This window comes from Arvicanthis niloticus, chromosome 6, assembly GCF_011762505.2.
Source record: "Arvicanthis niloticus isolate mArvNil1 chromosome 6, mArvNil1.pat.X, whole genome shotgun sequence".
Taxonomy (NCBI): domain Eukaryota; kingdom Metazoa; phylum Chordata; class Mammalia; order Rodentia; family Muridae; genus Arvicanthis; species Arvicanthis niloticus.
This window is the reverse complement of record NC_047663.1, coordinates 19,778,799-19,849,852: the sequence shown is the minus strand read 5'-3', so window position 1 is coordinate 19,849,852 and position 71,054 is coordinate 19,778,799. Positions and strand designations below refer to the sequence as shown.

The following is a 71,054-nucleotide window of genomic DNA, read 5'->3' as shown; positions in this document are numbered from 1 at the left end:
ACAAAACAAAAACAAACAAACAAAAACCTAGAAACCTCATTCCAGCAGTGAATCATCGGCCTTATGTTGTTCTCTTTCTGTTCCAAATTCCAAGGCGGCAACCTCTGTCTTAGCCTTCTGGGCACCCGCAGCCATCTTTATCCCAGCCCAGTTCCTCCAAACAAAATTCACTCACTCTCCAGACTACTCGTGTTTCACTCTGCTGGGAGACAAAGAGCCTCTTCTCCCAGTCTTTCATCAAACAGTTCTTTGGGACCAAGATTACCATCATGCAGAGTTGAAGAGAATTAACCTTTATTGAGCGCATACTGTGCGCCAAGCACTTGACATTATCCTCTCAATTACTCTGAGAGGTTTCTGGCCCATTTAATAGGTGACATAGTTAAGGCCACAGAGTAGCTAAGGGACATTCTAAGGTTGCAGTGTGGGTTTTTTTTTTTTTTTAAATAAATAATTTTTGGAGAGAGCAGAAGGCTGGAGAGATGGCTCAGCAATCAAGAACACCTATTGCTTTTGCAAGACGAGCCAGGTTTGTTCCCCAGCCCCTTCATGGCAACTCACATCGGTCCATACTTTCCATACTGGAAGATTTCACACCTTCTGGCACACATATGGTATACAAACCTAAGTGTTCTAAATTAATTAATTTATGGTGTTGCACCGTACATTCACAAACGCATATCATGTTCAGAACATTGTTCTGTGGGGTTCTTCTTCCACTGTGTGCATTGTGAGTGAAACTCAGGCAAATACTATACCAATAAGATATATCCCCAGCCTTTCAATAAGTTTGTTTGTTTGTGTTTTCCAGACATGGTTTCTCTGGGTAGCCCTGGCTGTAGGTCAGGCTGGCCTCCAACTCATGGAGATCCACCTGCCTCTGACTCCTGAGTGCTGGTGTGTGCCACCACCATGAGACATTTTTATTTATGAGTGTGTGTGCCATTTGAGTGCAGGCACCTATGGAGACCAGAATAGAGCATCAATCCCCTGGAATCGGAGTTATAGACTGTTGTGAGCTTACATGAAGCCTGGGAACTAGGGTCCTCTGGAAGAGTAACACCCACTCTAAATCACTGAGCCATCTCTCCAGCCCCCAGTGAATTATTTTTTATTACATTTAGTTGTGAGACGGGGAAACGTGCGCACCATAGAGAATGTGCAGAGGTCAGAGGACAACTTCCAGAAACTGTTCTTCTTCTGCCTTATGGGTCCCAGAGATTGCGGGCAGGTCATCAGGGTTGATGCCAAAACCTCTACCCACTGAACCATCTCACCAGCCCACTAATTTTTTTTTTTAATGCAAAAGTATTTTATGTGTATGAGTTTTTGTCTGTGTACTATGTTTTTGCAGTGTTCACAGAAGCCAGAAGAGGACACTGAATTCTCTGGAACTGGAGTTACAAACAGATGTGAGCCACCATGTGGATGCTGAGAATGGAGCCCAGGTTCTCTGGAAGAGCAACCAGAGTGCTCTTAATTGCTTAACCAGCTCTCTAGCCCCCTGACAGTCTAACAGTTCATTTCATTTCATTTCATTTCATTGAGGCAAGGTCATACTATATAGCCTTGACCAGCCTAGACTTGTTATTTAGACCAAATTAGCGTAGAAATCACAAAGATTTGCCTGTCTCTGCCTCCTGAGCACTGGGATCAAAGGTATGTACCATATGCACAATTTAAAAAAAACAATAAAAAATATTTTATTATTAGTTTTAATTATGCATTTGTATGTATCTGCATGTGTGTATACATGCACTCGCGCGCGCGCGCGCGCGCGCACACACACACACACACACACACAGGAGTACAGGTATCTTTGGAGGCCAGAGGCATTGGATTCCCTGCAGCTGGGGGCGACAGATGGTTGTGAGTTGCCATGGTAGCGCAGGGAATCAAACCCAGATCCTCAGGAAGAACAGCCAATGGTCTTTATCATTGACCCATCTCTCCAGCTCCTCCCACAATTTTTTTTTTTTTTTTTCGAGACAGGGTTTCTCTGTATTGCCTTGGCTGTCCTGGAACTCACTCTGTAGACCAGGCTGGCCTCGAACTCAGAAATCCTCCTGCCTCTGCCTCCCACTCCCACAATTTTTTAAATGGGCTTTTAGTACCTGGACTTTTTGGACCCAAACAGGCTCTACCTATTGTTCAATATCCTTTTTTGTTTTATTATTATCTTGCGTACATAATGTACGTGCACGTGTGTGTCTTGCGTACATAATGTACGTGCACGTGTGTGCACATGTCACAGTATGTGAGCAAAGGTTAGAGGACAGCTTCAGCTTCACATCGTCAGACTTCTCCCCCCCTCCCTTTACACAGTGGGGAGGACGGGTCTTTTGCTGTGTATTGCAATGCTAAGTGTGGGCCTCCAAGACCTGGTTGCCCCAGAGACAAGAGAGTCTGCACATAGACCCCAAGTGACACTATGTGACCTTGTACCCAAGTTATTTCTGATTGGTAAATAAAGATGCTGATGGCTCCGGCTGGAGAGATGGCTCAGCAGTGAAGTGCACCAGCTGTTCTTCCAGAGGTCCTGAGTTCAATTCCAGCAACCACGTGGTGGGTCACAGCCATCTGTAATGGGATCTGATGCCCTCTTCTGGTGTGTCTGAAGACAGAGACAGCGTACTCATATAAATAAAATAAATGATTCTTTAAAAAAATTTTAAAAAGCTGCTGATGGCTAATAGCTGGGCAGAAGAGATATAGGTGGGTTTTAGGGTTTCCATGCTGGGAGGCATGGGGTGTGTTGAGAGAGAACCAGAAGCTGGAGAAGAAGGTGAGGAGAAAGGAGAAGCAGCCATGGATTAGGTAAATTCATGAAAACGTGGCCGTGAAGAATGGCCAATCGGAGTCGAGAGCAGCCCAGATGAAACATAGTAATAACTCGGGGTTATCAATAGGGAAGTAGATTTTAATAGCATGGAAGGTAGATATTTGCCCAGTTCTCATGCCGTTTAAGGTTTATTGTAAATAATAGAAGTTGTGAGTCTTTTATCTGGAGACTAAATGATCAAAGGTGGGGTAGAAACCCACCATGTAGCCCTGGCTGTCCTAAAACTGTCTACATAAAGCAGATTGACCTCAAACTCACAGAGCCTACTCTGCCTCCCTAGTGCTGGGATGAAAGGCCTGACCACCACACCCAGTGGCTGTCCAGTATCTTACCCACTTGTCACCTATGAGTCATGAGCATACAACTGACCAAACTGAGGTGCTGTAAGGACAAAACTAAACTCCAAAGACAGTTTAAAGAAGGAAAAAAGAAAAAAAAGAAGAAGAAGAAGCAAATTTAGCACTAATTATTTTTTTTATCAATCACATATAGAAATAATTTACATCATTGGATTAAATATTATTAAGGTCCATCTCACTTGTCTTAATATTTTTTCTGTTAAAGTCTGTGGCTACTAGAATATTTTAAATATCCCGGGTGACTCGAATTCTTTCTCTCTGAGTCAGCATTACTCTGGGAGCTGTCTGCTCAGTGAAGGTCAGGATAATTCAAATATGGGCATCCCTTAGTACCCAGAAGAGCTGCTTCCAGCAACTATGTGGGTATCAAAGTCTTCAGGTGCTGAAATCCCTTGTATCAAAATGATGTACTATTTGGGTACAGCCTATGCAGGTCTTCTTGGAAACTAACAATTCCTCCTGCTGTGTAGATAACCATTTCTGTTTATGGAGTACTAACAAGGGGGAAAAAAGGATGTTTAATGCAGACACACACCTCTTTCCCTCATAATATTTTAGACCCATGGTTGGTTAAATACATTGTAGGGGAATCTAGAGATAAAGGATCTGGGGAGACTGTCATATTAAGATCAGGGGATAAAGACCAGAGAACTCCTGGGGGGAGGACACTGTCATAAGGTCCAGGGTGTTCTAGAAGTCCAAATATGGCTCTGGGGAGAAGAGCAGTAGGAAATCAGAGGAAGGAAGAGGGCAAAGCCAGCAGGAAGCCCGGGCACCTGGTGAGGCCACAGCCTTCAGACTGTCTGGGCAGCATGGAATTCCAGACTTCCCAAGTTGGGGATTGATAGGCCGGGCTGTGCAAGGTCAGGTGGAAAGAGGAGAGAAGCCAGTGAATGACAACCCCGGCCTGCTACCTCTGCTCAGGTACCTGCTGCCTCAGGTCCTTCTTCCAGCCCGAGAGGACTGCAGCTGAGGGTGCTGTAAGTCTCTCTTCTAGCAGGAGCCTGGAGGACAGGTCCCCAGACAGCATTTCCTGTAGCCTTACAACTGCTTCCTGCTCAAAGCTCTCAACATTTGACCCCATTAAATCCCTTCCTTTCTGGGGAGTCAGGTGGCCATGAAGGCTTCACAAATCCTGAGGATCCCAGCTCCCCAGCAAGCTGAAGGATCCCAGATGTCTAATCCACCTGGGGCCTTCTGAGGGACTGACATCTGGGAGCTCCCTGGGCAAATTTGGAGGAAGAAACTGAAGCTTCACTTAACCGGAAGGTTAGGGTGTCAGTCCTCAAATGCCTTCCTTCTTTCCACGGTTTTCCTCTCCCACCCCATCTCTGCCAACTATCACCTCTGCCCCTGCCCCCTTCACCTCTGCCCTCCCTCACCTCTGGCCACCCCTACCTCTGCCTGCCCCTCACCTCTGCCCACTCTCACCTCTGCTTAGGAGCTCATCCCCCTTCTTTCACTAATGCACCTCTCTTCCCAGACAATGCTTGGGCATTTCTGAAGAAAAGGGGAGTTTTTAAACCCCTTAGGAAAGAATCCCGAGGGCTTCCTGGGCCACACCCACCTCTTCTCTAAGTAGAGCTGCAGTTGTGTCATTTCTGATCTGTGAGACCAGGTCCCAAGGTTGTGAGGTTTTTTTTTTTGTTTTGTTTTGTTTTTTGTTGTTGTTGTTGTTGTTTTGTTGTTGTTTTTTTGAGACAGGGTTTCTCTGTGTAGCCCTAGCTGTCCTGGAACTCACTCTATAGACCAGGCTGGCCTGGAACTCAGAAATCCACCTGCCTCTGCCTCCAAAATGCTGGGATTAAAGGCGTGCACCACCACTGCCCGGCGGTTGTGAGGTTTTATTGATTTTATTTTGACTTTTTAAAAGACTTTACTTCTTTATGTTGTGTGTGCGTGCATGTGTGTGTGTGCAGGTTTGTGTACGTGGCGTACACGCGTGTGTTACCCCACATATCTCTTTCCTTCCGTGTGGGTTCAAGGGTTCAACTTCTAGTCATCCTGAAGCACCTCTCCAGCTCAAGGCTGAGAGTTTTGAGAGCCCATCAGAGACTGGCAAAGGGAGCCAGGTCTCAGACAGCACATGGCCGCACACGTACACTGTAGTTCCAGCACTTTGTAGGCAAAGGCTAGAGTGCTCTGAGTAGGGAGACCCTGGGTCACAACGAACAGCCCAGCATAGTTCCCTCAGGGGATCTCCGCACTTCCGAAGCAGAGGCAGGAGGATCATCAAGAGTTCCAGACCAGCATGAAACCAATAGAAGCAAGGTCCTGTGTCAAAAATAAGCCCTATTTCCAAAAGCTTCCAGACCTTTCTTTTTTGTTTCCTGAACCTACGTGATGTCCACCAAAATAGGCCAGTCCATCCCCATGGGGTTCCTGGTGGGGCTCAAAGTCAGCTTTGCCCTTATTCCTGTTATAAATTCTAAGAACCCTTCGGAAGATGCTCAACCAGGAACCCCTGACTTCTCCCACAAAACTGTACTGGAGGCTGATTTGAACTCAGGGAGGCTAATCCCCCACTTCTCCCCGTCCCGTCCTGACACACCCATTTATTAACCAACAGGAACACAGAGTGTTGTCCACCTCGCTCCACTCTTCACAAAGATCTTGAAGGCCTGAGAATTCCCTCAGAACATAGGATTTTCTCTCCCAGCCGGCACTGTCTCTGTACCAGCGGCTCTGGATGCCCTCCTCCAGGGTGGCGAAGTTCCCACTGTACCGAGGGTTCCCCCTAGTGGAGACAAGAAAATCTATCAGAGACTTGGAGGGAAAGAGGGGAAAACCCTGGTAGGAAGCAATGTGTGCCAAAGGCTTGGACACCCACCTAGAGAGACAGTCCCTCTTCGCTCTCCTCCTTCTAGATCAGGGGGAAACCTAAAAGGGACGCGGGATCCTATGGTCTCCTTTCATTCTCCGAGCCTGGCCCACCCTACTAGTCCCTGTCTGGTCTGGTCGAAATGAGAGAGATCTCGAATCTTCTGTGTTCAAGCTGCTAGGAGAGGAAAGCTGAGTAGTCCCCAGTTTCTCCCGCGGGCAGCCTCTTCCCTGCCACCCCCACCCTCCCTCCTACCCATCACCTTCCCACGGACCTCTTACTAAAACCCCCCTTTCCTTTGGTCGTTCTTCTATCACATCCAAAAGCTAGGCCTGATTTGGAGAGCGGATGGCTAGGAAGGGAGGTTTGTGGCAGTATGAGTTTGCTTTGGGGTCCTCCAGCTGGAGCAAGCCCAGCCCTCCCTCTTCTTCCCCACCCACACCCCACCCTCGAGAGTTCTTGATTTGACTCCTCTACGTGCTTCCGTCCTTGGAGAACTCCTAGGAAGGCCCGTGTCCCGACAGGACAGGGCAGGAAAAACAAGAGGGGACTCAAGGAGAGGACCAGGGAGACTCCAGAAGGTTGAAGGCTGGAATTAAGGGGTGAGGACCCGCGTCCTTCCAGCCTTGGGGGGGCGTATGCAAAGAATTGCTAATTGCAACTAAACGAGGCCTCGGCGTGGGGGAAGGGGCAGCCCGGGCTGTCAGGGGCTACCGCCTCTTTGAGTGCCCGGGTAAGGCCAGGCCAGCCCGCTCTTCTCATGTAAAGCAGCTTTTTGTCTGGGGGAGCCAGGGCTGGGGCCAGGGGCTGGGGAAGGGGCCCAAGCCTTTGGCAAGTTTCTTGTTCCCCAGAAAGGGAGAAGGGTGCCGAGGCCTCCTCGGAGTGAGGACGCCTCCCCCCGCCCCTCCCCCGTCTCCTCTCAAGCTTTTTATGTGGGGGTTGATGGGGTGCTGCCCAGCAGGAGGGGGTGGGCCTGGGATCCTAGCACCCCCCTTGCTGGGCTGTGGGAAAGAACTGAGCACAAAGGAAGGGGCTGGCCCAGTGAGTTAGGAGACAGGGCAGCTCTGATCCAGGGACATCCTGAGCTTGGAGGATCCCATATTGTAGCCCCTTCTCCCCAAGGATGTCCTCAGGGGTTGCCCACGTCTTATCTAGTTGCCTGAGTTTTTCTCTTCCGATAAATGGACCCTCCCTGTTTGTCCCCAGGAGATGGGGTGGGGACAAGGTTTTAGCCTGCTTCCTAACAGCCTATCAGAGGAGATATCTTTGCTCTAAAAACTGGACTTGAGCTGCTAGTACAGAATCCTAGATACTAGGACTGGGGTAGAAGGGTCATTTGGCCTGGCAGATAGAGAGGTCTGCCCAGGCAACTAGTGAGACCCTAGCCTCAAAAAAAAAAAAAAAAAAAAAAAAAAAAAAAAAATTAGTTGTGATACTGAGGCTTCCGGTCCCTGGGACCATATTAGCCTTCAATATGATTGATGGTTTGGTTTTTGTTCTTAGGTTCTCACCATGTAAAACTCTAACTTTTATTTTTTTCCTTTTCTTCAGTCTGCTTGTTAGAGGCCTGCACCATGTACTTTTAAGATCATGGCGGGAGTAGCCTGGAACTCAGGAGGCAGAAACATGGGAATCTCTGTGAGTTCAACGCTTGCCTGGTCTCCATGAGCTCCAGGCTGGCCAAGGCTGCATAGTGAGAGCTCCAAGTTTGCTCTCCAGCACCACATATAACCAGGTATGGTGGAGCGGACCTTTGAGTCCAACTTTAGGAAGATCTCTGGGGAGCTCTGCAAGTGCAAAGCCTACCTGCTCTACATAGTGAGTTTCAGGCTAACCTGGTCTACATAGAGAAACCCAGTCTCGAAACAAAATAATACAAAACAAGATTCCACTACTTCTGTTCCTTGTGTGGCCTCAGAGCTCCCATCCTACAGACTAGAGAAACAGAGCCCAGCAGTGAGCTGGCCCTGAAGAACAGACACAGCTCAAGGGCTCAGTGAGACTTGAATAAAATCACTCGTGGTTTATTTTCCGATGAGATAAATGTCCTCTAGTTCACTCAAACAGGACTCCTGTTCCTTCCTCAGTTTTGGTGCTCTTTGGTGGGTCTCCTCCTCACCATATGTCACTCTGTCTGGGCCCTTCAGCCAGGTGGAAGATGAGGACTTCCAGCCCGCCAGATACCCAGGGATTCTTGGTTTCAGAGTGTCTTTGGCCAAGGGGCTCTGGCATCTGGCCAGTGCCTTTCTCCCTGTAGGACTCACTCCCCACAGGCCCCTAATCCATCTAACCCAGCAGGAAGCCCTTAAGCTCCCTTTTCAATGGCCTTCCCCAGCCTGCTGTGGGCTCTGAGCCTTTCTATACCACCCTTGGCAGGAACTATGTTATACAAGCTGGAGAGAACTGCCCTTGGAAAGAGGTCATCTTGCCTCAAGCAGCTTCCTGCTCCTGGCTGGCTGGCTGCCTCTCTTCTGTTCCCTGGTCCTCTCTCTGAGGTCACCCTTCTAGTCCATTGCCTGGGTATCTCATGGCGCAGATAGCCCTGGCTAAATCACACCAAAGTGCCACACGGTTCAGGTGCTGTAGAGAGGAAGCTACAGAGACAGAGACGGTGGGCAGGACACTGGGGTCTGGAGAAGTGTGGCAGGCAGAGTGGCCTCTGGCTCTGTACCATCTATCTTTATAAAAGACCACTCTTCCCTTTTCCTTGACTCTTCCAGCCTTCCCAGGGCATTCTCAGGCCATAATGTTGCCCAGATAGCACCAGGAGAGCCCAGCTTTTGGGAGAAAAGAGCCAAGCAGAGGAGTGGCAAGGGCTGGGGCACAGGTCCTTTCTTTCTAGAATGTATTACTAATTGCTTGTCGGCCCTGGGATAGAGACTTGACAGCTTGAATCACTCTAGAGTGGGCTTGCTTTCAAATCCCTAATCCCATGACTCCAGCACACCGACTCGGAATGGTTTTGATTTTTAGTTTGGAAAATATGAATTCCTTTTTTCAAGCTGGAAGTACTGGCTCACATATATAATTCCAGGACTTGGGAAAGCCGAGACAGGAGGATTGCCAAGAATTGGAGGCCAGCCTGGACTATGTTGTGAGTTCCAAGCTGATTGGATCTCAGAGTGAGACCCAACCTACAGAGCATGCTTGTACTGTCCCTCTACCCTTTCTGCACCCCTGTTTCTCCAGTGTCTCTGTGTGGGGTCTTCCACCTAGGCCCCTTTCTGCCTTGCCTGGAAGTCTGCAGCCTAGGAGTGGCTGGAGAAAAGTTGGGGATGCCGCCAAGAGGTCTGTTTGTAGTTCAGATTCCTCTCATTCCAGACTCAGCAGGCTCTCTAAAAGGGAAGGGCCTTGATAGGGAGGCAGATCCTTGGTGCACCAGCTGTGGAGAAGAGGGGTGTCCTTTCCTTCAGCTGACCCCCATCCACAGTAGGACCCTAGGACTTGTGTGTACTGACTGCAGCCTTTGCTCCTTCAGCAGCCTGCACGTTAAGGCCCCTCCCAGCATGGGGGCAATACTCAGGGCTGAGGTCTTTGCATCCTCCCTCTCTCTTTCCTGGGCATGCTCCTGGGTATTTGGGGGGGAGACAGAGCAAAGGAGGAATTGCCTGAGGAGTGTGACTGGCTCAAACCCAGCTTCAAAGAAGCCACAGTCCCCAGAACTGAGATCTGCAAAGTTTTACTTTAACCCAGCAATGAATTTGTTATTCTATCCTGCAACCCTTAGGCCAAAGAATTCCTCAAGGGTTATCGGGGGTGACCTTGCCCTGGGGAAAGGGAAACCTGAAACCCTAAGCCTCTCTTCCCAGTGACTTCAGAGTTTAGAAATCCAGGTACCTGCACCTCTCCCTGGGAAACATCCCCTCTCCAAGGGTTTCTTCCTGACCCAGGCAGTGGAGGGAAAACAAACATTGCAGGCAGGGGTTGGGTGTCCATCAAATGAAGTGACCACTTTGTCTGACCTTCTCAACCCTTTGAGGAAGAAGATTAATGTCGCCTTTTGTCACAGAGTGACCTGTGCCAGGAAGGACCACATTGGCTATTAGTTGTTGAGCTTCAGAATTCTGAATACGAGCCTGGGTGGACCAAGGGACTTGGGAAGAGACTTTGTAAAGACTCAATTGGAGCTGAAGTATAGTAAACTGGCAGGTAAGAAAAAAATATTTTGGGGATGGGATGAGACTTTTTTTTTTTTTTTTTTTTTTTTTTAAACAAAATGGGTTCTCTGTGTAGCCCTGGCTGTCCTGGAACTCACTCTGTGGACCAAGCTGACCTACCTCTAACTCAGAGATCCACTTGCGTCTGCCTTCAGAGTGCTGGATTCAAAGCCATGTGGAACCATAACCCAGCACATACATGTTTAAAGAGAAGTCTTTACTAAGGAAGGGACTTCCATATAGGGTCTTGCAGGGTCTGAGAGCTGGGTATTAAGGAACATTATTATTCAGACCAGGGCCAAGGAGGAAAGAGAAGTTCAGGGGAAAAGAAATTAAGGATGTCAATTTCTTGAGATAGTATCTTTTTTTTTTTTTTTTTTAGATTTGTTTATTTTTTTTATGTATATGAGTACACTGTAACTTTCTTCAGATACACCAGAAGAGGGCATCAGATCCCATCACAGATGGTTGTGAGCTACCATGTGGTTGCTGGGAATTGAACTCAGGACTTCTGGAAGAGCAGTCGGTGGTTTTTTTGTTTGTTTGTTTTTTGGTTTGTTTGTTTGTTTTTTTTTGCAGTGAGTGTTCTTAACCATTGAGCCATCTCTCCAGCCCCAAGATAGTATCCTTTGGAATGACTGATTGATTTGAATTTAAAGAACCTATTCCTTCCCTCTGTCTTTCCCTCTAGATACTACAGAGATTCAGTTGAATTTTTAGGGCAGTTGATACCTCTTCTGCCAGCGAGGCCTTGAAGGCCCACTTATGATTACTTTGAATTCTTTGTAAGCGGCCTACATTTCTGGATAATTTTATGAACTAAGATTTGGACTCTGCTATGGGCTGAGCATAGTGGGTGTACAACTTTAATCCCAGCACATGAGAGGGAGGCAGGGACAAGAGGATCTCTGTCAAGTCAAGAGTTCTAGGCCAGGGGTTGAAGAGTTGGCTCAGTGGTTAAGAACACTGGTTGTTTTCCCAGGGGACTCAGGTTTAATTCCCAGCACCCACCTGGCAGCTCACAACTATCTGTAACTCCAGTTCCAGGGATCCAATGGCCTCTTTTTGGCCTCTACGGGCACTGTGTGTATAAAATACACAGACACAGGCAAAACACCCCCATACTTAATAAAATAATCTTAAAAAAAAAAAAAAAAAGGCTTAAACTACCTCAGAGACCTTCTCTATCTATCCTACAGGGAAAGGTGTCTTTTGTATATTTTGGAGAGCTGAGCCACAGTGTCAGGATTATTCATTTGTATGTTACCATCACTGTGTGGTTGATGGTTTCTGTAATACAAATAGTCTTTTTGGAAACTGTATGCGTCCATCCTTGCCCAGATGAACAGCCTAATGGAAGGTCCTTAAATTTTCTTATCTGGAGCTGGAGATTTGGCTAAGTGGTTAAGAGCAGTGGGTTTGATTCCCAGCACCCACATGGTAGCTTATAGCTATCTATAACTCTAGTCCCAGGGCATCTGATACCCTCTTCTGGCCTCTCCTGGAACTGCACACACATGGTGCACAGACACACACAGGCAAAACACCTATACACATTAGATAAGAAGCATCTCTAGAATGAAGCTAATGTGATGGTGGTGCCATCTACAGTCTTTATCTTTTTAGTTTATTTATATTTATTTATTTTATGTATATGAGCCCACTATTGTTCTCTTCAGACACACCAGATCCTATTACAGATGGTTGTGAGCCACCATGTGGTTGCTGGGAATTGAACTCAGGACCTCTGGAAGAGTAGTCGGTGCTTTTAACACTGAGCCATCTCTCCAGCCTCTTCTGTGGAGATCTTGTCCTCACCCTGACCCTTGGCTTCCATCATCACTTGATCCTGTGACCTGGGCTCCAGTCTCCATCCAGTGGGTGCTGGACACTGCATCCAGGTTCTCTGCAAGAACAGCAAATACTCTTCCACTGCTGTCCATCTGTCCAGCCCTGTGTTTGGACTTATCTTCCTCTGAGAGGAGGGTTAAGGAAGGAGCAGATTTTTATTTGAACAGCTGAGCCTTCCAACAGTAAAGCCTGATGTTCCAGGAGCCGATTATGAGTTAGTCGGCCCCTCCCCTTTGGATTAAAACAGTTCTTCCATGTGACCTGGTGATAGTATACTCTAGTCCTTCCCCAAGGTTGATTTAGCTGCCTCTGGAATTAACAGAGCAGCTTCAGGTATGCTAGCTTTCTCCATGGGATCTACCTCTCAGCTAAGGTAGGCTGTTGAGTAGTTTCTTTTCTTTCAGTTAAATAGTCATTACCAGTTGGGAATCTCACAGCTGGGGCTCCAAGGAATACCTACTTATGAAGGCCTTAAGTCCTTCTGGCCCCCTGATGAGGGTTTGTGTTTTTCTTGCCTGGGTTTCTTTTATTGGCTGGTTTCTTTTATAGCCAGGCAATTTCCCTATATACTGGAATTCAGAGCTGAAGAATCTTGTAATTCCCCCCTAGAAATCCCCTAAGTTGTTTATTTTATTATTATTTTATTTTTGTAATGGAAGGGGAGAGCTAGATTGTACCCAGCCCTCACTGAATCCCTTTCTCTTTAGCTATGGCTAATACTAAGTCTTTGATTGACAGCTAGCACAATTGTACTTTATTTTAGAAACCTTATAGCCCCCTGTCAGATGAGGAGTAACTCAGTTCATTCCTGGGAATCTTCTGTGGAGACACAAAGGATTATTCATATATTGGGGGACTCTAACTTGAGGGTTCAAGAAGTCAAGGGGGGTCCCAAGATAAGGCCTGGTCAAAGAGATGGGGACTGTCCTTGAATCCCGGGGGCAGAATCACCCAGGTGATCTGGGTAACATGGGAGGTTGGATCCTCTGGCAAACAGGTACTGGGACACAGGGTATAAGGTTTAGAGAAAGGAGCACCCTGTAAGTCTAGTGCAATCAACCATTCTGGTCCTTTGGGGTCTGTAAATTAGGGCTGAAGGGGTGAAGTGGAGTTTTACCTTTATTAATAAGTCTGAGGCCTTGGACTAGTCTCCACTCTGTTAGATTTTGGATTTCAAGAATAGGAGTATTACCTGCCATTTTACATTGGCTTTGATGTTTGGTGAAGCCCTCGTGTGTGTGGTTTAAAGGGTGCTGTCATTGGTAGGAAAATAAAAAAGAAACTATTTGCAGAGGCAGCCAGATCTCTGTGAGTTGAATTCAAGGCCAGCCAGGACAGTCAGAGTTACAGAGTGAAATCCTGTCACAAGAAAACAACAACAACAAACAACAAAAACCCAGCATCAACAAACAAACACACACACAAAGCAACAAACAACCAAGTATTGTGGTGCACGCCTTTGATCCCAGCGCTCAGGAGGCAGAGGCAAGAGGATCTTGGAGTTCGAGGCCAGCCTCTTCTACAGAGTGAGTTCCAGGACAGCCAGGGCTATACAAAGAAACCTTCTCTCTAAAAAACCAACCAACCAGCCAACCTACCAAAGAAAACTGTTTTGCATGAAGAGTGTCCCTCATAGGCCCTTGCATCTGAATTCTCGATCCCCAAATTGTTGCACTGTTTGGTTTATTAGGTGGAGCCTTGCTGGAGGAAGTAAGTCAGTTGGCAGGTTAGAGGATTTATAGCCTCATTCCACTTCCTGTTCAATCTCTCAGCCAGCTTCAGGCTCCTGCCCTGTTTTCCCCTAACTGTTGTCTGGCCTTCCTTGCATGTTGGACTTTATGGCTCAAGAAACGTAAGATGAAATAAACTCCAGTATTTCCTCACATCAGAGGAGGAACTAGCGGAGAGCCTCTTCGGTGGACTTTTTTTTTTTTTTTTTTTAAGATTTATTTTATATATATTAGTACACTGTAGCTGTCTTCAGACACACCAGAAGAGGGCTTACAGGTGGTTGTGAGCCACCATGTGGTTGCTGGGAATTGAACTCAGGACCTCTGGAAGAGCAGTCGATGGATGCTCTTAACTGCTGAGCCATCTCTCCAGCCCTCTTTGATGGATTTTAGTAGGCAAGGCTGTAATTGCCTTTCCAGTCTGTCCCTGTGGATAGCCCATACCCTAGGAATGAGTTTAGTTTCCATTAAGTGGAGAATGTGACCCTATCCCAAGGGTATAAGAATGATGATCTTCACGAATGGTGATCCTCAGGAACGGTGATCTCCAGGAGAGTGCTCCCTGGTACTCTCAGGAAGGCACATAGAAGAAGGACACTTTCCCCGTTGAAACCGAGAGAGCAGATAAAATGTTGGGGTCATGGGCTTTCCAGGGATGCTCGTCACAATGGTACTATTGGATGAAGGAGGACCAGGGTGAGAGCGGATGACTGATAGCACCACTACCTACTTAGAAATTTGTCTCATCCCTCCACTGTCTGGTTACCCTGGATTTACAGAAAGACATTTGGTGTTGCATCCTATGTAGTATAGGATACCCTAGGCCCTCAGTCTTATTCTTGTTAGACCAGGGTAGGCTTACATTCTGTCTCCCTGAGTCTTCACCTCTGGTGACAGCCTGCTCTCCAATGGTTCTGCAGAGAATTAGGATGAAGTACAGACAGAAAGCTTTGCTTTCCTTTTGGGCACTGTTTTAGTTAGGGCTTTATTGTTGTGAACAGACACCACGACCAAGGCAACTCTGAATAAGAACAACATTTAATTGGGGCTGGCTTACAGGTTCAGAGGTTCAGTCCTTTATTGTCAAGGCAGGAGCATGGCAACATCCAGGCAGGCATCGTGCAGGAGAAGCTGAGAGTTCTACATCTTCATCTGAAGCCACTTGGAGAAAACTGACTTCCAGGCAGCTAGGATGAGGGTCTTAAAGCCCATGCCCAGTCAGAGGGCAGAATGGGGGGGGGGAAGCAATAACAATTGGACTGTAAAAAAGATTAAATAATAATTAATAATAATAATAATAATAATAATAATAAGTTACTATTTTTTAAAAAGTCCATGCCCACAGTGACACACCCACTCAGACAAGGCCACACCTCCTAATAATGCCACTCCCTGGGCCAAGCATATACAAAACATTATAGGCACTTCCTTCTGAAAAGTTTTTCCTTCGACACTCAGCATTGTCTTGTCTCATGACTCTTTCCTTGGTTTCCTCTTGGTCTTGATTGTAGACTAAATTGGTGGCACTACTGAGAAAATTGTCTAGCATTGTTTTTCTTTTTTTGGAGAGGGTGTGGTGGTTTCCGAGACAGGGTTTCTCTGTATAGCCCGGGCTGTCCTGGAACTCACTCTGTGGACCAGGTTGGCCTCGAACTCAGAAATCCACCTGCCTCTGCCTCCCAAGTGCTGGGATTAAAGGCATGTGCCACCACTGTCCAGCTGTTTTTGTTTTTCAAGATAGGGCCTTTCTTCATATCTCTGGCTGTCCTGGAACTTGCTCTGGAAACCAGGCTGGCCTCGAACTCAGAGATCCGCCTACCTCTTCCTCCCCAGGTGCTAGAATTAAAGGCATGTGCCACCACTGGTCTGGCTTTAAATCTCAAATAGAAACAAAAAAAAAAAGAGAGAGAGAGAAGAACAGGAGGAATTCTTTTGAATTCTTTTGACTCAGGATTGAAGGTGATCTGTTTAATCAGGGCCTCCCTGGGCTGCTCTAGGAAGACTGTAGGAGTCTCTGCTTCTTGCACGACTTGAGAGAGCTTGGAGTAATTGAAGGGTTTAGTGTAGGTTCTTTTTCAGCCTTCTAAGATGTACTAAGAAATGCTTTTGTCTGAGTCTCCCCAGGAGACAATCCCACTCAGGCCTACTCCTGGGGACTGCCTGCCATCAGTAGGGAGTCAATTCCCTTCCTGAGCCATTAATGCCAGTCTCCTGCAGAATTTACCTTGTACATTTGATCCCCCCACAGTTTCTCGCAATTGTAGTCTGCTGCAGTTGTTATGGTTCGGTTAAACATTGGTGCGTCTTTTCATGTCAAATCATAGGATTGGGCCAGTCCCCAGGAAATATCTATTAATCAGGAGTCCTGAGAATTTACTTAGATCAGTTTTAATTTGCTTTCAGTCTTGGAGGGAAAATATGGAGCCCACTGCATCTTCCATCGGGTCCTAGATACACCTCTATCAAGGGCAAAAGAGAGGGTAGGGGAGTCTGGACTTTTGGTACCCCTGTATAGTGTGGGCAGGAGGGAGACACTGTAGGTTTCTCCTTCCTAAATGGAGGCTTTTTCTCTTCTATGGCACACCTTTTCTCCTGATGGAATATGTTTAAAGGCTTTGGGGTTGAGTCAGAATCAGAGCTAGGTAACATGCATGAACCCAGTGGCTTTTTGTTTGTTTAAAGATCTATTTTTCTTTTCCTTTTCTTAAAAAGATTTATTTATTTATTTATTTATTTATTTATTTATTTATTTATTTAATGTCTATGAGTACTCTGTAGCTGTCTTCAGACATAGGAAGAGGGCCTCAGATCCCATTACAGATGGTTATAAGCCACCAATTGGTTGCTGGGAATTGAACTCAGGACCTCAGTGCTCTTAACCGCTGAGCCATCTCTCTAGCCCCTATTTTTATTTTCTGAGCCTGAGTATTTATTTTCTCTGCATATATGTATGTGTACCATGTGTGTTCCTGGTGCTCACAGAGGCTAGAAGAGGGTATCATACCTCCTGGAGCTGGAGTGCAGTTGTGAGCTGCCATGTGGGTGGTGGGAATGACCCGCAGGCTCTCTGCTACAGTAAAAAGTTCTCCTTCCATCTGACATCTCTCCTGGCTTCCATGCAGCTAAAAATATTGTTTTTTATCTATTTTATTTTTTAATTTTTTTTTGTTTTTTTGTTTTTGTTTTTCGAGACAGGGTTTCTCTGTGTAGTCCTGGCTGTCCTGGAACTCACTCTGTAGACCAGGTTGGCCTCAAACTCAGAAATCCACCTGCCTCTGCCTCCCAAGTGCGGGGATTAAAGGCGTGCGCCACCACTGGCCGGCCTATTTTATTTTTTTAAGATTTACTTATTCTTAGGTCTATGAATGCTCTAGCTGCATGTACACCTGCATGCCAGAAGAGGGCATCATATCCCATTACAGATGGTTGTGAGCCACCATGTGGTTGCTGGGAATTGAACTCAGGACCTCTGAAAGGGCAGCCAGTGCTCTTAACCGCTGAGTCATCTCTCCGGTCTGATTTATTTTATTTTATGTGTATAAGTATTTTACCTGCATGTATGTGTGTGTTCTATGTGCATGTCTGCTGGAGGTCAAAAGAGGGCATCAGATTCCCTAGAGCTGGTTGTGAGCCATCATGTGGGTGCTGGCAGTCACACCTAGGTCCTCTACATTATGGCAAGTACTTTACTAGATGAGCCATCTCTTCAGGCCCTCATGTGGCATTTTTTACATAAATCAGGTTTATCTCTCTTTGCACACAAGGAAGGTCAGACCACTTCCCTCTTCCTAGAAAACAAGTTGTGTGATAATTAATACTTCGGGGGGGGGGGGGGGACATATCTCTCCATTTTCTGTCTGGTATTCTGGCCAAGCTTGAAGACAGAAAAATACCTTTATTTATTTATTTATTTATTTATTTATTTATTGTTTTTTTTTTCTTTAGGATTTGGAGGTCAAAGTGGGCCAACTTCTGTTCTGTTTTTTTCTTTTTCTCTTTTTTCTTTTTTCTTTCTTTTTTCTTTTCTTTTTTTCCTCTTTTCTTTTTTGAGAGAGAGTCTGTCTACATAGCCCCGGTTGTCCTGAAACTCCTCTATAGACCAGACTGGTCTCCAACTCATGGATACTCATCTGTCTCTGCCTCTGCCTCTGGGATTAAACCCATGAGCCATGAGACCACATTCTTAATCATACATCCCAAAGGAGAAGAAGCAAAGGTGGACTTTGGCTCTGAGTTGCTTATGTTTTGTGGGTGTTCTGTGGAATCCTGGACAGACCCTCCAGCTGTAATGGTTACTATAGCTGTGGCCTGTGACCCCAGGACCATGTCCTGAAGGTAATGAAGGAGAGAGCCCACGAAGTGTAGAAGTAAAGCAGGGAGCCAGCCTGTTTATTAGAAAGTGAGAGAACTTTTGAAACAGGATGAGTCTAAGAGTAGATACTGTCCAAGGAAGGGTTGTCCTTCTAAATGGCTACAGAACAAAGAAACCTATGCCACCAAACTCAGCAGCACATGCCTTTCATCCCAGCACAAGAGGGGAGAGGGCAGAGGCAGATGGATAGGCCAGCCTGGTTTCCATAGTGAGTTGCAGACCAGCCAGGGCTACACAGGGAAAACCTATCTTAAAGTAAAAAACAAAAAACCAACCAAAACAACAAACAAACAAACTCCATTAATATCAGGGTACTGGAAAGATGGCTCCTTGGTTAAGAACAGTTGTTCTTTCGGAGGACCTGAATTTGCTGCCTAGATCCACACTGGGAGGCTCACAACCACCTGTAACTTCAGCTCCAGGGAATCTGGTGCCTCAACTGGCTTTTATGGTGACCTGCATGCACACAGCACACACAAACAGAGACACACATACACACATAAATAAAAGTAAAAAAGTTTTAAAAGAAGGCAGTGGTGGCGCATGCCTTTAATCCCGGCACTCAGGAGACAGAAGCAGGCATGTCTCTAAGTTTGAGGCTAGCCTGGTCTACAGAGTGAGTTCTAGGACAGTCAGAGCTACACAGAGAAACCCTGTTTCAAAAAAATAAATAAATAAATAAATAAATAAACAAATATTAATAAGAAAAAATATTGGGATAGCTGGTGAAGGCTGACTTATCTTTTTCTGTTGCACAAGGTAACAGATTACTTTTGCAACAGAATTTTTTCATAAGCTAGTACAGTTATCTGAAGATGTTCAAGCTGCAGCCTGTGATCTTGTTGAACATCAGCCAAAGATGCCATGAGAGCCTGACTAGGTGACCAGCGTCTCCGGATGTTCAGCGTTTTACTGGGTCTGGCTCGTGGCTGCCTAGATTGTCTCTGTCTTCTTCCTCGAATACATTTGGAGTCTGGAACCCAAACTACAAGAGAGGCCAGAGGATGATGCTTCTTCTGCTCCAAAAGCTGCAGTGCCAGAGCACCGTGGAATAGATGCCTGTCCACTGCAATGCTGAACGGGCGGGTGCAGTGGACAGACTTTGTGCTTGGCTGCTGAAGGGCCTTGAATATAGAACAGAACTCAACTGGGCCTCCGTCAAGAGAAACCAGGGCTGCGATCACTCTGATAGACTGGGAAGTAGAGAAGTCCAGGATGTGCGTGAGAGTTATGTGGAGATTGTGAGTGTGGATCAGCAGACAGGGCTAAGAGATGACACCTGATCTTCTTCCACGATTCTAAAGTAGGTAGACTCTAGGAGAACTAACAGGGCAGCTGAGCCCTAAGAAAGTTCTATTGGACCTGGGTACAGCGGCACTTGAGAAGTAAAGGCAAAGCCGGGCAGTGGTGGCACACGCCTTTAATCCCAGCACTTGGGAGGCAGAGGCAGGCGGATTTCTGAGTTCAAGGCCAGCCTGGTCTACAGAGTGAGTTCCAGGACAGCCAGGGCTACACAGAGAAACCCTGTCTTGAAAAAACAAAAACAAAAAACAACAACAACAACAACAACAACAACAACAACAACAAAAAACAAACCACCAAGAAGAGTAAAGGCAAGAGAATGAGACATCTGAGGCCATCCTTGGCTACCTAGTGAGTTCAAGGCCAGTCTGGGATATATGAAACTGTCTCAACAAGAACAGTTGTGTTTGTGTTGAGGGCATGGTCAATTAGTTCTTCTCACTTGTCCTAAGGTTACATGACAAACGCTACAAAAAATACTGGTGAGGTGAAGGCGCTGCCTAGAATCTAAGAGTCTGGGGCTGGACCCTCCCACCATGTCCCACTGAGAAGGTCCAGCTGGAGCTGCAAGCCAACATGGACATCCCCTCAAGTTAAGACTCACTATTTTGCTGAGATTGGGCATCTGTGAGATCCTATATCCACGGCAGAGCCTTGGCAAGAGAGTGTCTAAATCCTTCAAGGGGTTAAGTCTGTTATGAGAGAAGGGTAGGTGTGGAGGAAGAAGTGACTGAGAGAGAGCAGGAGAGAGAGGGTCATAGCTCCACCCCAAATGGCTTTGTGTTCCCACTGGAACCCAGCATCCTCCATAATTCACATAGAATTAAGAATCTGCAAATCTGGCTCGCCTGCGCCCCGGAAGCTGCCCCTGCTCGGGGGTCATGATGGGCAGCAAGATGGCTTCCGCCAGCAGGGTCGTGCAGGTAGTGAAGCCACATGCTCCATTAATAAAGTTCCCTAACAGAAGAGACAGACCTAAACTCAGTGAAGCTTTGGGATCTGCTGCACTACCCTCCCACTCTTCTGTAATTTCACAGCATTCTAAAGGAAGCATGTCCCCAGATTTACTGATGCATCAGGGGCCACCAGATACTGCAGAAATAATAAAATCATTACCTCAGAAATACAGAAGGAAACCTATGTCTCAAGAGGAAATGGAATTTATCCAGCGTGGGGGTCCAGAGTGATCGTCGTGGCTGCTGCTTGTCACCAGACAGAAGGATTAGCTTTACAATAAAGGACTTCCACAATGTCAAATGAAAAGTCATATATTAAACAACCTTAATAAATATTCTGTAAGCAGGATGAAGTATAGAAACTCCAGGTGGTCACTTGTATCTCCTACGTTATGTATCTTGGTCAGCTTCCCCACAAGCTGACCTGTACACTTATTAAAGTCTACATTTTTAAATGCTAGCCTGTTAACTTACTCTTGATTATGAAGTGTTCCCAGTGATGAGCTATTAAAAGCACGTAGTAGCTAATAAACATCCCCTTTTCTGTTTGTTTAGATGTAAAGATAATTTATGAAGGATAATTACTGCTATAAGGAAGTATTTTTTCCCCTGAAATTAGATGGGGATCAATGAGATATTTCTATTGTTAATTCTCTGATTTTTTTTTCATTTACAAGGTTATCTGAATATAACTGATGTGACCATACCCTATTCTAAGTAATAAAAATGCAATTTAAATAAAAGCTGGCCATGGGATTAAGACTGAAAAAAAAAATCTGCAAATCTAATTGCAGTGCTTGTGTTACATGGTGGGTATGTGTGTAAGTGTCTGGACATGATCCTTCTTCTAGTCAGTGTCTATGCAGAATACGTTGCACATGCGTGCATGATGAAGCCAGAGGTGGATGTGCAGGGCCTTCCTCCATAGCTCTCTACCTCATTTATGTATTTAAAAAGCTGCCTGGAAGTGCTGGCGCACGTCTTTAATCCCAGCACTTGGGAGGCAGAGGCAGGCAGATTTCTGAGTTTGAGGCCAGCCTGGTCTACAGAGTGAGTTCCAGGACAGCCAGGGCTATACCAAAAGAAAACCAAAAACAAAGACAAACAAACAAAAAACAAACCAAAGAAGAAGAAGAAGAGGAAGAGGAAGAGGAAGAGGAAGAGGAAGAGGAAGAGGAAGAGGAAGAAGAAGAAGAAGAAGAAGAAGAAGAAGAAGAAGAAGAAGAAGAAGAAGAAGAAGAAGAAGAAGAAGGAAGAAGAAGAAATGTATGGGCTCAGCAGGCAAATGCTAATGCATCTGCTGTCAAACATCACATCCTGAATTCCATCCCAAGGACCACATGAAGTGAGAGGGACAACTCCTGCAATTTGTCCTTTGACCTATACAGGCTTGCTGCCTGCTGTGGTGTTACATAGCAATTTCCTCCTAAAGAAAACATGCCAGCCTGCAGGGAAGCCCCACAAAACTAAGGAATTAAACAACTCAAAAGCTTTAGGAAGTCCCTGAAACTGAGCAGATTCACTAGGCTCTTGTCTCTCCAAGGTTATATAAGCAATAAAACTGCCTGAGAGACACTCTGAGAACAGCTGAGGTGCCTCAGCTTAGGAGCTGAGCTTAGGAGGGGACTCTCCAACCTCCTAAGCTGCTTGCAGAATTGTGTAGTGAGTGCTAGATTTCCAGATTCTGTGCCTGTCATCCATGCTGGGGTAAGCTTTTGGTGATGTAGCTGTCTCTGAGTGATTTCTGCTACTGTGAATGACCCTCCACCCATACTTCTGTAAGTAAGCACAATAAGACTCATTGGCTTACCAAGCTGGACTTTGGTGGTACCTACTGTCAGTCTCTATATAGAGTGAGTAGACGTGTTCACACTTCCCCAAGAATGTATGCCCTACCCACAAAACAATAAATAAATGTAATACAAATATTTTAAAGAGCAAAAATTACATTTAAAAATTATTTTGAATAATATTATAAAAAAACATTTTTTAGACAGAGTTTCTTTGTGTAGTCTTGGCTTCCCAGAACTAGCTCTATAGACCAGGCTAACCTTGAATTCACAGAGATCCACCTACTTCTTCGTCCCAAGTGCTAGGCAGATTAAAGGTGTCTGCCACCATCGCTTGGCACAAAACTAACTTTGTAATATTATTACAGATTTACTGGGTATGGTGGCACATGTCCTTAGTCCAAACACTCAGGAGACAGAGGCAGATGGATTATCTCTGAGTTTGAGGCCAGCCTGGTCTACATAGTGTGTTCCAGAATGGCCAGGGTAATATATAGAAACCCTGTCTCTAAATAAATAAAAATTTAAAAATGTGTACACACACACACACCCGTTTATTTTGTGTGCATGAGCAGAGGCAGAGGATACTTACAGGAATCAGTTTTCTCCGTTCACCATGCAGGGTTTTAAGTTTCAAATCAAGGCACCTTAGTTATTTTGTGAGAGGATTTCTCACTGAACCCAGAGCTCACAAATTCAGCTTGACTGGATGTCCAGCAAGGAACCCTGCACTGTCCCCACCTCCAGGGCTGCACCTGGTGTTTTGCATGTCTGCTGGGGATCTTAACTCAGGTCCTCCTGCTTGGATGGTGAATGCTCTACCTAAAGGAGTAGTTTTCATCTCCATCCTTGGATATCTTCTTATCTTGGTTCTTAACATCAGTTTAGAGGGACCATAGACCATAGATAAATAACCAGAAAATATTCACAGATCCCCATGTAGTGTCCCCCAACCCCAGATCTCAGAGACAAGAGTTGGCTCAGCCAGCCAGCCAGGGATGAAACTGCCCAGGCTGAGAATCTTATACACCTTACCCAGTTCCTGCGATGCTGGGCCACCTTAGGAAATGTGTGCAGCTGGGCAAACTGTCCAGGACTCCCCAGGCCTCCTCCTCCTGCCGGAGGGTCCTCCCACAACAAGAGGTGGTTTTCATGCTGGGGAAAGAGGCCAGTTCCCATCCTCCAGTTATCCCCACAAAGCCCAGTCAAGGGAAGGAGGGGGAGTGGGAAGGGTGGGGTGGTGGGAGAGCCAGGTCCTTGCTAGTAAATCAAAGTTGGCTTTCCAGATGGAGCTGCAGCCGCGGCTTTGATTTCTCTCTCCCCTCCCCCCTCTGTGTTACCCCACAAGCTCAGCTCCATGGTTTCAATTCCACCCTGAAAAAGCAGTGGGGCCTCCTCTCAAACCCGCCCAGCTCCTCCAACTCCCAACAACGGCTTAAGTTACAGGAAAGAGAGAGGGGAGGGGGGCGAGGTGACCCCCTGCCTGGAGGCAAAGGGGAGAAATCCGGGGAGAAAGGAGGGAGAGAAGGAGAGGCCGCTGCAGAGTGAATTAGGAGATGGCCCCTCCCTAATGGAAGCCTAGTGACGTAGGGGGAGCCCCAAAGTGAAAAGCCAGCCTTCCCAGCGGGGATCCACAAAATTCCTCTCAGGGCTATTCCAAATCTATTTCCCCTTTCCTGTCCTCTTGGTGATAGGTTCTAGAAGGTTCTGCGAGACAGAATGCTTGATGCATTTATTACCACGACCCCTAAGTTTTTCAATGTTAGAAGTAGACTCGGCCAAACCCAACATAAATGCCTGAGCCTCCTTTTTCCCAGTCTGCCCTGAGCCACCCACGCTTGTTTCTGCTCAGGCGAGGGCCCGAACTAATTAAAGCCCTTAATTAATAGATTCTCTGTAATATCTGTTTAATCCGTTTATAGCCTACTTTGCTTTCCAAAAACAGGGGTTGGTGCTGGAGAGGTGATGGGCTAAGCAGCCTTGGATTTGGCAGTGCTGGGGTGTCAGGCACGGAGGACCCCAGAGAACAGGAAGCAGATTCCCCAGAACAACCTAGGTTTTTGATTATTCTATAGCAGGTTTCTGTCTTTATTATTTCTTTTTCTTTTTTTGCATTGCTTTTTAATTCATTTATTTTATTTTATGTGTATGGGTATTCTGCCTCCCTGTGGAGACCAGAACAGGCTATCAGATTCCCTGGACCTATCCTTACAGGTGGTTGTGAGCTGTCTTGTGCATTCGGAGAAGTAAACCTAGGCCCTCAGGAAAAGCTCTACCATGGATCCATCTCTCCAGCCCCTCGACAGGGTTTTATGTAGCCAGGATAGCCCGAAACTCCACATGTAGACGAGGATGACTCACTGATTCACTGATCCTCCTGCCTCAGCATCACTCCTGATTGAAACTCAGGCCTTTGCACATGTTAGCCCAGCACTCTATCAGCTAAGCGCAGTCTCTTTCTTTCTTTCTTTCTCTCTTTCTTTATTTATTTCTTTCTTTCTCTCGCTCTCTCTCTCTCTCTCTCTCTCTCTCTCTCTTTCTTTCTTTCTTTCTTTCTTTCTTCTTTTCCACATGTGCATTGGTGAGGGTCAGATCCTCTGAAACTGGAGTTCTACGCAGTTGTGAACTGCCATGTGGTAGCTGGGAATTGAACCTAGGTCCTTTAGGAGAACTGCTGGCTTCTCTGCAAAGAAGAAGCTGGTGTTAAGGCTTAAGGGAATGGGCAAAGCAAGTACTTGAGAGAGAAAGAGAGGGCCCTGGGCAGCACCTCTCAGGGTTCCTTAGCTGGGCATTCCCTATGCTGTCTTTTGAGCATGCTTATGGTGTGTAAGCTACCACTGGTAGGCTGTCATTCACTTAGCTAGGCATGACACACAAGCCTTTAAACTCCTCTGGGAGGGCTTTGAGCTCAGTCAGTTCCAGAAATCCAAAAACCAGTATTCTCATAGGCCTGCTAACATCAACCTGTGGTTTTAGAATTATTTCTCTTTTTAAAAAATTCTGTTTATTATTAGGCCTGGAACTCACTTTGCAGATCAGGGTAGCCTCCAACTCTCAGAGATAGTCCACCCTTTCCCCCCTTGTTCTGGGATTATAGTCATGTGCCACCATACCTGATTTTTTTGTTTTTTTGTTTTTGAAACAAGGTCACATGTAACCCAGGCTAGCTTCCAACTCACTATGTGATTGAGGCTAATCCTGGGACCTCACATGGTGAGAGGAGAGACCTGACTCCTAGAAGTTGTCCTCCGATCTCCACATGTACACCGAGGCACAGGCACCTACTAAATAAATAAATGTAATTTAAGAAATAACATCGTATATTAAGCAAGCTTTTAGCCTAGCACCAGGTCAAGGGAAACCTATGTGCCATTTCACAACTGAAACAAGGTAAATAAAACTTCAGAACTGAGGTTCCCAGATCAGAAAAAACAAGCCAGTGGCATTCTCTTGTCTAGAATCTGCCCTGGCCTGATTCTTCCTCAGTCTCCCTTCTTGGTCCATAAAGGTTGGCATCTCAAGACAACTTTTAGCCTTCCTGTTCAGTGTTTTCTAGATGGCCTTGGTCACACTCACAACTCCCCATCCTAGGCTAGTGAGTTCCCACTGGTTACTGGGCTTCAAAATCCATCTGCCTACAGGGCTCTCGTCCCCTCCTTTCTTCTTGCCTCTCCCCACTTTACATCCCCTCATCTCTGTCCCAGTCCTTACCCTCTCCTGGTGACATTTAAAAACAAAAGACTGGTGTAGTGGGGATTATGGGATATAGTGTGATCATATGGTACTTGAATATAATCTGTAATAAAACATAAGAGACATTTCTGTTTCTTTAAACACTGGTTATTTCTTTGTGTTGGGGACCTTTAAACTTGGTTTATACTGTCTATTTCTATTAAAATCAACTTTGTGCTGGCCAGTGATAGTGTAGCCTTTAATCCCAGCACTCAGGAAGCAGAGGCAGGAGGATTTTTGAATTTGAGGCCAGCCTGGTCTGCAAGTTCCAGAACAGCCAGGGCTACACAGATATACCATGTCTTAGAGCGTGCCGGGGAGGGAATCCAGTGTCTATTGTATGCTAGGTGAATACTCTCTTTCTTTCTTTTTTTTTTCTTTCTTCCTTCCTTCCTTCCTTCCTTCCTTTCTTTTTATCTTTCTTTCTCTCTTCCTTCCTTCCTCTTCCTCCTCCTCATCTTCCTCCTCTTCCTCCTCTTCCTCCTCCTCCTCCTCTTCCTCCTCTTCCTCTTCCTCCTCCTCCTTCTTTTTCATAGGGTTTTATGTAGCTCAAGCTGGTCTCCAATTCTCCATGTAACTGAGGATGGACTGGCTCAGTGTGAAGTGAACTCTAACTATGTTTGAGGGAGACCATGTCGGACTTGTCTTTCTCTGCCTTACCTGGTCCCTTGCAATCCACCCTAGGTTAAGATTGATGAATCCCAGTTATGTTCTTCAAAGCTGCTCAAATATACGACCTACAACTTAAGTGAAACCTTCTCCCTTTACTAGATTCTGCAGTGTGTCTTGCCCTGACCCTCAGGCTTGGCCGGTGGGCAAGGTGTTTACTCAAAGCCTCCTTTGCTCAGCTTGGTGTGGTGGCACTTATCATCGTACCTCTCAGGAGGTAGAAGCAGACCTGGTCAACACAGGCCAGCCAGTGCTACACAGTAAAATCCTGTCTAAAACCAAAACAAACAAAAATGAAAACCAATAAAAAAATAATAAATAAATATATCTATATATGTAAATATATAGGTATTAAAAACAGGGCTGGGAATATAGCAGAACACTAATCTAGAATGTGTAAGACCCTGAATTTAGACCCTGGCACCACATGTAAAAGAAACGAATCATCCTAGCAGACCTGATTTTAGTTTTGGGGTTTGTTTGTTTGTTATGAGACAGATGTATATGATTTGCTCTTGCTGTCCCAGAACTCATTATGTGTAAATCATGCTGGCCTCAAAAAGGTCTGCCTGCCTCTTCTCCCCAAGTGCTGAGACTAAAGGTGGGTACCATCATGACCAGGCAAGCCTGACTTTAAATTTCATCTCTGGGGCTGGAGAGACGGCTGAGCAGTTAAGAGAAAGTTCTACCCCTCTTGCAGAGAACCTAAGTTCAGTTCCCAACATTCCCATCAGGTGGCTCACAACTGCTCCAGTAGCTCCAGCACCCTCTGCTGGACTCCAAGGGTATTTGCAGTCATAATTGTATGTACTCACAGAGAAACATACATATAATTAATTAAAAATAAAAATAAGCAAATCTTTATGTATTTTATTTACATGAGTAATCTATTTGCATGGATGTCTTCATGACAGAAGAGGGCATCAGATCCCATTACAGATGGTCGTGAGCCACCATGTGGGCACTGGAAATTGAACTCAGGACTTCTGGAAGAGGAGCCAGTGCTTCCCAGCCCAAAATAAATCTTTAAAAACATTTTCAGATTTTTTTCTTACTATATAAACTTGATATCAATTCTTTGTTTATGAACACAAATCAATACCTTCTATTCAGGTAAACACATATATAGCTTATTAGACACTGAATAAGTGATCTCCCATGATATTTAAGTGAATATTTAATTAATGTAGCTATGATTATGGAATTTATTTTTTAAAAGTAATTTAAAAGTTTTTATGTGTAAGAATGTTTTGCTGCTTGCATGTATGTCTGTGTACCATGTTTGTGACTGGTACCCAAAGAGGTCAGAAGAGGGCATCAGATCTCCTGGAACTGGAGTTATAGATGTTTTGTGAGTTGTTTGTGGATGCTAAGAGCCAAATCTAGATTCGTTATAAGAACAGCTAGTTCTCAGTTCTCTTAATTGCTGAGAAAAGCCATCTCTCAGGTCCTTATTTTAAAAATACTCTCTTTAGATTTTTTTTTTTCAGAGCTGAGGACCGAACCCAGGGCCTTGTGCTAGGCAAGTACTCAACCACTGAGCTAAATCCCCAACCCCTAGATTTTTTTTTCTTTCTTTTTTGAGACAGGGTTTCTCTGTGTAGCCCTGGCTGTCCTGGAACTCTGTAGACCAGGCTAGCCTCAAACTCAGAAATCCGCCTGCCTCTGTCTCCCAAGTGCTGGGATTAAAGGTGTGCACCACCACTGCCCAGCCCTAGATTTCTTTTTTAAAAAAGATTTATTTATTTATTATGAGTACAGTGTTGCTGTCTTCAGACACACCAGAAGAGGGCATCAGATCCCATTACAGATGGTCGTGAGCCACCATGTGGTTGCTGGGAATTGAACTCAGGACCTCTGGCAGAGTAGTCAGTGCTCTTAACCACTGAGCCATCTCTCCAGCCCTTTTTTTTTTAAGTTTTAAAAATCATATCTATTTATATTGTATGTGAGAGCATGCGTGGAAGTCCAAGAACCACTTGTGGCATTCACTTCTTCTTTTCCTCTATGTGGGTCCTAAGGCTGAACTCTAATCATCAGGCTTGGCAGCCAGTGCTCTGAGCCATCTCCCCATCTCAGCAGCCCTGCACATCATTCTGCCATTCTGGAGTGAGCCTGCACAAGATTCTCACTGTAAAAGGACTTTGAGACCCACAGGAGGAAAAGCCAGGAAGCTGCATTTTCCTCTCAGCCCCCCCCAACCACCCCCCCAAGCAAGTACGTTGTTCTGAAACCAGAACTCCCATGTGTGGAAGGGCATTCTCCAGATCCTGAGTTTGAGCCTCAGCAGAGAAGGGGGGAGGGAAAGAGACAAACAAAAGCACTGGAGAAGAGCTGCTTGAAGGAATGAAAAACTGTCTGGCTGCACGGGAAAAGGTCCTTTATTTCTGTTTCCCAACTCCATCTCTCTGACTTGAAGTGGTCCAAGGGATAACTGTCTGTCAGGCTACCCTTTGTCTGGAAGTAACTTTGTCCTGGATGGAAATCAAAGATGTATAACTTACACCAGAGATTTGTTCTCAATTTCATACTAGACTGTGAGGTATAGGAACTCGGTCTTACTGTTTTCCTTTTTAATTATTATGTTTTATCACACATAGTACCCAGGGAGGCCAGGAGAGGGTGTCTGATGCCCCGGAACTGGAGTGAGTTTCATGATTCACTAAGTGGGTTCTGGGAATCCAGTCGAGGTCCACTCTTACCCTTTGAGCCCCAGAACACGTTCTTCTTCTTCTTCTTCTTCTTCTTCTTCTTCTTCTTCTTCTTCTTCTTCTTCTTCTTCTTCTTCTTCTTCTTCTTCTTCTTCTTCTTCTTCTTCTTCTTCTTCTTCTTCTTCTTTTTGTTTTGTTTTCGATACAGGGTTTCTCTGTGTAGCCCTGGCTGTCCTGGAACTCACTCTGGAGACCAGGCTGGCCTCGAACTCAGAAATCCGCCTGCCTCTGCCTCCCAAGTGCTGGGATTAAAGGTGTGTGCCACCAATGCCCGGCGAACATGTTCTTCTTAAAAAGAAGGGGAAAGAAAACGTCTTCAAGACTCTAATAAGGACGTTGAGGGTGGTGGCACGTGCCTTTGATCACAGTGTATCTAGAAGAAGGCAGATCTTGAGAGTTCGAGGCCATCCTGGTCTACATAGTTTTAGGTAAGCCGGGATTATACTGTGAAGGTCTTTAACAAATTCCAATAAAGAGCATTTTTAAGTTGCAAAGAACTTGAATATTTGTTTGCTTCTTTTCTTCCTTCTTCTTTTCTTCTGTCTTTCATTGTCATATTGCAGCCAGTTAAGGCCAATCAGGAATGTCTGGTAATTCTCCTGCCTCAACATCGACTTTTGAGCTGCTGAAAATCTACAATGATTCATCTAGTCAAAAACAAAAACAAAAAAACAAAAAACCCCAAACAAACAAACAACCCACCACCAACAACAAAAACCCTAAAAAACAAAAGACAAAAAACCCTAACAAAAAACCAAAGTTCTTTCTTAGCCCCGTGAGGCCAGGTTCATCGTCTCCTCTTCTCTCCTTTAAGCTGCTGTTTTGCCTTTCTGAATACAGCCCAATCCAAGATGCGCAGGAAGCAGCTTCCCCAGCTGGGAGGATTTGGTCCATACTGAGACGCAAAAGCGGCTTTCTAAACTCAATCGTCTTTCTTCTTTTCAAGTTCTCCTCCTCTTTCTCTCCAGAGAGACAACAGAAATAATTGATCCATCATCCGGTACCAGACACAGATTCCCATGCAAATTCCCTCCCCTCTCCAGACCTCAGAGTTACAATCCTAGTGTGATGGGGGCGGGGGCGCATTTCTTCGGGCCACCTCACCCCTCAGCCAGGTGAGAAGTGAGAGGAGAAATTCTCTACCACACCCCCAGCCTCCTCCGTCTCTCCAGCCACACACACCATCTTCCTGGTGTGGAATCACTTAAAGTTTGGGTAAAGCTCCCTTTTCTCCCAGGAGATCAAATCTGGAAGCTTTTAGGAGGCGGAGCAGGGATGGGGAGGGAGAAGGCAAATTCCCCAAAACATTCGTCAGACCTAAGAGAGTCGTTTCTTTACTCAAAACTGCCCATCACCCCCGCCATTAACTTTCGATTAAGACCTCCTCCTTATGGCAACTAAACTTTACTTTGCATAATTAAGATTTTCCTCGGAAAGGGGGTGGATTGAAACCTCAGCTCCGGGCCTTTCTCCTTCACCTCACCCCCCAACCCCCGCCCCAGCCCTGCAGCCTGGCCTCTGAGTTCCTGAATTTTCTCACTTTGAGGTGCCACTAAACACAAAGAACCATAATGGGCTCCTTTGTGCTCGCTATGGGGCAATTACACCCCGGAGTCCCGGCCCCTTTAAGAGCCTCTTAAAGAGACAGGCTCTCATTTTTCAGAGGGTTATTTTAGGGTGTGTGTAGGGGGAAGGGCGAGGAAAACTTCTAGGAGTCCTTATTTAGGGTGAAGTGACACTTTTACCTCGACTCTCTGAGAAGGGTTAAGAGACGTCTTTGCAAGCTATTCGCTTACGTGCTTTAAAAACACACACATTCCTGTGTGTGTGTGTGTGTGTGTGTGTGTGTGTGTATTTAAAACGAGATTTTTCACTTGGTTTTATAAATGGTATGGAAAAAGTGGGGGGAGGGGGCGGTGAGCAGGGGCAGGAGCAAAGAGCTCGTATACCTAAGAGGGCTTGGGCTCCAGGGCCACAGATCAGGCTTGAGTTGCCTGAATAGGACGCCACTTTGGGAAAACGTGATCTTGCCTGGGCGACTCCGAAGAAATCGCGGACTGAGCAAACAGCTCCTAATATAATAATAGCTTGTCTCTTTAAAAAAGCAGGAGGGGGGGTAGAATTTTCTTGGCATCTGGTTTCTGATCTCATTATGTTGTGGTCGACCAATCCAGCCCTCGGGGCTGGTCCTCCAGTTTAAATCTGATTGGCCGAGAGCACATTTTGGGATGGTGCAAAGCTCGACGGGGCGGTTTCAAGGATCCCTTTTGAGGGGGGGCTGAGGAGAGGGCGGGGCCGCCAGCGGGGGCCCCCTTGAAACCGACTAATTGGGATCGGAGAGGCCGAGGTGAGGGCTGAAGGAGGCACAAAGGAGTCGCTGGGTAGAGGAGGGTGGGAGAGGGGAAGCCCAGAGGCTAGAGGAGGAAGAGGAGCTAGAGCAGCGGTGCGCCGCGTCTCCGACCACTCAGTCCGACCGCGGCGAGCCAGCCGGCGGGTGCGCCGCCCCCTCCCCCGCCCGGCCTCCCCAACTCTGCGGCCGCGAGCAAAGTTTGCAAGGAGGCGCGTGAAGCGGCCGGGCAGCTAGGCGGCAGCGGAGAAGGCGCGCGGTCTCTGGGTTGGGGGCGGGGGCTGGGGGGCGCCCAGGAGCCGAGTGGGGGGCGGCGGCCAGCATGCGGGCCCGCAGCGCCCTGCCCCGCAGCGCCCTGCCCCGCCTGCTGCTGCCACTGCTGCTTCTGCCGGCCGCCGGGCCGGCCCAGTTCCACGGGGAGAAGGGCATCTCCATCCCGGACCACGGCTTCTGCCAGCCCATCTCCATCCCGCTGTGCACGGACATCGCCTACAACCAGACCATCATGCCCAACCTTCTTGGCCACACGAACCAGGAGGACGCGGGCCTGGAGGTGCATCAGTTCTACCCGCTGGTGAAGGTGCAGTGCTCGCCCGAGCTGCGCTTCTTCCTGTGCTCCATGTACGCTCCGGTGTGCACGGTGCTGGAGCAGGCCATCCCGCCGTGCCGCTCCATCTGCGAGCGCGCGCGCCAAGGCTGCGAGGCGCTCATGAACAAGTTCGGCTTCCAGTGGCCCGAGCGACTCCGCTGCGAGCATTTCCCGCGTCACGGCGCTGAGCAGATCTGCGTGGGCCAGAACCACTCCGAGGACGGAGCTCCTGCGCTACTCACTACCGCGCCACCTTCTGGGCTGCAGCCCGGCGCGGGTGGCACCCCGGGCGGCCCTGGCGGTGGTGGCGCGCCCCCACGCTACGCCACTCTGGAGCACCCTTTCCACTGTCCCCGCGTCCTCAAGGTGCCGTCCTATCTCAGCTATAAGTTTCTGGGTGAGCGCGATTGTGCCGCGCCCTGCGAGCCCGCTCGGCCCGACGGCTCCATGTTCTTCTCGCAGGAGGAGACGCGTTTTGCCCGTCTCTGGATCCTCACATGGTCGGTGCTGTGCTGCGCTTCTACCTTCTTCACGGTCACCACCTACTTAGTGGACATGCAGCGATTCCGTTACCCAGAGCGGCCCATCATCTTTCTGTCCGGCTGCTACACCATGGTGTCAGTGGCCTACATTGCGGGCTTCGTGCTCCAGGAGCGCGTGGTGTGCAATGAGCGCTTTTCCGAGGACGGTTATCGCACGGTGGTGCAGGGCACTAAGAAAGAAGGCTGCACTATTCTCTTCATGATGCTCTATTTCTTCAGCATGGCCAGCTCCATCTGGTGGGTGATTCTGTCCCTCACCTGGTTCCTGGCAGCCGGTATGAAGTGGGGCCACGAGGCCATCGAGGCCAATTCGCAGTACTTCCACCTGGCCGCCTGGGCCGTGCCGGCCGTCAAAACCATCACCATCCTGGCCATGGGCCAGATCGACGGCGACCTGCTGAGCGGCGTGTGCTTCGTGGGCCTCAACAGCCTGGACCCGCTGCGGGGCTTCGTGCTGGCGCCGCTCTTCGTGTACCTGTTCATCGGCACATCCTTCCTGCTGGCCGGCTTCGTGTCACTCTTCCGCATTCGCACCATCATGAAGCACGACGGCACCAAGACGGAGAAGCTGGAGAGGCTGATGGTGCGCATCGGTGTCTTCTCGGTGCTCTACACCGTCCCGGCCACCATCGTCATCGCCTGCTACTTCTACGAGCAGGCCTTCCGCGAGCACTGGGAGCGCTCGTGGGTAAGCCAGCACTGCAAGAGCCTAGCCATCCCCTGCCCGGCCCACTACACGCCCCGCATGTCGCCCGACTTCACAGTCTACATGATCAAATACCTCATGACGCTCATCGTGGGCATCACGTCGGGCTTCTGGATTTGGTCCGGCAAGACGCTGCACTCGTGGAGGAAGTTCTACACGCGTCTCACCAACAGCCGGCATGGCGAGACCACCGTGTGAAGCGGTCTCGCCTGCCGGGCGCCCCCCTCTCCCAGGTCCGGACTGCACCGTGCCCTCCTTCACTCGGGATGGGAGTGCACCCTACGGACTCCTATTTTATTTTTTTAAATAAAGAACAGTAAAAACCATTTTATTTTAGGTCGCTTTTTAAAAAGAACTCTGCCCAACACCCTCCCTCCCCAGGTTTGTAATTAAAACTGTAAATAGTCTTTGTAAATTTAATTATATATTTTCTATTTAAAAGAAAAAAAGAAAAAAAAAAAAGATCAACGAGGGCGCCAGGGCTGAAGAATGGGGTAGGGGTGGGGGAGGAGGTCTCGCCTTTTCTAAGTGCCCTTTTAAAAGCCGCCCTGTGCTCTGGTTCGAATTTTTTTGGTGATTTGGCAGGGCTGGGCCTGCTGGGAGAGGCACCTAGCCTGCTCGCTATTTTTGTTGGCTTAAAGGAGTTGGGAGTTAGTTCCACTCAACTTCTATAAAAGCCAAATTTGCAAGCCTCCTCACCGACGCGGGGCCTGTGGAAGCTGTTGGATATTTTTTAACAAGACTTGGATTCGTTTTTGTTTTATTTTATTTCCCGTTCTCCCCGCTCCATACCCCAACCCCCAACCCCCGTTCTCCCTCCTCATTTGTTCTGTCTCCCCCCACTCGGTATCTGGAAACCTCCCAATCCAGATGCAGACGTGGAAAAAACATAACCGCTTTTAGGGAGAGGGCGGAGATGTGGGGAGGAATGGCCTCCACCCCTCTAGCCCACTCCCCGTGGGCACGGAGATCCTTCTGTGGTTTCAGCTCTGGCCCACGCGCAGAGAATGGGCAACAGAACGCTTTGTGAAGTGTGTTTTGACATCCCCCCAGTGCACACACCATTTTAAGAACGATCCTCTTTCCCTGGGATCTTTTGCGCTTCCGTTCCCTTCTCTCCCGGTAGTCTGCTCTTCCGAGGTGGAATCCAGGTTAGCTGTTTTGTAGGGTTGGGTTGTGTGTTAAGTGTGCGTTTTTTGTTCGGGTTGTTTTTCTTTTCCAAAAGCAGTAAAAATAGGTTGGGTTGGGGTGGGGGGAAATGGATGGGCTGGTGGGATTTTTAGTTTTCTTTTGACAAAAAAAAAAATGGCCTTAAACAAGCAAACAAAAATAAAACGTTGTTCACGAAAACAACAAAACCTAATGGGTAAGTTTGCTTTAGAAGGGCCTCTCTGGGCAGGCTCTTTGTGGCGGTGGGGGTGGGGTTGAGTGTTTACATGACATTCTATATCATAAGATATTGATAAGAATGTTTCTAACATGTTTCTTCCCCCTGCACACAAGTAAAAGTAAGGAATTTTGCGGCCCGAGAGATGTTCTAGAAAGTATCTTTGTTGGCATGAGAATTCCAGTTCCAGCAGGCCTCGGTCCCCTCAGCTATGGAGTACTTGACAGTTTGTGTGCTAGAGAAATGATGTGAAGACCAGTGTGCCGGAGGAGCGCCGTTCTCAACCATCTCTCCTGGTTCTTGATAATAAATAGTGCAAATTAAAACCCAATAATCATCATAATAAAGTGCATTTAATTATCTTCAGATCCAGCCCTTTAATTGTGCTTAACAGGGTTGTAACACCACCGCCCTTAACCAAGCCTCACCTCCCTCCCCTCCCCCCTTCACCTACTCGGTTGGGGGTTGGGTGGAGTGGGCTCCTTGCCCAAGGCCTCAATTGTTTGACTAAAGAGTTATAGGAAAATTGATTTCTTATCATCTTTTTGTTGGCTGACTTGGGGACAAGTGAGAAAGTAAGTTGGAACCCCTACTTCCAAGTGTTTGTGTGTGTTAGTTTATGTTGGGGGAAGGGAAGTGGAAATGTTTGGTGGTAATTGAAGTCATATGTGGGGCTTTGCTTTGCAATTGTATTGAAGCCTGGGTGTTTCAGCAGAGCCCCCCCTTCCCAAGATATATAGTCTCTCTCCAAATTATTCGTGCCAAGTTCACTAAGCCTCAATATAAATTTGCCTTGCCTTAACTATCGAAGTGGTGGTGGGGACAAGAGACAGTGTCACCACCACAGGGCCCTTAACTCCAAAAGACTTTAGGAAAAGGGTTAAATTCCACACAAATTATCAGTGCCTCTCCTTGCGATAAAGGTGAAACCCCAGGAATCAACTGGGGTTTTCAGTGCCTGGGATCAAGTGCAATAGGAAAAACGAATGATGGTTTCTGTTGAAATTTGGGGAGAGCCTCCCCCACCCCTAAGGTTGCCAGGGTCTTGCCTCTGTGTGCTTCTGTGGCATCCATTTCTGTATCCTCACAGGAATGGCTCAGAAAGAGGTGAAATGGTGACAATTGGCTTTTCTTCCCAATTCCCTCCCCCTACCTCAAGATCTCCTGCCAACATAGGGGTACAGAGCCTGCAACAATAGACAGAGTGGCTTTGTGACAGGGGCGGGGGAGGAAAGATGAATTAGCCTCTTGAAGAGCCATTGATCCTAAAGATGCAGCCCCCCCCCCAAGAGGTGACTGAGGAACTGAGGTACTTGAGAGAAAGCAGGGGATGTAAGGGGCCCTCCCTACACCCCATTCTTTAATGAATCGGCTCTGAGAGGAAGTAGAGCTTTAGACCACAGTGTGAGGGAACTGTAGGCTGGAAAAGGCCTTAGAAGGAACGCCAAGGATAGGCTGAACCCAGAACCAGTGTCTCCATTGAATGGAAAACTTGATTAAAATTCGTGGGCTTGGAGGTCCACCTTTGCAGGCCAGAACCAACTTCCCATCTTATAAATGTGTTAACCCTTCCCTCTGCAGGAAGGCCTTGTGTTTGATGGGGGGTGGGGGGGGGAATGGGACAGAAAAGGAAAACTTGGTAGGTTACAGGTCACACAGGTGGTTTTTCTCTGTTCTCCCAGGTCCTAGAGCCAGCCACATGGCAGCTTCCCCTTGGCCAGGCCTCTCCTTGAGACTGTTTAGAGTGTTGTCCCCGGCCTCCAAAATCCTGACCTTACCTCAGAAACATTACCATTGTTACAAACTCTTAGTCCTTTAAGAGAATATTAAAAAGTTAGCCTCTAAAAAGACCCCTTATATTTTCTGAGACAAATTCCTCCATGTATGCCCCAAAGACTGAGCACTGGGTTCTTTTTAGTGGACCTGTAGCTGCCAGCTCCTAGATTATTAAGAGGTGGGGAGAGGTCTCCAAGAGGTGCTGGGATTCTTAAGTTACTACCTGGGTGCTATGAGGCATGCACTGAGTTCCCGGGGCTATCTATATTCCTGCCACTTGAGTTGAAGAGTCCCTTTCGAGGATTTACTGTTCCCAGGATCACCTCAGACTCCGTAAGCTGAACTTCTGATGGCAGGATGCACTACTCAGAGAATGTGGAAAATCCTTATCTCTCTGTGGGGTTGGAGGATTGGAAGAGGCCCACTTACATGAACATACAATTTTGCATTGAAATTTATGAGGGTTCTGGGCAGTTTGGTCAACTCCCCAGCCCAGCTAGTTCTCTCATTTCTGCTGTGGGACAGAAATCAGTGTGATGGACACAATAGCTCAGACCTGAAATCCCAGCATAAGGAAGGCTGAAGATCATGCCTGCATGCACACACACGCGCACACACATGTGCACACGCATGCATGCACAATTTGAGGAGGGGCAAGTAACTGGACCTACAAAAGCAGAAACATCCCCACACTAGATGGGTCTCTTTGGATGATGGGATTCTTCTGACTCTCAGGTAAGCAGTTCTCAGCAGCAGCAGACTGTGAAGGATGGGCAATACAGTGTGCTTAGGGGGAGGGGGGGACAAAAGGCAGGTCCCTGAGGCTATGTGTGGAAAGACGCTTAGGCAAGGCAGGCCAGTTGTACATTTCCACAGGTTTTCTCAGTCTGTTTCCCAGTGGTAGGAAGGCAATGGTTCCTGTCAAGTAAGACTGCCATGAGGTAATACTGGGTCAGGTGTTAGAGACAGAGGCAGCCTGGAGCACATGTCCAAGAAACTCTAGCACTTTTCCAAGTACTTAGGATAAATTCCTGAAAATGGAATTACTGGCTCAAAGAACACACATTTCCCAAGGGCTGTGTCACCTGCTGTTCCTGGTTCTTTTCACAGATTAACATAATTTTCCATGATCCCAGGTTCCATCGCTGATTCTGCATGGTAGCCTAGTGTCCAGAGGCTCCTCAGGGTGGTGGTGAACAGCATATCTCTCTCTCTCTTTCTCTCTCTCTCTCTCTCTCTGTCTCTCTCTCTCTCTCTCTCTCTCTCTCTCTCTGATGAGAACACAAATGTCTTATTTGCCTGAGTGAGCAGGGCACACACCAGGGTGGGACAGCCTCTCCATCAGCTTTGAAGCCAGCTAATTAGGGCTAGGGCTGTCACAGCTGGCTTCCCTTGTGCCTCCTCCTGCTCCTCCCGGACCTCTGGACCTCCTGCCCCAGTTTCCTGGCCTAAGAGCCTTCCCCAGCCACTTTGCCTGCTGCCTCTCCAGACAGGCTCTTGCAAGTCCACTGCAAAGGCACCAGATTTTGCAAAACAGAAGGGCTAACGCAAAACTCAGTAAGATGAAGTTGGGACAGGGACCCCGCTTATGCTTTGTAGTTTAGAATCTTGACTGCCTGTTGCCTAGACGGTCTCTTCATTCCCAATGAGGCCTAGTGAGGAGCCAACCAGGGCTGAGAGGCTGGGCTCTGAGCCCTTTGTTTGAAAGCCAAAGCTTTCAGAAAGTTCCAGCTTTCCAGTCTGGCCCGTATAATTAGCCCCAATCAGAGTGTTTATGTCAGAGGCTAGTACGGAACTCAGAGCCTCTTGATTTCATTCAAAACCTGGGATGGAGGAGGAGAGGGAGTTAGTCGTGTGGAGGCAAGCAAGAAGGAGGGTGGAGGTGTAAACTGGGGACTAGAAGCCCTGAAGGAGGGAGGGATAAGAGGGCTCCAGGGGGAAGTGGGTGACAAATACCTTTTCTTTGGCCATTGCATGGATCAGGACACTTTCCCAGGGTAGCTGATCCCCCTCAAACCCCCAGCATCCTGACTCAAGGCAGGCTCTGTGGGTGGGTGGGCTTATGCCAGTCGGAAATGACTTGGATATAATTAACACAACTAACCACCTCAGCCCAGCGGGAGGGAAGGGTGCAGGCCAGAGCCCTGGCTCCCCCAGGAAGTTCTGGCTGCCATCCTTCTTCCTCTCCCTAAGGGCCTGGGGAAGCCAGGCTCTGCAGCTGCCTAAGCTGCTGCAGGCTGAGTGTGGTCTAGAAGAGGATGTGGCAAAGGGGGTGGCTTCTTATCTCTGACCTCCTTCCTGGGTGACAGGAGAGACTGGGCTAAGGTAGAAAAGCTGAGGCTAGAGGGGACAACAGGAATGATGGCTGAAAAGGCTAGAGAGGGAAATCCCAGAAACTGCTCCCAGGTGACTCGGGGCATGTCCCTCCTGCCTAAGAATCCCAAGCAATTCTCCAATAGAGGTGGCTTGTAGGAAATTTTACTTTACCTACAGGGCTTAGTGCTCTGAGCCAAGAGGGTTGGGAGAGCCGTGGGCAGTGTGGAGACAGAACCCACGACTCCCTTGCTTAGATCCTTCCAAGCCAGGCTGGGCTGAGAGTGTGGCTCAGTAGAAGAGTGTGCATGCCTACCATGAGTGGGGAAGGTCCTGAGTTCGATCTCTAATACTGAACACAAAACCAAACCAAACCAAACCCTCCCCCCCCAAGGACTGTCCTTCACTTCCACAGCACGTGAAGCACAAGCTAGATTTTATGGGCTCAGACCAACCTGTCTCTTGGCTTGGCAATTTACACTCCCTGTGATTTAAATTTCCTCCCTCCCCTCCTTTCTCTTCCTCTCCCCCCTCCTTGTAGTCCACAAGGTCCTCAGAACTGCCTCAGGTTGGCACACAGCCATACCTCATCCAGTCTTCTTGACACCCACCCTCTTAATTATGTTTGGTGTGTCTTTATTTCTGAACGCCAGAGGGCTAGCATGAGGCCCAAGACCACAGGCTCTGGAGCCTGTCTATCAAGTGATTGTGTGTGTGTGTGTGTGTGTGTGTGTGTGTGTGTGTGTGTGTGTACAAGCACGAGCGCATGAGTGTGATGGAGAGGACTCTTATTCCATAAGAGACTGTGTCTGTTTAACAGAATCAACTCTATTATGCAATTTCAATTTCTCTCTTGAGTCCTTTGTTATTCTGTTAGGGGCTCAAGTAGACCACACTGGCACAGAATTCCTCTTCTTCCTGTCCCCCCCTCCCCCCATGCTGGGGCTACAGGTGTGTGTGCTGAGGGCTGAACCCTGGCTTTGTACAGGATAGGCAAGCATTCTACCTACTGACTGAGCTACCTTCCCAGGCTCTCCTCTAACCCTTTTGTTATTTGTAATCTACTCTGCAGCAATCCGAAGCTCCTCATCCCTCCTGGCTCAGGGTAGCATATACTATTTTGTCACCTGACCCTCAAGTTTAGAGGGGCATTTTTGGTGTACGCGTCTAATTCGATTTATTCTGCTACGCAATATGAAGTTACTTTAATTCATAGCTCAGCCAAGACACCAAGAATGGTGGGAGGAAGCCACTGCTATGTTCTCCAAGAGAATCAACATCCAGACAATGAAGCTGTGAGTAATGTTTCATTAAAATGTCACATGTAGGGCTGGAGAGATGGCTCAGCGGTTAAGAGCACTGACTGCTCTTCCAGAGGTCCTGAGTTCAATTCCCAGCAACATGGTGGCTTACAACCATCTGTAATGGGATCTGATGCCCTCTTCTGGTGTGTTTGAAGACAGATACAGTGTGTGTGTGTGTGTGTGTGTATTATACTTATAATAAATCAGAAGAAGGAGAAGAGGAAGAAGAAGAAGGAGGAGGAGGAGGAAGAAGAGGAGGAGGAGGAAGAGGAGGAGAAGTGGAGTAGGGTGAGGCTGCTGCACAAGCCTGAGGGCCGGAGTTTGGATCCCCAAGACCCAGGTAAAAAGCTGAGGTTGGCTCCTGGGCCCATAACCCCAGCCCTGGAAGTGGAGAACTGGAGGATCTTCCAGTCCAGTTGAAAAGTGCCTAGCGTCAGGCTCAGTGAGAGACTCTGTCTCAGGGAGGTAAGGTAGAGCAATGGAAAAAGACACCCAGTGTCCTCCAGCCCTGAGTGTGCATGTTCCCACTGATATGTGTACACACATACACACACACATACACACACATGCATACATACACATATCTGAAAATGTGTTGGCAAAGCTTACCTAGGACAGAGAATTCTGGAAGCCTACATAATCTTCATTGCTAATGAGAATGTTAAAAAAAAAGTTTTCCTATTAGCTAGAGTAATTATTCAAATATGAGATCAACATGTCAGACTTTCCAAATAGCTTATTAATGGATGAAGGAATCAGTAGGCTATTATAACCTGTTCTAAGACGAACTCAAGGTGTGCCCAAACTATCTAGAATGCAGAAATGAGAAGTGCGTTGGGTGCCAGACAGGGTAAGATCCACGGGCTGTAATCAGCGACATCCCCACTAGACTATCTGCGTTTCTGCGGAGAACAGTCATTTCCGCTACTATCAGCTGGCTGAGTTTGTAAAATTGCTCACGGTCAGTAAAACATGCAAGGACACGCAGCACCTTTTGGCCCATTGCTAAGCCTTTCATGGTTTCTCCTAGTTAGAAGTTCTGAGCACAGATATCTCCATGACAAGCGTCACTCATTCTGTCCCATCAAAAACATTTAGTTTCAGTTGGGAGCTCAGAGTCATTCAGACAAGGCTGACAAACCTTCCACCATTCACAGGCTGGCAAAGCCTTTGACCTTTATCCTCCCTTGTCCCGGGATCTCTGATCCCCCCCCCCCCCCCCGTCTCTGTCATTTTATTTTATGTTTATGGGTGTCTTGCCTACATGGATGCCTGTGCAGCATGTGCATGCCTGGGGTCCTTGGAGGCCAGAAGAGGGTTTCAGATCTCCTGAAACTGGCCTTACAAATGGTTGTGAGCTGCCCTGTGGGTTCTGGGTCCATTTCGGGTCCTCTGGGAGAGCAGCCAGTGGGCTTAACCTCAGAGCCATCTCCAGCCCCCTCCTTGCCTTTCTTTCTCCCACATTTCTCCTTGAACTGTGCAGCCAACACCTTTTTCTTTTTTTTCTTTTCTTTTCTTTTTTTTTCTGGTTTTTCGAGACAGGGTTTCTCTGTGTAGCCCTGGCTGTCCTGGAACTCACTCTGTAGACCAGGCTGGCTTCGAACTCAGAAATCCGCCTGCCTCTGCCTCCCAAGTGCTGGGATTAAAGGCGTGTGCCACCACCGCCTGGCCACATTTTTCTTCATAGTAGTTATCACTTATTGTATATATACCAAACACTATACACCGATATTATTAATAATATTAATAATAATATGAAGCTGGGCAGTGACAGCATACATCTTTACTCTCAGCAGTTGAAAGGCAGAGACAGATGGATCTCTGTGAGTTTGAGGCCAGCCTGGTCTATATATAGACCCCCTGTCTAACAACAACAACAATGATGACAACAAATATCTGTGAATTACTTTAAATTATATATATTTAAGTACAAGCTCATGGAAGCTGGATTCAAGTCCACTGAGACAGTCAGAGCAGAACAAAGGCTCTCAGACTTTTAACTGCTAACCAGGAACAGCTAAAGAAGTTGTTTCTTGGGCAGTAGTGGCACATGTCTTTGATCCCAGTACTTGACAGGGATGGAGATGGATCTCTGTGAGTTCGAGGCCAACTTAGTCTACAGAGCAAGTTCTAGGACACCCAGGGCTCTTACACAGAGATCATGTAGCTCCCTGTAGTACTGGCTTGAGAAGGATACTAAGGCATCACTTGGGTTAGCAGGACATAGTGCTGGGATTCATTAGTGATGTCTAACTTGGCCACAGAATCATAGAGGGTAATAGTTTTCCTATCTGTTGGGTATTTGTCAGTCTGGCTAATACCATGCAGTCTCCTGGCCAATCCAATTTTTAAACACTTTTTATGGCCTCTCTCTCTCTCTCTCTCTCTCTCTCTCTCTCTCTCTCTCTCTCTCTCTCCTTTCTTTAAAGCTTATGCCCCCCCTCCCCACCCCCTGTTCCTGGATCATTAGCTTTTGGGCTTTTATTTCTCAAACTGTGATTTCATCTACCTATTCCCCCCTCTCCTGTGGAGATCTATTCCTTGGGAGCTCCTAAGAAGAGCACACTCTTTGGCCTGACCTCAACCCTCAGAATCAGCAGCTGCATCTTCACAAGGTTCCAAGGACTTGTTGATAGATTCAAGGGTGAAGAATCCTGGTCTAGGGGCGTCTTGTTCTGAGCCGAATCTGCCCTGCCTCAGTTCAGCTGCGGGTCATCTTCCGGGAAGGTGCTGGCCAAGGCCCAGGTCTAAGTTTTCCCGGCAGACTCCGACTCTCACCCCAGCAGAAACAGGTGTGTTCACGGACTATTTCAACTGAGGCATGAGGGCTTGAAACCATTTTGCCCCATATTGGAGAGGCCTTTCGAAATTCTTTGGCCCGTTCTCTTAGGGTGTGAGGATTTGACTGTGAGTCTTCGAACCGCACCTCTATAGCACAATATTGGGCCTTTCCTATTTGAGAGACTCCACAGAATCGCTCTGGGAGAAGGAGAAGCAGAAACAGCAATACTACATACAATACAGGAAGGGAGGAAGGAGAGAAGGGGAAAGAGAGGGAGAAGGAGGGGAAGGAAGAGGGGGAGGCGAGAGGAGGAGGAGGAGGAGAAGCACTGGCAACCTTACTAATAGATGGCTTAGCTGTTAAGAACAATTGTTCTTGCGGAGGAAGGACCTGAGTTTGGTTTACCACATCTGTAACTCCAGCTCCATAGGACCCAACATCCTCTTCTGGTTTTCTTAGACACCTGCATGAATGTGCAAATACACATAGGCACATATTAAAAAAAAATGAATCTTTAAAAAAAAAAGTACACACAGGCTGGAGAGATACATAGTGGTTAAGAAGTCTGACTGCTCATCCTGAGGACCTGGGATGGATTTTCAGCACCTACACTGCCGATCATAATTCTTGTTCCAGGAAACCAGATGCCCCCCTCTGGCCTCTGAGGGTACTGTACACACTTCGTTCACAGACAAAACATTAAAATGCCTTAAAATGAAAGTATAAACTTAAAAATATTAAAATAATTTTAAAAAAATATTTTATTTCCTTATTTGATTTATATGGGTACACTGTAGCTGTCTTCAGACACACCAGAAGAGGATATCAGATCCCATTACAGATGGTTGTGAGCCACCATTTGGGTGCTAGGAATTGAACTCAAGCCAGTGCTCTTAACCACTGAGCTATCTCTCCAGCCCCTTAAAATAACAAAAAGTTGAGTCAAAAACTACAATTTTTTAAATAGACCAGGGGAAAGTTACACCTACCCCCACATGTCAAAGGTCAACAATGGGGAATGCCTATAGGACCAGGTGGGGCAGATTTTGAAGGGTCTTGTAAGTTCTAAGAAGGTGTCTGTGTCAGTCAGCTTTTGGTTACTATAACACCTGAGACAGTCAACTTATGAAGAGATAAAGTTAGCTGGACCTGCTGATACATACTGTTATCCTAACAACCCAGAGAATGAGGTGAGGTGGTGCAGGGCCTGATGAGGTCACAGAGCAGAGGTCAAGGCCAGCCTTGGTCACTCAGTGAGTCCCTCTCTCAAAATAGAAAGAAAAGGGTTGGAGATGTAACACTTGGGGTGGCAGAGCACTTACCATCTGGCATGTACAAGGGCCTAGGTCCAACCCCCAGTACTATGAAAGACAGACAGACAGACAGACAGACAGACAGACACACACACACACACATGCAGAGAAAGAGACAGAGACACAGAGAGAGTTCAGCACACCTCCGGGATGCCTGGTACCCATGGAGCTGAGAAAAGGGTATAGGATCCGTGGAGATTAGCTATGGATGACTACGGACCACCATTTGGGTGCTGGGAACCAAACCTAGGTCCTCTGTAAGAATAATAAGTGCCCTTAACTGCTGCGCTGTCTCTCCAGCCCTTGGTTGGTTTTTTTGTTTGTTTGTTTTTGAGGCAGGGTCTCACTGTGTATTCCTGGCTGTTCTGGAACTCACTATATAGACCAGTCTGGCCTCAAACTCATTGATCCACCTGCTTCTGCCTCCTGGTGCTGAGATTACAGGCAAGCATCACTGCACCGGCGTTGTTTGGGGGCCTGTGGAGAGGTAATATATCATAGCAAGGAGCGCCTGGTGGAAGAAAATGGCTTGCCTCATGATTGGATGTGAAAGACATCCTATAATTGGAAGACCTCCCACTAGGGCCCACCTCTTAAGGGATCTGCCAGCTCCCCATAACTCCAGGCTGAGGATAAACCTTGAACACAGAGGTTTTCAATCTGTGGGTCACACCTCTTAAATGACCTTTTCCCAGGGGTCACATCAGATATCCTGCATATGATATATCTGCATTAAAATTCATGACAGCAGCAAAATTACAGTTATGAAGTAGCAACAAAAATAATTTTATGATTAGGGTCAGCACAACATGAGGAGCTATATTAAAGGGTTATAGCATTAGGAAGGCTGAGAACCACTGCTTTAATAACACATCACCCTGGGAAGAATACTCAAGATTCAAGCCAGACTCTGAACTTCATCCAAGGAGCCATGAACCAAGGCTGAGGAACTCTTAGTCCAAGAAGGAAACAATGAGAATTTGGGTTATTTTGCTTATTAATTAAATTTGATTCTAGGCCAACTTTTCTTTTCTTTTCTTTCTTTCTTTCTTTCTTTCTTTCTTTCTTTCTTTCTTTCTTTCTTTCTTTTGTTTTTTTGAGACAGGATTTCTCTGTGTAGCCCTGGCTGTCCTGGAACTCACTCTGTAGACCAGGCTGGCCTGGAACTCAGAAATCCTCCTGCCTCTGCCTCCCAAGTGCTGGGATTAAAGGCGTGTGTCACCACTGCCCGGCTCTAGGCCAACTTTTAAAGAATACACTTAAAAATTTTTTATTTTATATACACTGATATTCTGCCTGCATGTATGTCTGTGTGACAGTGTCAGATCCCCTGGAACTGGAGTTATAGACAGGTGTGAGCTGCCATGTGGGTGCTGGGAACTGAACCCAAGTCCTTTGGGAGAGCAGCCAGTGCTCTCAACTGCTGAGGCATCTCTTCAGCTCCCTCTAGGTCAAATTTTTTTTTCGGAATATGAAAATTTATTACTGTGTTTCCATTGTCAAATTTTATGATCTTGGTCTTTCCTTCTTGCCTTTGTTTAGAGCCAAAAGAGACACATTGGCTACTTTAACCACCTTAAAGCAGACTCCAGGAATATCACCTACAGCATGACCTTTGCGACCAAATCCAGCAACCAGAACTTCATCATTTTCCTCAATGAAGTTCAAGCAGCCATCATTGGGCACGGATGCTGTGATCTTCTTGCTATTCCTAATGAGCTGCACCCTGACGCACTTCCTGATGGCAGAATTTGGCTGCTTGGCTTCAACCCCTACTTTTTCTAGCACAATTCCCTTTGCATGAGAGGCACCCCCAAACGGATTGGCCTTGAGGGCTGTGCCCAAGTGGGCTTTCTTGTACTGTTTATCATGCCACTTCAGGTCCTGTCGGTGACTGCGGAGCTTCCGGGCAGCACGGAGACCACGACACTTGCCCATCTTGCCGGTGCCACGGGCTGAGAGAAAGAGAGCCTCTAGGTCAATTTTTAAAGCACTTTAGTTTTCAGAAAGATACACAGGTGCTACAAGGGCACATAATGAGAGGCTGGAGAGATGCCTCAGCTGCCAAGAGGGCTGGCTGCTCTTCAGAGACCCCAGGTTTGGTTCCCAGCACCCACATGGCAGCTCACAACCATGTCTGACTACAGTTTCAGGGGATTCTTTGCCCTCTACTGGCCACCTCAAGTACTGCATGCAAGGAACATGGGTATACATACAGGCAATCCACCCATACACAGTAAATAAAAAAAAATTTTTTTTTAAATTTTTTATTGAATATTTTATTTACATTTCAGATATTATCCCCTTACCCCATTCCCCCCCCTGCCCAGGAACCCCCTATCCCATCCCCCCTCCCCCTGCTTCTATGAGGACGTGCCCCCACTTATCCCCCCATTCCCACATAAATAAATATTTAAGAGGGGGGCACATAATCTCCATTTCTCTCCTGTCTCCCAACCACCAAGCTTTCTGTAGGTAAAGGATTTAGGATCATCACTCTGGCCTAGTGGAAAACAAGAATTAGAATGGAGAACTTTTAGCAACTCAGTCAACATTAGTTAGGTATTAGTAACTTACTTTCTTTTGCTGTTTTGGAGACAGGGTCTTTTTTTTATAGTCCCGGCTGTCCTGGAACTCACTCTGTAGACTAGACAGGCTTTGAACTCACAGAGATTAGATTGCCTCTGCCTCCCAAGTGTTGGGACTAAAGGCGTGCACCACCATGCTTTTGGTCCACAGTTTGAGGGATACAGTCGCTGATGGTGGGTGGGAAGCAGCAGTCCCTGTTGCATCCTCTGAGAGGGGAGCAGAGAAAGATGAACACTGGTGCTCCTGGTTATTCAGTATAGAACCTCATCCCATGGAACTGTGCCTCCCATATTCAGGGCTGGTCTTGCTTCCTCTGGAAACACTTACAGATGCAGTACATCACTTCTGGAACTCTCAACTCAACCAAGCCAGCCGAGCTGGAATGATGCCACTGTGTAACTTGAGAGACCCTAGGAGGGCTTGGGGGCTCACTGGATATGGACTGTGGAGAGGGGAGGGTTACATGGGGAGACCAGCACTGCCTGTTGGCAAGCCAAGGGGAAGCAGAGTTAGTTACCAGAAATGCCATGGTCTAGACAGCTACTACCATATCCAGTGGCTTCCCCTTCAGCTCATTTTCTCTTACCTTGAACCTTACAGTGGCTTGCGATTTGCTTTGACGGATAGCATGTAGCTAAACCAATACTTTGGCAGTTCAGATCCAGGTCTTCAGAGTATACCTGTGTGCCAGAAGAGGGCATCAGATCCCATTATAGATGGTCATGAGCCACCATGTGGTTGCTGGGAATTGAACTCAGGACCTCTGGAAGAGCAGCCAGTGCTCTTAACCACTGAGCCATCTCTCCAGCCCTGAGACCTGGCAAATTTTATTTCAGCCTTCTTGGGAGCCATTGATGACAGAAAGGTCCAGCTGTGCTGGAGGAGGGAAGGGCTACATAGAGAAAGGTCTGAGGAGGTGGCTCAGTGGCACTGCTCACCAACATGCAGGAGACCCTGAGTTCCATCCCCAGCCCTGACACAGGTAGAGACACCATGGAGGATGCGACTGCCTAGGGAAAGAAAAGTCTATGCAACTCTGTCTCTTCCAGCCACCCCAATGAAGCCCCTTGACATTCGTGGTGCCATCTTGGATGCCCCAAAACTGCAAGAGTCAATCCAGTCTCACCATATGATGTTGAGAACTACCTACAATGTACTGGGCTTAAATTGCAGAATCGCAGGCCAAGATTTTAAATTGCTATTGTTTTAAGCCTCTTGGTTTTAGGGGCAGACTGTCACTCACTGGATAAAAGAGAAAGGAGCAAGAGGCCCATTATTCCCAGTGTCCCCGGGGCACTGCCTCATCTCTGTAATCTGGAGCTTCTCTGCAGGAGGTTCAAGGGTCTTGGTCTGTTGTTTCTCTTGTGTCCCATAAAGCTCTGTAATCCAATCGCATATGGATTATGGCTGCCTTGGGCCAGCCTCAGCTTGTTTCCTAGCTTCAGTTTAGGGGAAATTATTTTATTTCCTCTGACTTCAGACTCCTGGGAATTTGCTTTTACTTTGGATTTCTCTGTTTCTTTTTCTCTCTCCTTCTTTCTTTTCTCTCTTTCCTTTTTGAGACAGCATCTTACTGTGTTATCCTGAAACTAATATGTAGACCAGGCTGTCCTTTTTAAAAGATTTTATTTATTTTATGTAGGTGAGTACACTGTCATTGTCTTCAGACATACGAGAAGAGGGCATCAGACCCTGTTACAGGTAGTTGTGAGCCACCATGTAAGCTACATAAGAGGCTGTCCTCTTAACCCACAGAGATCCTCTTGCCTGTGTCTCCTCAGGGGTAGGATTAAAGATGTGGGCCACCATGCCAGGAAGCTTCCTGTTTCAAGGTTCCATACCAAGTAGCTGTTTACTAAATGCCAGAGATGCATGGCTTTGTGAAGCTCACTTGATAGCATCCTAAGCGGGCTCCAGTTCTTGAGTTCTGATTCCCATCCATCAAAGGTCCCTGGTCTCCCCATTCATGAGAAGAAGGTCACACCTATGGTCTCACTCCAGGAGCTGATTCCAGGACTGGTGGTGGAGTGGGGCAGGAGATATGTAACCATGAGTTAAAGACCTGAGAGCGAGAGCGCCATACTTTTGTGTCCTCATGGAGAAATGGCTGAGCCTATAAGCAAGATGAAGTGACATGCAAGGGTAGTGTAATTGATGGGGACAAAGATTCTGAGAAGTCCCCCCCCCCCAATTCCCCAGCCTAGGCCCTAAGAGGAGTGGGTTTGCTTGTTGTATATGCCTGAAGAAGGGGATGATCTTGGGCTCTCTGATCCAATTGTCCTCCCTTTCCCTAACCCAGGACTGCTGCCAACTCAGCCAGAGGGAAGAAGCAGCCATTCTCTGTCCTCACGTTGTGAGATACGAGGCTTCTAGATAGTTTGGGGCTCCCCGGGCAGAGATCTCACCCCTTTCTCTGAATTCCCTCCTAGGACTGAGGATATCTGAGGACCCTCTACACAGTTCCTGTGCTCTGCTCTTGTTGGAGGTTCCTTCACAGACCTATTTCTTGTAGATCTGAGGGGATGAAGGATCTTTCTTATGTCCCCCAACCCACAAGGAGTCAAAGGAGGGACTCAGACTCTTGGCAACTTTCCCATATTTAAGGTAATGAGACTGAGGCCAAGGTAGGGGATAAGGTGTGTCTTGACTGAGCTGAAGGCAGGTCCATTTCTGACCTTCAGGACAGGGGCACCCTCTTCACCTCTCAGCCCCTTGCCAGTGCCCCTCCCCCATCCCAATTCATCCCTTCTCTTCCCACCCTTCTTTCCTCAGCTTCTCTTTAGCATAGAGTGGTGGGGACTCATAACTCGGGGTGATAGTGGGTGTGGTGGTTTGAATGAAAATGGCCTCCACAGACTCATAGGAAGCGGCATTATTGGAGGTGTGGCCTTGTTGGAGGAAGTGTGTCATGGGGGGGGGGGAGCTTTGAAGTTTCAGAAGCTCAAGCCAGGCCCACTATTACTCTCTCTTCCTGCTGCCTGCCCACCCAGATGTAGAACTCTCAGGTACTGTTGTAGCACCGTGTCTGCCTGTGTGCTGCCATGTTTCCCACCATGACAATAATGAACTAAACCTCTGAAATTATAAGCCAGCCCCCAATGAAATGTTTTCCTTTATAAGAGTTGCTGTAGTTGTGGTGTCTCTTCATAGCAATAAAACCCTAACTAGGACAATAGGCAACAGGTAGCCTTCCCTGGTGAGTATGTACTTGACTCGTTTATGGAATGTATGAGGAACATAGACACTCACAACTTCTGAGCAGCTTCACACACACACACACACACACACACACACACACACACACTTGTCCCTATACTTCCATTAGTCCCTTGTGGTCCCCCTATTCCCCAGATGGACCCTCACCGTTGTCTACAGATGGCATAACATTGGACAACAGGCACAGGACAGATGTACAACTTCTTTTGGCAGTGGATCCAGAAGTGGAAAGAAGACAGGTCTACTGATAATTGTATATTAGCGATACAGTATACCTGTGACTGTATTAGGACTCCTGCCACTGGGTCCCCAAATGTTCCTCACTGCTCCCCGTGCCACCTTCCCACCCCCTTTTTTGGGGTGAGGGTCAAGCCCAGGCCCTCCTCTCTGCATGTTAGGCAAGTACTTTACTGAACTGCATCCCAGGCCTCTTTCTCATTCTTGATAAGAACCTGTTTGTACAAGTTCCTGCCTGGCCACAGGGTCTGAGAAGACACAGCCGGATCTCTTTATTAAACACAAGGGCAGATGCTTATCTTTTCTCTCAGAACAGGCTGCTACCTCCTTCTGGGCTGTGCCAGGCAAGGGCACTGCCTGGTGAGACAAATTAGGTAACACTGAGCAGACCCCTGGTACCTACTGCTGAGGGAGCGCTCAGCACTGGGGGAGGGGAGAGGTGCGGGGGGAGGGGCCATGAGCAGGATCAGAGGAGTCCCTTAAAGTTCCTTCTCTCTTCCCTTCCCCTTGTTCCCACCCCCAGCCCGCAGCCCCAGTCACCCCAGTGCCCCCTACCTCTGGAAAAGCTGAATTGGGATTCGATCCCCAGCCAGTTGCTGAGTTCCGGAGCAGCTGTCCCAGGCTTGGGGGGAGGGGGTCAGGAATGCTGGGGCTGAGGCCTGGGCCGCCCCAGACAGAGCCGGCTCTGAATTCTGGGAATGTTTGTGCAGCTGGAGCCCATTAGGGGAGGGAGCCGGGCCGCTTATTAATCCCAGCCTTGTTCCCCGGGTGGGGCCAGGGCCCCCGCACACGAGTGAAGGGGGAGGGGGCTTTGTTGGGAGAGGTGGGCCCCAGCCCTCAGGCCCCTGCTTGGTTGTGTCTCAGATAGGAGACTGGACATCTGCACCTCCCACCTCAGAATACTAATGTCTATAAAGAGACAGTCATAGGGCCAGGTGTGGACACATGAGAGGTCTCTTGGGGATGTGACCTGTGACCGGTCTGACAGAAGAGCTTTTACTGGGAGAGGCAGGGGACATTACTGGTCCTGAGAGGGATTTTGCATATTCCTGGGGCACCCTCTCTTGCCTTCCAAGAGCTCTTTCTAGCTGGCATCCTAAGTAGTGGAGAAAAGGGGCATGGAGTTTATGTCTCAAGTGTTTGAATGTATTCACAAAGCAGCTCAGGAAAGAGACTGGAGGCAGGGTGTCTGCATACAGTCAAGAGGGTGACATCTTGCAGAAGCTCCAGGAACTGCTATCTACTGGGGGCTCCAACTGGAGGAGTACATTCGAGGTTTGCCCAGTGTCTGACCTGCTCGGCCGTACACAGTGCTCTTGGGTGTAGGCTGGGATAATGGGGGCCTGGGTTTGGGTCTAAATTGGCACTGTAAGCTGTAAGTCGAAAAAGTCCAGGCAAGGGTTCCATCTCTACCAGTTAGCTGCGAGACCACGTGTCTCTGAGTCTTCCTTCCCCATATACTAATTGGAATAGTCTGTCCTATGCATCACGCTGTTTGGCTGGATTGCCAGGGCATGCTAGATAAGCCCTCCACCCCTGGCTACATCTCAGCCTCTCTAAGCTTCTCGTTCATGCTCATTGCTGGGTTACGCATCCATGCATCAAGCCATCCATCAAGTCAAAATGACTGCATGCCACACGCTCTGTGGTTGCCGAGGCCGCTGGTCATTAAACAGCTTATGCTTGTTGGGTGTGAGCTGGGTCAGTTGCACACACAAATGCGATGTCAATGTGAAACGTGCTTAAGCCTGACGCTGTGCTGGAGTGTGCGGAGGAGGCCTGCATCATCTTTAGCAGTCTTAAGATGATGCTTGGGAAGGCAGCAGTGCAGAGCTCATGGGGCAGAACTGAGGTACCCTGTGAACGGCTGTCACATCTCCAGCGAGGGAGAACTGCAGGTGGTTCCTTAGTTCAGTTCAACTGCACTCCATGTATGAGTCTTTGCAGCTTAGAAACTTGTGTGTGTGTGTGTGTGTGTGTATGTACGTGCACCCATGTGTGAGCATGTCCTCTGTCTTCACTGGGAAGCCAGGAATGGGTGTAGGGTTCCCTAGGTCAGAGGCCATGGTGCCTTTTATCTTCACACTAGGTATGTCTAGAAGACATGGCATTTCCCTTCTAAGGAGAAGCTTTTGTCTCCTGTACAGATTAGGAGATGTCTCAAGGTAGGTCTGGGGCCTCCAGAATTCTTATCAATCCCGGTTTCTTTCTTTCTTTTCTTTTCTTTCTTTCTTCCTTCCTTCCTTTCTTTCTTTCTTTCCTTCTTCACCACCTCCTCTTCTTCCTCCTCCTCTTCCTCCTCTTTTTCTTCTTTCTTTCTTTCTTTCTTTCTTTTTTTTTTTTTTTTTTTTGAATTTTTATGATAACCTTTTTTTGTGTCACATCCATGGCTGTTTTCTAACTCTCTCCGGAGAACAAGCTGGCCTCAAACTCACTGAGATCTGCTTGCCTCCCGAATGTTGGGATTGAAGACATGCACCACCATACCCGGCAACCCAGTTTTCTTTAACCAGCAGTTCTGATATTGGTTCCTTGCCCACATGATCTGGGATGCAAGTGTGGGAGACCCTTAGACAAGGGTACTCAACTGAAAGACTGCGTAAGAGGACAGGTGGCATTTGGAGGCATAAGTGGGGAAATCTCAGACAGAAGTCTCCATTCCTCGCTCATCCTCGGGATTCCAATTATTTCTATCACAGTAACAGCCAACCTTGGTGTTCGATGGGTCCTGTCCCACTTGCTCACCTGGAAAATTCTCTGGTATTTTGAAAGGACCCTTTAGACACTGGAGACATTTTGAACTACAAAGTCCCATAGCAGGAAGGCGAGACAAGCCTCTGCAGCTGTGGCCATGGCCAAAGTATTAGGGATCACTGAGGCAGAGAGCCCTCTCCAGAGCTACTCAGGGCCATAACTAGCCTTCTCTCTCATGTGCTTCAGTTCTCCTCCTCCTCAACTCCCATGAGGGGTTGGGTCATCGAGATTTCAACTATGTAAAGTTAATTCCTTCAAAGCTAACTCGTTCTCTAAAGACTGGTTTCGGTGCCTTTCTCTCTGTTCCCCAAACATGGATGGTGGGGATTAGGGTTACTGACTAAACGATGTGCTCTAGGGAATCCTCTATATTGGAGGGGAACAGAAAAATGACACAGGTACCCTGGTGCCTGTCACGAGGGAGGACAGCGGACAGAGCATTGGGATTCGGTTTTGGCTCTCTAGTTTGCTGTGTGACACTGGGCGAGACACGACCTCTCTGAGCCTGGAAAATGGTAAGATGGCACCAGTTGAATCCTCAAATCCCTTCAAGCCAGAATATCCTAGACTTCCTGCCTCTCATCGTGCTTTCTCTCCCTCAGAACCTCCCCCCATGGCTGACCTTTCTTTTGCCTCCATTTGGTCTCTCTTGAGGCAGGTGGTCCAGCCAGCTGTTTGGCCTGTGTGGTGAAGAGGATCCACTCACAGTGTGGGTGGTACTCGGTGTTAGTTATGACCCAAGGAGGAGCTGTTGGCTGGGGGTGCCAGCTGGGATTTGGGGTACAGGTTGGGGCTTAAGGGGATTTGGGCTGTCCTCCTGACCCTCTATTAGGCAAAAGTGTAAGGGAGAAGAGACGTCATGGTTCAGGCTGCGGTGGGTCTGTCTCCATAGTGGGGTGGAGGAGGAGCAGTCACAGAAAGCTAAGGTTGAGCTCTGTTTTCCTTGAGCTTGGGGACACTGGGGCAAGCCAGGCCGGGCTGGGTGGCTCCTGCAGCTGCTGGGTGTGCTTGTTACTGAGGAGCTGAGGATAGTGTATGGATCCGAAGGGACAGCTGGGTTGTCCAGGAAACAGAGCCCAACACCAATCCTGAGATGTTCCCAGCCCCCAAAGCTGGGGCGAAGGCACTCTTCACCCACCCTGAGCTAGAGGCTAGACAGAGCAGATGCAAGCAGGGCCTAAGCGAGTCAGGTTACTTTCCCCACTACGTGGTTCCATCCAGAAGGCTTGCATGAGAGCTTTGTGTGGTAGTGTACACCTTTAATTCCAGCATTTGGAAGTCAGAAGCAGGAGGGTCAGGGGTTCAAGACCAGCCTCATCTACTCTGTGAGTCTGATGGCAGCCTCCATGAGGCAGACCCTCTTTCAAACAATAAAGAGAGAGAGAGAGGGAGGAGACCTACCTGAAAAGTACTCTGGTGCTGCAGAGATGGAGAAAGTAGCAATGGGGCCTTGAGATGGGCTTGAGCGAGAAGCTCAACTCCCATTTATGGGTCTAGCCTGGGATATTTCCCACTAGTCTTTATCCTTATGGTCCTGGATTTTAAACTCTGCTGTGCTGAGGAATTGCTTGAGTGGCTTGTTTATTTTTATTTTATTTTATATATTATTTGTTTTTGAGATAAAGTCTCCTGTAGTCTCCACTGGCCTCAAACTCACTACATAGCTAAGGATGCATAGTTGAACTCACTAGATAGCTAAGGATGACTGAATTCTTGATCCTCATGCCTTCGCCTCTCAAGTCCTAGGGTTACAGGTGTGTGCCATGCCTGTGCTAGGTGGCCACTCACCCACCCACTCATCCATCCACTTTAGGAACTGGATTAGACCTGGTCTGAATCCTGGAAATTTGAATTTCCATGTTCTCAGTTGCGACTGCTACTCGGGGTCTACAGGTCACACTCCTCTGCCAGAGCCTCCCTGCTCAGCTGTGTAACCCTTCCCCCACCCCTACCATCCACAAGCCATGCCAGCTGTTAAAGACTATCGCATGGCTGGAGTGGCAGAGGGCCAGGGTCAGTGCCCCACAGGAGTAGGAGGTAACGGAGCTGGGCTCAGCTTGCCTGCTCTGTGGTGCCCAGGCCCCTGAACACAGCGGGGTGATTGTGAGCCAGCAAGTGACTCTCAATCTATGAGGGTCCTGGGGATTTGTAAATGGCCTGAGCGTCATCTGTGGGTGTTTCTAGTGTTTCCTAGCTCTGTGTCCTGAACTGTTTTTTCAATATGTGTGGGAGATGTTGTTGTACTTTTTTTTTTTTTTAAATATAAATGTATGCTTTCTTAACTTTTTAAAACACTGTCAGCCAGGCATGATGGCTCATATTTGAAATCCCAGCATTCAGGAGTTGTAGTGAATAGCAACACAGCTAGGGCTACAGAGAGTCTCTGTTTCAAAACAAAAACAACAAGAAAACTCATATATACGTATACATCATATACATATACACATACACACATATACAGTGCATCACGCCGAGTTAATAGCTCAGCGGCAAAGTGTCCAGCACGCTTGACAACCCTGGGCTCCAACCCCAGCACTGATAAAATAATGATAGCAGCAACAGCCTGGGTTTGGTCAAAAAAATAAACAATTCTGCTGGCTGTGGCTTTGTGCATCTGTAGTCCCAGCTACTTGGGAGGTTGAAGCAAAGGGACTTAAACCCAGGCGCTCAGGGAGCAATCTGAGCAGCAACATAGTGAAACCCTGGCTATTGCCGGGTGTGGTCCTGCAAGCCTTTAAGTGCTTGGGAGGCAGAGGCCAGCCAGGGTTACATAGTGAGACCCTGCTGGAGAAAAACAAAACAAAACAAAACAACACAAACCAACCAACCAGACAAACAAACAAACGAAAACACTTGCCTCTCCCTTTCTTTTAAAAGTTATTTAAAAATTATTTTCTTTGATGTGTGTGTGTGTGTGTGTGTGTGTGTGTGTTTGTATAAGGATGTGCACTATGTATGTGCAGATGCTCACAGACACCAGGAGAGGGCGTCAGACCCCCTGGAATAGAAATATAATAAATGTTGGTGTTAGAAACCAAACCCAGGTCCTCTGCAAGAGCAGCAAATGCTCTTAACTGCTGAGCCATCTCTCCAGTCCTACATTTTAAAAAATTATATTTATTTGTGTGTGTGTGCGTGTCTATGCATGTGTGTGTGTGTGTGAGAGAGAGAGAGAGGACAACTTTTGGGAGTCTGTTCTCTCCTTCTATGGGTCCTGGGGATTGTGCTCAGTTTGTCAGGTGACAAGAAACTTCACCTACAAAGCATCTCAGCAGCCTAAGTTGCTTTAGCTTTGTATTTTGCTGTGTAGCTTTGATTGGTTTCTTGACTCCCTTTTCAGACTTATAAATTCCACAAGGCAAGCGCTCTTTCTGATGTAGTTTGATAGGCAAGCACCAAGCCTGGCACTAAGGCGGGGGGTGTGGGGGGTGTGGGGGGGAGGACTTCATAAGCACGGGATATAATTCATCAGCCGGCCAATCATCACATAAAAGAACTGGAGGCTAGAGTGGGGGGCAGGGGGGGCTTGTGACCCACCTGGCACCAGAGGACAAAAGTCACTAAGTAAATAAATAAATAGAGGCACAAGCACAGTAGTGTCTGCCTGTAATCTCACCACCCAGGAAGTTGAGACAGGAGGACTGTGACTCAGAGGCCAGCCTGGGCTACATAGTAAGGCTCTGTTTCAAAAAACCTAAAACAAAGCAAAGAATCTAAGAGGGAAAGAGGACAAAGGCCTCTTCGGATGCTGCAAAGGGAAAGGAGTGAAGGGTTCCGAAATGCATTTATGGGGAGGTCAAAGGGTCAAAGGGTATCATTTGACTGCCTTCCTTTTTCGGGCTTCTCTGCTCAGTGCCCCACTCCCTCTTACTACCCCCCTTAACCCCCTCTGCTCTGCCCCAGGATCTCAGCTGGCTTATTTTCCCTGGGAGGGCTTCCTGAAAGGGGAGCCTGGCTTTCCTGACACATGAAAAGTGTCTCAGACTGCTGTCTGACCCTTCCCGCAGAGCCCAGCCCCAAAGATTTTGTTTGACAAGCAGTCATGCACGTGGACACAAGCAGATACCCAAGCACATGACACACACATGCACCCAGGAGCCCTAGGGTGAATAGGAGTGGTGTGTGGCACAGACATACATGCATGTACTCGTTTAGAATAAGACGCACATACACCCACATGGTGCTTGGTGAGGTGTATAACTTCCTCCTAGGAAACATTGTTCCAAAGTCCCAAGACAAGAAGAACCAGCCATGGACATGGTGTAAGAGTGGAAGTTTTAGTCCCTGCTGCAGCCCAGGGCCAACAGCAATTTCTCCCTGAGTCACAGAAAAAGCTGCTAGGCAAGAGAGACCACCCACTGAGGTAGAGTAGATTGTCCCCTCCCCTTCCCCCCCCCCCCCCCCGTGGGTGGGAGGGATGTCTGTGTCCTCAGGGCCCCTAACTTCAGGCTCTTTAATAGTTAGGCTTGCACTGTCTGCACTTCCCCAGCAGGCTCCTGGGAAATCGAAGCAGAGTGCTCCCATGAGCACATGCTTCCTCTGGCTCTCCTAACCATTGGGCTAAAGCCCACACCCTGGACTCAGGGTCCTTCCTTCAAGATGAACCTTCTGGAGAGTGCCCAGGGATGCTTAGACCTCACCAAGACTAGCAAGAGTGAAAAATCAGCCTTTACCATGTGCCATCTGCCAGATGTGTCAGGAATGGTATTCTATTTCATTCCTTTAACTACTGGTTGGAGAGCCTTCCACCCTCCTCAAGCAGATGGGGGAAACTGAGGCTCAGGGGAAGGAGTGCAGGAACTTGTTCCATCTACAGACCGAGTAAGCCAAGGGCTGGGATTTGGTCTCACGTCTGTCGGCAGCAACCCAAGTCTTGAACATGGGCCATACTGTCTCCTACCCTGTTTGCTTTCAGTACACTTTCAGCTCTGAGAGTATCTACCTCCAAAAATTCCAAGAGAGGGCTGAGGAGATGGCTCAGTACATAAAGTGCTTGGCATGCAAACAAGAGGACTGATCATCAATCCCCAGAACATAAATGGGGGAAAAAACCCAAAACCAAAAAAAAAAACCGGTATACCTATGGTGCTAGGTAGCAAGGCCCAGGGCATGCTGGGAAGCCAGTCCAGAGTCAGCATGGAAACCTGTCTCCCAACAAGAGTGAAGCCCAGTTGCGGATGATAGCCATCACTGAAGTCTGGTCTCCAAATTCTCATGTGTGCACGCACTCTCCCTCATCCTCCCACCCCCCCAATCACAACAAAGCACTTTATTGGACGGAAACACACAACAAAAACCTTTCCAGAGGAATCAAGTTTATTTTTGTAACAGCCTCGCCCAGTGCCTGGCACGGGAGAGGGCAGTAGGGGGATAGAGACATTGGAAAATTGAAAATTCAAATTTCCTTCTCCTTTGGGTTCACATCTTGGGGGGGGGTGTTCAAACCTCCTTTGGATCAAAGGGAGGGACTTAGGCAGCAAAGAAGGAATTGGTCCAAACCCCAGAAATTATTACCGGAGCCCCAAACTTCATGGGGGCGGCAAGGGTTGTCCCCACCACATGTCCCTCTCTCTACGACATCCCAGAAGGCACGCAGGCCTTCCCAGACTCCCAGACAGAAGGAAGGAGCTGGGAGGATGGGGCCATCAAACACTGAGCCATTGTGGGATTCCCAAGCATTTAAGTAGAAAGACTTCATAGTCAAGTGTCTTTGTCCTTCCTGGGGGAGATAGGGGAGGAAAGAGAGAGAGAGAAAAGGAAGCTGGGTAACCGGTGAGGGTTTAAGCCTGAAATAGGAAATACCAATGTGTAACCTGAGTTAGTTGGGGGGGAACTGTGAGAGACTTTTTTGAGGAACTGCCCCATTCCATTTTGGGTTTCTGAGGGACCCACTCAGAGGCTTCGAGTGCCTCTCTCCAGGCCCCTGCTGATTCACTACGGAGAAACACGACCCACTACTCCTTCCAGACCCCTGCGCTCTTCCTGCCGGACTCTACAACTCCCTTTCCTGCTTGCCACTCCTGCTTAATCTCTGGATCCCTGCCTTGTTCCCACCCCCTTGTCTTCCCCATCAGCTTTTCCCTCTTCTAACATCACCCGCCACAATCCTGCATCTCACCTCCTTCCTCTTTTCCTCTTTTTGTATTATTCAGAGGGAGCCCAGGGCCTTCCGGAAGTCAGGCGAGTGCTGCGCCACTGAGCCACACACCCAGGCACCTTCTGTCTTCTTAACCCAGTTCTGGTTGAGTTTCTGAGGCCCGGGCCCCCAAGTCTGTCCCAGGATAGCTGGTTCTGCTTCTCTAAGCCTTGACCAGCGTTCTTGCCTCTGCCTCCCATCCCTGGCCAAGCCAACATCAAAACGCTGGGGTAATGTGAAGAGTGACCTTCCTTGTAACCCTTGAAAAGCTAGTGTTATTCATTTATTTACTCAAGAACTGTTCGTTGAGGGCCAAGGAAATCTTGGATGCGCTGCTGGGTGTTGAAGCGCTTGTGCAATTTTCATTTTCCACCATGCCGAGGCTCCACGAGACAGGAGAGTTTGTTCTAGGTGTTGGCTTACAGACGATTCCAAGTTCCTCCCAGGGACCTAGCAATGGCTTACACCATCATCTGCTGTGGTTACCTGCCACCAAGTGTGGGCAGCATCTCCCTCTCCCCTTCCCCCTCCTCTCCCTCTCCCTCCCTGTCCCCAACTTCCAGCCCCCCCCCCCCCAAGTACTCCTGGATAGTCTCTCCCTGTCTTTCTCTGTCCCCCACTTCCCTACCCTCATGACTCTGCTCCCATCTGTCTGCCTCAACCCCTTCTCCATGACTTCCCAGGGGGACACGTTGGTGTGGGCCGGCCAGGTACCCCCTTTCCCCCCCACGGCCGCATTGTAACATTATGTACATCATTACACTGGTAGCCTCCAGGCACTGTCCAATCTTTCTTATCCTGCTCTGGCCATTACTCCCTTCTACACTATGCTCTGGGGTTCTGCACCAGAGGATGAAACCACATTGAATCTGAGGATAAATAAATAAATAAATCAATGAAAATAAAATAAAAGTAATATTGGTTTTGTCATCTTTTTTTTTTTTTAAGATTTATTTACTTATTATGTATACAATGTTCTGTATGCATGTATGCCTGCACACCAGAAGAGGGCACCAGATCTCATTATAGATGGTTGTGAGCCACCAATTGGTTGCTGGGAATTGAACTCAGGACCTCTGGAAGAGCAGCCAGTGCTCTTAACTGCTGGCTGAGCCATTTCTTTAGCCCTGGTGTTATCATCTTAAAAGTTGATTTCTTCTTTTAAAAAGCCTAGTGAGAAGTTGGGGATGCGAGAGATGAGGCAGTACCACCATGCTCCAGTTCAAAACCCAAGTCGTCATGGAGGGATGGGTTCAGGTAGATGTTTTATTGGATGGTTTCTTGGTTTATAATCTTTAAATATTTATTTATTTATTCATTTATTTTATGTACTTGAGTCAGATCCCATTACAGATGGTTGTGAGCCACCATGTGGTTGCTGGGAATTGAACTCAGGACCTCTGGAAGAACAGTCAGTGCTCTTAACCACTGAGCCATCTCTCCAGCCCCCTCTTTAAATATTTATAACTTTTGTCTATGACCTTCTTTTTGGAGTCTTGCCCTAAGTCCTGTAGATGTTACCAGTAGACCAGGGCTGGAGGGATGGTTCAGCAGTTAAGAGCACTGGCTGCTCTTCCAGAGGTCCTGAGTTCAATTCCCAGCAACCACATGGTGGCTCACAACCATCTGTAACTTCATTTCCAGGCAATCTGATGCTCTCTTCTTTTCTCTATGGGAACCAGACATGAACATGGTACACAGACATACATGCAGGCAAAATTCTCATACACATTTAAAAAGCAAACAAACAAACAAAAAAACCAAAGAGAAAGGAGAGAGAGAGAACGAGTGAGCTGCTTACAGGACGTAAAAGTCAGCAGGTTTCAGTAAGCCAGCCGGAAACAACACTCACCACCATGAAGTCCATCCTATCCCTGTCACTTTCTCACTTCCATGACAGAAGCATCTTAAGGGAGAAGAGACTGATTTTGGTTCACAGTTTTAACTCATCTCAGTAGGAAAGCAATGGCAGAGCGGACAGTCTACAGTTGTAGGAGTATGTGGTGGAGGCCGTACACACACAGCCTGGAGGACCAGGAACTGGAGGACACAGCATGAATCAGGGCCAGACTATAGCCCCAACGACCTTCTTCCAGCTCACACTAGCTTCCTAGAGATTCTAGAGCTGGTGAACAAGGATTCAAAACATGAGCGAGGGGATTCTGATTTATCACTACACCAACCTCTGATGGCTTTGGTGGCTTTTTTTTTTTTTTTTTTTTTTTTTTTTTTTTTTTTTTTTTAAGACAGGGTTTCTCTATGTAGCCCTGGCTGTCCTGGAACTCACTCTATAGCCCAGGCTGGTTTCAAACTCATACAGATCCACCTGCCTCTGCCTCCAGAGTGCTGAGACTAAAGGTGCACACCACCACTGACTGGCTGACTTCTGTCATTCTTAAAGGCCTCTAAACCTCCAGGCTCACAACCTCAATGCCTGGAAAGCAACCTTGAACAGGTATTTTAGTGTGTGTATATACATCACATTTGGGGAGCCAGGTTATCTGTTTTGTTGTTGTTGTTTGTTTTGGCTTTTGCTTTTATTTTGTTAGAGACAGGGTCTCAGTATGTAGACCAGGCTAGCCTCTGACTCACAGAGATCCACCTGCTTCTGCCTTCAGAATGCTGGGATATGTGCCACCATGCCCAACCTGATTATGATGATCTGAATTTTGGTAGCAATAATTTTATATTGTTTTTAGTCTTTATATTCTCTATCAAAGTTAGAAAAGTGCAAGGCTGGAGTTGGCAGAGACCTGGGGTTGCTGCCGACCCTGGATCTTACTAGTGTTGTGTCTTCGGATGGTTTAGCTTTTCTGAGTCTCAGATTTCTCACTTATAAAATAGATAACAGGGTTAGATATGTGGTCCTGCCATGGAGTGCTTGTCTAGCAGGAGATGGTGGGTTTGATCCCAGCACTGAAGATAAAGTAGGATAGTAAAGCGTGTTTGGCAGCTTCTTGTGAAGAAATAAATAAGTATATTTATTGTTAGGATTTTTTTTTTTTTGAGATAAGGTCTTGCTATGTAGCTCTGGCTAGCCTAAAACTTGTTACATAGACCAGGCTGGCCTCAAATTTATACCTAAAGTCCCTGCCTTGGCATCCTGTGTGCTGAGTTTAGGGATGAATGCCGCCACCCCTGTCTGGGTCCGCCAAACCAATCAATAAAATGTATCCCAGAATAATTATATACACTCTAGTAATACATAGTTTGTATTTAGTATGTACCTGCCACTATATTATTAATCAAATGGTTGGGGACAACTGGGAGACTCACAGAGCCTACACAAATAGGAATGGGCTCCTTCAAGTCGAAGCTCTTCTGAGAGAAGAGAAGAGTCCTCCACGGTAAGGGGATGCTTGGAGTCCGCACTTCTTCCTCAGGCCTTTGGTGCAGGAGGGAGAACAGTGCAAGGCTCAGATTTAATCCTTCCACATGGCAAAAGCTTCTTGACCCTGGGCACTTCAGTTAGCCACGCCCTTGGCACAGTCCTGTCCCTGAATGCTAGCAGCAGCTGGGGACCAGGCACCCCTTCCATCTGTTGGAGAGTTGGCCAGTCTTCCCAGCACACCCCAGTGTGTCTGCCCAGGAGAAACCATGGGAACGGGGATGGGAGGGGCAGAGATGGCTGGATCACATCTCTGGACCACCCACCCTGACCTCCTCTCCTGTGCTTATTAAAAACATATTTTCAAAGGATTAGCAAGTATGCCAGGGAAGTGGGTCTGCTCACCCTCAGTCAGACCAATGGTTTTAATCACCAACTGCAACCACATCAGTGCTGCTGACAAATGACTGCTCAGCAAAGGTGTGATGGACATTGGAGGAAGCCTTGGTGCTGACAGAAGTACCTGTTTTACTCAGTCAAAGCGGGCATCTAACTCTAATCCGGACTGGCTCCTTAAGGCATTAAAAACAGTGGGTTGGGGCTGAGCGTGTAGCTCAATGGCACAGTACTTGCCTAGCATTCTTGAGACCCTGAGTTTGATGGCTACTACGGAGGAAGAGGAGGAGGAACTGGCTTAAAGATGGAGAGACTCTGTCTAGGTCTTCTGCATGCCCATATCATGTGGGGGAAGCTCCAAGTCAGGCCCACCCTAAGAAGTAGCAGGAAGCTTACCTTAGCCTAGCCAAGACAGCAGCTCCTAGTAAAGACCCAGTTCTGGTCTCACAAGTGTGTGCTGCAGGCTTTTCCCATTGTCTCCTATCAGGGACAATAGCTAAATTCATGGCCAATATTCAATTTCATCTCATCCAGCTGGTTTCTTGTTTTTGTTTTGTTTTTAACTTTAATTTTTTAAAAATGCACATGTGTGTTTCGCCTGTATGTATGTCTGTGTACCACATGCCTGCCTGGTATCCATGAAGGCCAGAGGGGGTGTTGGATTCCCCTCGAACTGTAGTTAATAGACTGTTGAGAGTTGCCATGTGAGGTGAGCTGCTGTGTAGGTGCTGGGACTTGAACCTGGGTCCTCTGGAAGGACAGCCAGTGCTCTTGTTTGCTTGGCCGCCCCGCCAGACCCTGGTCTCTCATTTTTTTTAGTAAGCACTTTTACAGGAGTATCAGACAGGGGCGGCAACAAGGTAGCCAGGAAAGCATAAAGAGTCCCCTTTGTCTGGCAATAGTAAGTCAGCAAGCAGAGAGGCAAGCTCTACGGAGAGCATGGTCTAGGAAGAGACAAGATATAAAGAACAAACAGAAGCAGAAGAGGTAGTGGAAAGAAAGGAAGAGGGTGAGGGGAATCTGGAGACCTATCTGGTTTTTTATAGGCCCCAATGTAAAGAACAACAGTCAGCTCAGGACCACGTTGTTGCTGCAGCTCACAGCTGTATCTTTTCTGTTCCATCATTAGCGAAGCCCTGGCTCCTTTGCACATACACATGCCTGGCGTCTGGCTCACTTTCTCCTTTGTTCTTGCTCTAAAGGATGGCTCAGGCCAAAGAATTGTCTCCACTTCACCCAGGGTGGATTTTTTCCCCCCTGCCTGGAGAGAGTCCTAGGAACTCAGCTTCCACCTGGACCTGCATCAGCATCACCCTACCCCACCCTCCCCCACCTCCACTCCTCCCAGCCTGGACAGAGCTCCTCTCTGAGTGCTCACCCTGAGCTAGGCACCTGGGATGGTTGCAAGGGAGATCTGCTGGAACCTGCAGCAGTTCCCAGGAAAAGAAGGTACCAGAGCCCAGAGCCAAATGAGACTGAATGAAAGAACCAGTAGCCAGGTTCATGTTCAGTTAATTGGGCAAAGAGAAAGGCATTATGGCCCTTGGCAGAAAGGCATTCAGGTATGGAAGGAGTTGGGGCTGGCCCACTGGGCAGCTGCAGGGCTCTCTCTGGACAGGGGACGAGCAGTCTCTGTCTCTTGTACCTGTGTCCCAGCTAGAGGCAGGCATGGGGGAAATAGTGTCCTAAGGGTAGCTGTCATGAAACTTCTTTCACCTTCCCAACCTGGAGTTTCTGAAATCTAAAGGCTCAGGCAGTCTCTCCTGCCCCACCCTACACAGCCAGTGACAGCCAAACCATCTCTGAAGTAAACACCATGTAAGGACAACAACCCCCAGAAACTCTAAAGGAGCTTTGATGTTGGGGCCAAGGGTTTGACTAAACAAACTGGAAGCGATTTAGCTGGAGAAGGCTCATGGCTCCTCTGGGGAATTGAGTCAGGCTGTTACAAATGAGGAGGGGATTCTCAACCCCCAACCCCACCTAACCAGTCGATTCAGAATGGCAGCGAGCAGACCAGAGAGATCAAATGTGTGTGGGTGTCCTCTCGGCCTTCCTCTCACCATCTCAAGGCACCTAGCAAATGTTAAGCTATGAATCAGTCGGGAGGACAGGCAGGCCACTGCTGTGTCCTCCCCAGAACATACACTACTTTCCCACCTCATGTAGCCTTTTCCACACCCAGGCTTTCCCGAAAGGTTCTTTATAAGGAACCATTGGTTTGGGGAGTAACTCTTGTCATGGCTTCAAGTTCTCGGACCAGGCACCCCAGCTAAGCAACGGGAAGCCCCTCCCTGAAGCCCTCCCTGTGGAGTGATTCTGTGAAGGACAGGCCTGCATCTTACCCATCTTTGTGCCCCAGGTCATGCCCAAGGGTTTTTGTTCGTTTGTTTGTTTGTTTTTCCTTTTATTTTGCCTGCCTGTTTGTTTTTGTTTTGGGGACAGTACCTCATATCTATCCTATGCGGGCCTCCAGCTCATTATATGTCTGAGAATACCCTTGAGATTCTGACCCTCCTGCATCTACCATCTAAAGGCTGGGATTGGCACTAAACCTGGTGTATGTGATGCCAGGGTTCTGACCAGGGTTCTGCCAGGGTTTTGTGCACGCTAAGCAAGCACTCCAGCAACCAATCAACATACATCCCCAGGACCCAGGCACGCTTGTGGAGTGAATAGATCCAGAATCACTTGGAGGGACTAGAGAAGGTTAAGGTATTTGCTTCCTCAGACGCCTCATTTTCTCTGCAGAAAAGTAGTATCTAGCTTATTCATAACTGTTTCTCTCTCTCTCTCTCTCTCTCTCTCTCTCTCTCTCTCTCTCACACACACACACACACACACACACACACACACACATACACACACACACACACACACACACCTGTGTATAAAGTGGGGCTGGGGATATAGCTCATTGGTAAAGCATTTGCTTAGCACTCAATCAGGCACTGATTAGGACCTCCTAGTACCACAAAAACAAAACCAAGAACCCACCAATCTATTTGTAGAGCGGCTAGCCCAGGGTCACATCTAGTGATGGTTCAATTAGGCTGCTTTCCATTGCGATCAACATTTACATTCGTGAAGGTAAAGGGGCTTTGAGGAAAGGTGTGATTCTCCTTCTGGGGAAGGTTCAGGTAGGAAGGTAATAGAGCTGCTGGGCCCCGGTGGCCTTGGCTGGTTCGACATCACTGAAACACTCTGCAAGTCTGTGACAGCCTTTAGCAGAGAGGAAAGGAAACTGGACTTTGTCCGCACTTAAAGGCATTCCGACGGCATGCACAGAGACCCCCGCTCAGCTATCATTCTAACTCTGCTTGGGTGTCTCCTTTACATCCTCTCCCTGAAGGCCATCTGACGTCCGGCATTTTTTTTTTTAAATCTTAATTATTGTTTTGCATTTAATCATCAAGCCTTAGGTAATAGGATCCTAAACGGGTTGATGAGGTCCCCCCAAGCTGGACTGAATCTCACAAAAGAAAACAAACTAAACCGGAGGAGCTTCTCACAGAGGCTCAGATACATACTTACACATGCACATGCACATGCACATACAGTCACACACATGCACATGCACATGCACATACACATACATTCACACACATACACATACATTCACACACATACACATACATTCACACACATACACATACATTCACACACATACACATACATTCACACACATACACATACATTCACACACATACACATATATATTCACACACATACACATGCACACACACACACACACATACACATACATTCACACACATACACATATATATTCACACACATACACATGCACACACACACACACACACACACACACACACACACACACATACATTCACACACAGAGCCCAGCACTCTAACAAAGAATACAATGAACATAGGCCTGTTTCTCTTGTGTCCTGTAGATATACATACCACACTAACTCAAATGCAAATATCTGCACACACACACACACACACACACACACACACAGATACACACCACACAGAGTCTAGCACTCTAACAAAGAATACAATGAATGTAGGTGTGTTTCTCTTGTGTCCTGTAGATATACATACTACACTGACTCAAATGCAAATATCTACACACACACACACACACACACACACACACACACACACACACACACACTAATGAAGAAACCCTACCAAAACCACCCATGCTTGAGTACACATAGACCCACAGGAGGCTTGATGACTGTATTTTAAGCCTCACCTGCCAATCCGGGTTCCCAAATCTGTCTCCAATTATCTGGCCAGTGTTGGGAACAACAGGGATCCCAGAACTGCCTCCGTCTTCTATGGAAGATGGATGGAAGAGTTTTAACCATTCCTGTCTATAAACTTTTAAAAACGTATTGCCGGGCATGGTAGCCCATGCCTTTAATCCCAGCACTGAAGAGACAGGCAGAGTACTTGAGTTCGAGGCCAGCCTGGTCTACAGAGTGAGTTCCAGGACAGCCAGGGCTACACAGAGAAACCCTGTCTCAAAAAATAAAATAAGAATTAAAATTTAAAAATGATTATTATTTAAAATTATTTAATATATGTATGGGTGTTTTGCCTGCATATGTGTCTGTGTATCATGTAGATGCCCGGTACAGGTGGAGGCCAGAAGGTGTCAGATCCCTTGGAACTGGAGCTACAGACAGTTGTAAACTGCTGTGTGGGTGTTGGGAATCAAAACTGGGTTCTCTGCAAGGATAGCCAGTGCTCTTAACTGCTGAGCCAACTCTCCAGCCCCCCACTATTTTATTTTTTAAATTTCCTATTTTATTGTTACCCGTATGGGTAATGTTTACCTGTAGTGTCTGTGTAGTAGAGGCCAAAAGAGGGGTTTGAATCCCTAGGACTGGACCTACAAAGAGTTGTTAACTGCCATATGGGCTGGGATTCAACCCAGGCTTTCTAGCCAAGAAACCATCTCTCCAGTCCATCCTCCCTTCTTCTTTCTTCCACCCACCCACCTTTGTGTGTGTGTGTGTGTGTGTGTGTGTGTGTGTGTAGCTTTGGCTGTTCTGGAACTTTCTATGTAGACCAGTCTGGCTGAGAACTCATAGAGCTCTGACTGCCTCCCACGTGCTGGACTTAAAGATGTATGCCACCCAGCCTGACTACAGTTTTTTTTAAGACTAAGAAATGTTTTTTAAAAGTTTTTTTTTTAAAGAAATCACCCAATATCTTTCTTTCTTTTTTTTTTAAAGTACGCTTTTTAAATTTTATTTATGAGTATACTGTAGATGTCTTCAGACACAACAGAAGAGGGCATCAGACCCCATTACAGATGGTTGTGAGCCACCATGTGAATGTTGGGAATTGAACTCAGGACCTCTGGAAGAGCAGCCAGTGCTTCTCTTCTAACTATTAAACTATCTCTCCAGCCCTTAAAAAACATTTTTAAAAGGGCTGACTGTGTGGTTCAGTGATGAGTACTTGCCTAGCAAGGGAAAAGGTTTAGGTTCAATCCTCAGTACTATAAGAAAAGAAGGAGGAGGAGAAAGAGGAAGAGGAAGAGAAAAAAGAAGAGGAGGAGGAAGAGGAGGAGGAGGAGAGGAAGAAGAGGAGGAGGAGGAAGAGGAAGATGAAGAGGAAGAGAAAAGGGGACTAGAAAGATGTCTCAGTGGTTAGGAGCACTTTTGTTCTTCTAGAGACCCGGGTTCAATTCCAGCATTTACATGGTGGCTAACAAATATCAGTAACTTTAGTTCCAGAGGATCTGATGCCCTCTTCTGACTTCTGCAGGTACCGTGTATGTAAGTGGCACACAGACCTACATGGAGGCAAAACACATCCATAAAATAAAATAAACTAACTCCACATACAAGAGGTAGCGCCCCTCTGTAGGCCGTCTATATAAGATGCGTGAGGGCCAGGGAAGAAGAAGAGGAAAAGAATGTGCCCGATGGCAGTCACCTTGCAGGGTGACTGGGGCAGAGGCCTGGCTGAGTCTGGGAAAGTAGATGGTAATGCTAATATCGTGGTTGGCAAGTGAGTGACTGATCTCCCCCTGGCTTGTCTCTCTGCTCCGCTTGGTGCACCTGGCTCCTCCATCCCTGTGTCCTCATTAGGTAGAGCAGATCCTCCCATACCCACACTGTCTCCATCCGCAGCATCCTTACCTCCAGCCCAGGAATACTCAATGAAGTCAGTGTGGTGGCTGGGGGGTGGAGGACACTGGGTTTGGGGGGTCTTTCTTATTCCTAAGGACATCTAAGCCAGAGGCAGTGTTTCCTAATGTAGCCCAGCATTGACTCTTGGCTTTATATATAACCCATATGCCTGCAATGGTTCTCAAAAAGGTTACATGGAAGAGTTGCTCCAGTGATAAAGTGGAATTCAGGGCCTCAGATTGCTCAGCCAGTGCTCTATTACCAAGTTATACCCCAGCCCTAGAAAGGAGTGTTTGAAGCGCTGTGGGACCCTCTGTGATTCAGAGTCCTCAGCGAGTCCTTCTGGAGAGTCTTGCCACAATGCCATCCACCCTCTGGAACATTTGCAACTGGAAACAATACTGCCTTGTCAAAGACTTCCTTGTTGTTTTAGCTTCAATTCCTCCACCAGATGTGGAGTTCTCAAAGACTAAGTGCTGTCTCCCCTCACAGAGGGAGTCCTGGGACACCTTCTCAACAGCTCCAGTCAGGTCCTGACTCAAGAATGGGAGAACAGAACTGTGTAACCCTCAGGGAGTCCTGCTTGATTCTAACTCCATAGCCTTACTTAGGGTCCCCACGATGAAGCAAGTCTCAGGTGCCAAACCTCTGGTTATATGAGAATGACTCCCTCTTTTCCCTCAAGAGGACAGGGTTCTTTCTCCTTTCAGGTTCCTAACACACACACACACACACACACACACACACACACACACACACACACATATTTGCTTACTTATATATTTATACAAGCCTTCATAGTCTAGGCTATCTTTGAAGCTCTAATTCTCCTGCATCAGCCTCCTGAGTGCTGAGATTATAGGGAACACCACCATACTCAACTCCAACACACAAACTGTTAAAGTTTAGGGCTCTTCCATATTGGGTAAAAGGACCCGGAGCAGTCTGCCTCAGGAATTAAGAGGTCTGAATTCCCGCTTGCCAACAGTGCCGCAGAGGGTCATGTGCAGTCCTTTGAAGGCTTTGAGAGCTGAGGGTTGAGCTTCCAGACTGCCACAGGAGTGAGTCACAGTCTAACAATGTTATCTGTCAAGCACTGCCGCTCCCTGGGCTGGTCTTGCCCACAGCCTCAGGAGGCCTGGATCCTTATAGGTCGCCCTTTGACCTTAGAGTCCCTGGAAGCCTCAGAGTCCTAGATCTCCATTACTTCCTATATGGTTAATGTAAGGGGAAGCTCTGGCAAAGAGGGAACAGAGATGGAAAATGCTCAAATATGAGGCAGTTGTTACACAGTTTAGGTCCAGGATTCTTGGAAGATTGAGAAGGAAGGTAGGAGGAGCACCAAGGACAAAGGGCTGAGTCTGTGTGGCAGAGAACGGACTGAGGTGGCACTGACACAGATCTTATGTTTGTAGACTCTCTTTAAAAACACTGATACATGCATTTCAGAGGATGAGTGGGGGCTGAGGAGATGGCTCATCAGTGAAGGGTACTCACTGCCCTTGCAGAAGACCCAGGTTCAGTTCCTAGCACCCACATTTAAGAAGCTTACAACCAACGGCCTGTAACTGTAGTTCCAGGGAGATCTGATGTTTTCTGGCCTCTGAGGGTACCTGCTTGGATGTGGTGCGCATAACTCACACAGGCACACACATGTACACATTAAATAAAACAAACATTTTTAAAGTTTGGGTGTTGTTGTTGCTGTTTTTGAGACAAGGTTTCTTTGTGCTCTGGCTATCCTACAACTTGCTCTGTAGACCAGGCTGGCCTCGAACTCATGGAGGTCTGCCTGCCTCTGCCTCCCTAGTACTGCTATTAATGGCCCCATCCAGTCCTAACTTTTTTTTTTTTTTTTAAGGACAGAGCTACTCTCCTATAGCTCTAGCTACCAAACTGGCTAAGGTAAGAATAGAGCCTGA

At 47.5% G+C, this 71,054-nt stretch overlaps 1 protein-coding gene, 1 long non-coding RNA gene and 2 pseudogenes across 2 annotated transcripts; 2 read left to right on the top strand and 2 right to left on the bottom strand.

The window, feature by feature from the left end:
* The first annotated feature begins 19,651 nt into the window (after positions 1-19,651).
* LOC117711205 (alpha-ketoglutarate dehydrogenase component 4 pseudogene) lies at positions 19,652-20,850 on the top strand (annotated as a pseudogene).
* A 10,765-nt stretch (positions 20,851-31,615) lies between these two features.
* On the top strand, positions 31,616-35,229 carry Fzd2 (frizzled class receptor 2). Its single transcript, XM_034506652.2, has one exon. The coding sequence runs from the start codon at positions 31,962-31,964 to the stop codon at positions 33,672-33,674; it is 1,713 nt and encodes a 570-aa protein (XP_034362543.1). The 5' UTR covers positions 31,616-31,961; the 3' UTR covers positions 33,675-35,229.
* A 10,402-nt stretch (positions 35,230-45,631) lies between these two features.
* LOC117711179 (small ribosomal subunit protein uS12 pseudogene) lies at positions 45,632-46,306 on the bottom strand (annotated as a pseudogene).
* Positions 46,307-46,734: 428 nt separating this feature from the next.
* Positions 46,735-51,053, bottom strand: LOC117712068 (uncharacterized). The gene is made up of 3 exons (XR_013110990.1): positions 50,949-51,053; positions 47,527-47,620; positions 46,735-47,422 (listed from the first exon to the last, which is right to left on the bottom strand). It is a non-coding gene; the product is annotated as an uncharacterized LOC117712068 (long non-coding RNA).
* Positions 51,054-71,054: the final 20,001 nt, after the last annotated feature.

Coding starts and splice junctions, on each gene's coding strand:
- Fzd2 (XM_034506652.2), top strand. CDS start 31,962: ATGCGGGCCCGCAGCGCCCTGCCCCGCAGCGCCCTGCCCCGCCTGCTG.